The sequence below is a fragment of the Lolium perenne genome, chromosome 6 (genome assembly GCF_019359855.2).
Source record: "Lolium perenne isolate Kyuss_39 chromosome 6, Kyuss_2.0, whole genome shotgun sequence".
In the NCBI taxonomy this organism is placed as follows: Eukaryota; Viridiplantae; Streptophyta; class Magnoliopsida; order Poales; family Poaceae; genus Lolium; species Lolium perenne.
This window is the reverse complement of record NC_067249.2, coordinates 166,249,841-166,321,929: the sequence shown is the minus strand read 5'-3', so window position 1 is coordinate 166,321,929 and position 72,089 is coordinate 166,249,841. Positions and strand designations below refer to the sequence as shown.

Sequence of the window (72,089 nt, the reverse complement as noted above, 5' to 3'; positions counted from 1 at the left end):
GGGTTCGGATGATAACCTGAAGGTGGACTTTTTAGGCATAGATGCATGCTGGATAGCGGTCTATGTACTTTGTCGTAATGCCCAATTAAATCTCACAATACTCATCATATCATGTATGTGCATTGTCATGCCCTCTCTATTTGTCAATTGCCCAACTGTAATTTGTTCACCCAACATGCTATTTATCTTATGGGAGAGACACCTCTAGTGAACTGTGGACCCCGGTCCATTCTTTTAATCGAATACAATCTACTGCAATACTTGTTCTACTGTTCTCTGCAAACAATCATCATCCACACTATACATCTAATCCTTTGTTACAGCATGCCGGTGAGATTGACAACCTCACTGTTTCGTTGGGGCAAAGTACTTCGGTTGTGTTGTGCAGGTTCCACATTGGCGCCGGAATCCCTGGTGTTGCGCCGCACTACATCTCGCCGCCATCAACCTTCAACGTGCTTCTTGGCTCCTACTGGTTCGATAAACCTTGGTTTCTTACTGAGGGAAACTTGCTTCTGTACGCATCACACCTTCCACTTGGGGTTCCCAACGGACGCGTGCTGTACGCGTATCAGGGCCCGAGTGCCATGATCTCAGATCTTAACATGTTATTATTTCATGATGATATTCATTGTTTTATGATCTTACCTGCAAGTTGTATACACCTGTCGCTGTCCGGAACCCGAGGCCCCAAAGTGACAGAAATTGGGACAACCGGAGGGGAAGGCGGTGATGTGAGGATCACATGTGTTCACGGAGTGTTAATGCTTTGCTCCGGTACTCTATTAAAAGGAGTACCTTAATTTCCAGTAGATTCCCTAGAGGCCCGGCTGCCACCGGCTGGTAGGACAAAAGATGTTGTGCAAGTTTCTCATTGCGAGCACGTACGACTAAATATGGAACACATGCCTATGGATTGCTTCGTACTTGGACACCGTTTTATTATTATCTGCAAATGCCCTGCTTGATTGTTACATGAGTTTCTCTCATCCATGCAACTCCCGTTCATCCATCCCTATGCCTACAGTATTTTAATCCTGCTGTTTACTACAATCACTACTGCTGTTATTTCACCACTGCTACTGCTATAAAACTGTTACTACTGATAAACTCTTGCGAGCAAGTCTGTTTCCAGGTGCAGCTGAATTGACAACTCCGTTGTTAAGGCTTTCAAGTATTCTTTGTCTCCCCTTGTGTCGAATCAATAAATTGGGTTTTACTTCCCTCCAAGACTGTTGCGATCCCCTATACTTGTGGGTCATCAAGACTATTTTCTGGCGCCGTTGCCGGGGAGCATAGCTTTATTTGGAAGTTCACTTGGATTGATATTGTTCGCTGCAAATTCTCCATCATGGGTAAATCTCGCGATCCTAAAGTCGCCATATTACCATCCACTACAAGAAAAGGTACAACTCTGAGTACCTCTGCTGCTCTTGATTCACCGTCTGTGATGAGTCAACTTGTTTCACCGCCGCAAGCTTCACTTGTTGGTACTTCTGCTGAATCTGAAAACTCTTATAATATTGATAATGTTTCTGCTGTGCTTGATGATAGTGGTTCATTGGGATATTTTCTAGATGCTACAATTGCTAGGTCTAGACAAATTGAAAATACTGAAACTCCTGATGAAAATGCTGCTACACCTGTTAGTTCACCTGAGTCTGTTGATTATTCTAGTGATGATCCTGATGAGGATTATGTGGAGCTTAATGATGATTTTATTGATAAATGCAATGCTATTACTGATGCAAGAAAAATTAAAAAGTTTCTCGCGCAACGTACTGTTAGATATAAACTATCTCCTGATCCTAAATTTGCCACATCTCCTATAAACATTAAGGATAAAGATTATGATTTTTCTCTTGATCTATCTCATATAGCTATTGTAGAGAAAGCACCCTTTTGTGGCACTCAAAAATAAAGTGTTGTAGATCATATGAATGAACTTTCCTCTATGAGTAGCTTGTTTTCTGATGATGTCAAGATGCGTACTTATTTTGTTGCTAAATTTTTTCCTTTCTCATTAAAGGATGATGCCAAAACTTGGTATAATAATTTGCCTCCTGGTTCTATTAAAAGTCCAGGTGATTTGCTTAATGTTTTCTTTCGGAAATACTTTCCTGCTAGTGCTCAACATCTTTGCTTCTGAGAAAATTTATAGCTTTGACCAGGAAGATGGAGAGAAATTGCCTGAAGCTTGGGCAAGATTTTGTTCTCTTATCAGAGCTCGACCTGGACATGATTTGGAAAAGCATGATTTACTTGATATATTCTATAGTGGACTAACCGTTGAGTCTAGAGCATATCTGGATAGTTGTGCTGGTTGTGTTTTCAGGAAAAGAACTCCAGACGAAGCTGAAGAATTATTGGCTAAAATAGGCCGGAATCATGATGATTGGATTACACCTGAAACAACCCCGACACCAATATTGAAGAAGAGGGGTTTGATTAAATTAAATGATGAAGATATGAGGGAAGCCAAGAAGTCTCTTAAGGAGAAAGGTATTAAATCCGAAGATGTGAAAAACTTACCTCCCATAGAAGATTTAAGCGAGATAATTCCCCCTTCATCCATGATTGAGGTAAACTCCCTTCAACGCTTTACTAGGGAAGATATTCCGTATTCAAAACCTCCTGCTCAATGCTTAGATGAGTTTGACAATTATATTGTTAAGCAAGAAAAATTTAATATGAGAGTAGAGAATCATCTAATGGAAAATTCTCAAGCTATTAGCAATTTGCATGATATTGTGGAGAGAACCTCCAATGATGTTAAGATGATTGTTAAACATTTTCATATGATTCAAACTCAAATTGATCAACTCACTAAAGTGCAAAATGACTTGTTAAAAAATAATTCTAAAGAAAAACATGCTTATGAAGTAACAACTAGAGGCGGTGTTTCTACTCAGGATCCTCTATATCCTGAGGGGCATCCCAAAAGAGTAGAACAAGATTCTCAACGAACTAAAGAAATTAGTGCACCTTCAAAGAAAAAGAAGAAGAAACATACAAATGTTGTAGAACCCTCTAAACCTGTTAATGATCCTAATAGTATTTCTATTTCCGATGCTGAAACTGAAAGTGGTAATGAACATGATAAAGATAATGATAAGAATGATTCTTCTGATAAAGAAGAGGTTGAAGATGAACCTGAAAAGCATGCTAAAAATAAAAAGTATACTAAAGAAGATTTTATTGCTAAGAAACATGGTAATGAAAGAGAACCGTGGGCTCAAAAGCAAATGCCTTTTCCTGCTAAGAAACTAAAATCAAAGGAAGAAGAACACTATAATAAATTTTGCGATTGGATGAAACCTTTATTCTTGCAAATCCCTTTGACTGATGCTATTAAATTGCCTCTTTATTCAAAGTATATGAAAGATATTGTCAATAACAAAAGGAAAATTCCTAATGAGGAGATTTCCACTATGCTTGCTAATTACTCTTTCAATGGCAAAGTTCCAAAGAAGTTGGGCGACCCAGGTATACCTACTATTCCTTGTTCTATTAAGAATAACTATGTTAGAACTGCTCTATGTGATTTGGGAGCCGGTGTTAGTGTTATGCCTTTTTCTCTTTACAAGAGACTTTATTTAGACAAGTTGATACCTACTGATATATCTTTGCAAATGGCTGATAAATCTACTGCTATTCATGTTGGTATATGTGAGGATGTTCCTGTTCAAGTTACTAATAACTGCTTGATATTAACTGATTTTGTTGTGTTGGAAATGCCTGAAGATGATAATATGTCTATTATTCTTGGGAGACCTTTTCTTAACACCGCAGGGGCTGTTATTGATTGCAATAAAGGAAAAGTTACATTCAATGTTGATGATAAGGAGCATACCGTCTATTTCCCCAAGAGGATTGATAAAGTAAGTGGAGTTAATACCATTTTTAATGTGAGAACTATCAAAGTTGGAACTATTGATTGCCCTATATATGAGCCTAAATAAGGATATCAAAATCTTATGATTGGATCCATATCAATACAATTCAAGGTAACATGATTGATTTGAGGTTTATTTCTTCTTATGCTATGTAAAATTTATTTGGTGGCAAGACTTGATCAACCTTGTTAACAAATACTTTTTATATGCATAGAGGAGTTAAACAACATCTCTTTCTTCCTCCACTTGTTCTACTTGCTGTAGCACTTTTGTTTTGCAAAGTTATTTAGTTGTATAGAGATTTCAAAATCTTTTCCTGCCCAGTAATAATAAATTTAACACCCAGAAATGTGCATTTTTCAAAGTTTTCAAAAATTCACAAAAATTATACCATTGGTCTTATTTTTCGAAGAGGCACCTGGGAACACCTGGGGATGACCAGTGGGGCACCCCAGGGTGGCTCCCACCTAGCCGGCGCGGCCAGCAAGGGGGGCGCGCCACCCTGGCGTGTGGGCCCCTCCTTGCCCCACCACTTCATCTCTTCCTCCCACTCTCTTCTCTCTCCCGAAAAAGCTCGCACCAGTTTCCTCTCACTCGCGTTTCTGCTCAAGAGCTCAAGATTTCTCGATCTCTTTGCTCAACCCAGATTTCTGGCTGAAATTTGGCATATTTGCTCCTTGGTATGTGACTCCTCCGATTATCCAAGTAGAATTTTATTTGGTTGAGTATATCTTGAATATTTTGCTGCTGTAGGTAACATGTTTAGTGAGCTTGCATGCTTGTTCTAAGTTGAAGAAACTAGTTTTGATGCATGATTAGTACTCTAGCAAGTTCCTATAGTAGTTTCCTTCAATTATATGTCACCAAATTAAATTTTATAATGTTTGTTGAAAAATTTCAGAAAAGGGAGATGGATAATTATAACTTTGGAGAAGTGTTTGAGAGAGAGACGACAAGCACGGGAAGGCCCTCTAGGACCGCCACTCGATTCAGGCGATCCTATGATGAGGATGTCATCGCGCCAAGCTTCGAACCCGAAGAGGACAATGGAGCCCCTAATGCTTCATCTTTCCCATGTTTTAACTTTTTGAGTAATGCAGGGTTGCTGGATGATTTCTTGACCCTCGTTGGTAAGGCGGGCTTAACCACCTATATGGGAGATGAAAGGGAGCAATACTATATGCTCACTAAAATCTTTGTGGAGAGCTTTAAGTTCAACAACAAGCACTTCCACCCGACAGTTGCATTCAAGATCTATGGTAATGCTATTACTATGAAGTTGAAAGATTTTTGTACTGCATTGGATATTGCCCCTGTAGGTACAGCGAAGAGGATCGAGGACAATCCCAGGGCTTTGCTTGAGCTCTATCGAGAGATCACCAACGATGACTGCCGCACCATTCAGCGTGGCAAGATAAGAAACATCCAACTCCCCGCCATTAAGTATTTTGCTTATTACCTTGCTACTAGCATTCTTGGTAGGGAGAACACTAGCAATATTTCTAGCTATCATCTTGCTTTCTTAATTGATGCACTCACTGGAGAGACACCTTATCATCTTGGTGCTCTTATTGATCGCCGCTTGTCTAGCAGGGGGCCTATTTTTGGAGGAATTATTGCATCACGCATTTTAGCACATCTAGAATTTCCTCTTGATCCTACTGATGTGCCATTAACTCCTATAAGGCTTGATATTGCTGCTATGAAGAACCATCAATTTGTTACAGCTGACTCTAGTTCAGACAATATGGTCTATAGAATGTTGTTTGCTGACGGGGATGAGAGGGAAATCCCTTTGCCACAGCCAGATTTGTTCAGTATTGACAGGAAACCATGGTCGCGCTCTAAGGATGTGGTGACCCAGCGTACCACTGCATGGTGTAGTACACAAGTCGTTGACATAACACAAGTGAAACACCGTTCCACTCATATTACATCTCTCAGAGTGGTACAACAGAAACATATGCGAGTCCAAGGTATGTCTATAGAAGTACACACGAACTGTTTACATAAGATCCACACGACCTCCTACTTTACAGTGAGGTAAAACTTCAAGTAAAGCTCCAGAAGAACGACTCGTAGTCTATCTTATTGCTAACTCAAGTTTAAGAGCTAATTGGCTTGCTATAGAAATCTAGCTACTTAGGTGCTATGATTAGGGAAAGGTTCCCTTCTATTACTAGTCTAGGTTTTCATTATAGCTGATGCGGAAGTTGACTCCATTGACTTCTTTGATTGTATTCTTCATCTTGTTGCAGTTGACTCCTTTGTCTTCGAGTTCCACGGTAGTTTCTCCTTCGGTGCATTGATCTAAGAAGGGGGTTCAAATGGGATAGAATGAGTACGAGCGTACTCAGCAAGTTCATATTAGGAAATCTGTGTATCATGCACTAGCTACAGCCATAGACCAGAAAGTCATAGGCCAATGCAAGTTTTTGTAATCATTTCTTCAAAAGGTTTATTTTATTCTGAAAACTATGCCCGTCAGTCTTCACAGGTTGACTAGAACTTCGTGGAGTTCCTTTCCTGCCGCGTTCGCAGTTCCCTTCCCGGAACAGGGAGTGACAGCCACAATTTGATACACTCTGCAGAGGTGCGTTACTTTTCCCACAAGAGATCCCACCCTTTTTGCCATCCGCAGGGACTTGCCCCCGTTCACACTTCCTTTGGTGTGAGGCCAGGTATAAAGATCCAAGCCCACACCGCCTTCTCCGCGACCCTGCAAACCCACCCTTTTGTCCAACCGTACACCTCCAGTAGACTTCCCCCGATAATACGGCTTTACTCATGGTGTACTCCGGACAATCCATCATAGATAGTAGAGCCATCATCACTAATGGATGGGGAAAAGATACCAATCCGTTGGCGTGCAGAAGGGAAAAGATACGGCTGGCTTCCCCAGAGCCATTATAGATCTCATGGTCAACGCGGTTTGTACGGCGCTAGAATCACTGGACGGCATTGGTAATTAATCCTAGGGTGATATAACCCATGCAATGGAACCTCCACCATATCAACACATACCATGGTTCCATTGCCCACCACATAGTCATATTCATAATTGTAAAATAATACTTTGCTTTTCAATGCATGAGTGATAAGTATAGTACTTTGCATATAGTTTGATAAAAATAATCAAATGACATGAGCAAGCGATGAACTTGCCTTGCTTGACTGCAAGATTATGCAGGCAAAAGCTTCAATACGTGATAACTCCAAATTCTGAAATACCATCATCGTCCGGTAAAGACAATGTTTAAACAACTGGCAAAGATGCTATAATGCATAGAATGAGATGCAATCGTCCCGAGCGTAACCTAACCTCGATGATTTAGGATGTATGAGTTGTAAAGATTTCTTTAGGGTGGGTTGCACTTTTAGAATGGTTCTCAACCAAGGTTCTTATTAGGGTTTGGTTATATTAGCATCATAACCAACTGATATAAGGCATCATAACATTCATACACATAAGAATATTGATAGAATAATATGTAAAGAACAGTTGTCAATTTTAAGTTCTACAGAACATGGTTGATGATTGCTTATACTATACTTCAAAAGAATAACTTTTGGAGAACATGTTAATTAAGAAATAATGAGTATTTCAAAGAAGAACTATGGCTTCTATGGTTGGATTGACATTTGTACTTCAAAAGAATAACTTTTGAAGAACAGGTTAAAATAAGAATATGAACTATTATACATAGGTGCTATGTAACTCTAGGGTTTACTATTGAGTTCATTTAGTTATACTAATGGAAACTAGTTGGGTTCTTAAATAGAATGGGTTTCTATATAGCAAGTATTGGTAAGGTTATTACCATGGTTTCTCATATACATAATATCAAAGGATGGTTATTAAGATGGTTCCATGGGTTTGCTATTAGGTTTATTATGGTTTCATAATTGCTTCACTAAGTAATCTCTAATTGCTTCTATACTAGATGGTTTATTATTTCTTTAATAGGGTTTAGTTGGATAGGAGCATGTAATGTGAATTACTACACAAGGTTGATACTAGGGTTCATAATTATGGTTCTACTAAATTATGATGGTTCAGGTTGATCCTAATGTTGTGGTATGGTGATGAATGGTGTCAATGTGAGGTTAGCAAGCTAGGGTTTGTAATTAAGTGGTACTAGTGGATCATACAAGTGTTAACTAAAAATAAACACATGAGATGATAGTCTCCTGTGAATTGTACCTAGTTTTATTTTAGTGGATCATGAGTATGCACTCATTGGTTGTTTATTAAGTTTCTACACCTAAAGGTGAGGTGGATATAATTGTATGGGCTAAACCCCCTAGGGTTTCAGGGTTGCACTAATTTAGGATGATCACATGAAATAATGGGATCAAGGTCTTACTCAAATTGAAACTAGGGTTTCTAAGCTATGGTATAACTCCTAAAATGATAATTGGTAATAGAGTTGTGGTTACTAATTACTTTGAATCAAAATTAGTGATGGTTTGATATTTTATTAATCTTCACAAGAATTAATAATTAGAGTAACTCCTAATTAGGTTTAATTCAGAAATAAGGGTTTAACAATTATTACTAGGTTTTAAAAGTAATAACTTGCAAATTAAAATTATTTAAGTTCACAATATTTAAGTTACTAAATTAATATTGGCTTTTAATATTTTCTTGACTTATTATTATTTAAGAAAGTAGTAAATTAGAATATTCAAATTAGGGTTTATGAATTACCACTAATAATTAAGTTAATGAAAATATGATAAAGAAAACTAATCTTAATATTTTATTTAGTTACTGAATATCTAATATTTAATTTTTAAACTTCACTACTTATTGAATTCAAATTGGATTCAAAACAATTGAAAAGGCATAATTAACAAAGTTAAAAATAAGTGAATTTTTATTTTGACACACATTTTTATTTTATATTTTATTTGAATAGAGTTTATTTTTGTGAGCATTTTGATATATTATTCATATTTTTCTGAGCTAAAATGAATTTTATATGATTTTGCAAAGTTTCAGCAATTTACTGGTTTTTAAATTAAACAACAAATGCTAAATGTACCGAGACAGATCTAGCCCTAGACACTGACTGGTGTTGCTTGTCTCCACGTCGGCTGCCACGCAAGCAAGGACCGGTCAAAGTTGAACAAGACCTTTGACCTCACCGGCGGTTAAACGCCGGCGGTCAGCAGATGGTGGCGCCGCCGATTTACGGCTTCCCGGGATGCGCGGCTAGGTGTTTCTGAACGAGCACAACTAGACGAATCGAATGGTGGTGATGGTTTAGCGAGGGGATCACCGGAGCTACGCCGGCGACCATGTCCTGCGGCGGTGCTCTCCGGCGAGAATCGAATCGGACGCTACAGATGATGCTAGGAAGCGAGAGTAGGTGCTATAGACGCGTATGCTCACCCTGAAGCTCAAGGTGTGGTCGGCTCCGGCGATGGTCAACGGAGACGACGGCGATTGGAGATTTCCCGGCGATGTGCTGCAGAAGGGAACGAGGAAATTGATCCTCCACACGGCTCCCCTGGATGCTGGGCTCCTCCCAGATGCTCCTTGAGTCCAGGCGCTTCTCCTGGACCACATGCCAGAGGCTGGGGTGGCCTCCTCCGTCGGCTTCGTCTTCAACTCCGGCGACAGAGAGTGGATACGTATGAGAGATAGAAGGTGTCTGAGGAGAAATGGAGTGGAGGAGATGAACAAGGCATGCACGGCGATGCTCTCCACCTATTTATAGGCCAAGGGAAGCCATGTGGCCTCGACACGACGACGGCAATGGTGGAGAGGTGGCGGTCTCTGGAAGCTTCTAGCTAGCAAGGATGTTCTCGTCCGCGGATAAGCTCGGACGCGAATCGAGTTGGGCGCGGTTCTGAGAGGTCTGGCGACGTCCGGGCAAGCTTATCGACGAGGACGTCGTGGCCTACTGGCGTTGCAGCGCTGTCGTGCACGGAGACGAGGACGACGACATGTTTTATTCTCGCACGATTTTTAAAGCCACCGAATCGGTATTTGGCTTGGGCTGGGCTGCTCCTGGTCCTTTCTTTGGGCTGTTCTTTGAGTTGTAGAGGTGGTGCTGGTCCTGGGCTGCTGCTGGGCTGCGCGGCCAGGTGAGCTTTCTCTCTTTTTCTCTCTTTTCTATTTTCTGTTTTTATTTTCTGTTTTGAATTTGTTAGTTGAATTCAAATTTGAATTCTGTTTTGTTTTTGCAAGTTCTAAAACATTTGAATTTCCATATCACTTGATAATAGTGGTTACTGCATTGTTTTATTTTAAAACAAATATTTAATCTTTTATTAGTTTTGTGTTTTAGTGAGGTGCATTTGAAAATAGATATGGCTTAAGGGTTTGTCTCAATTTATTTTTATTTAGAAACCAAACCTATTTTAATTGGTTTGAAATTTAGAGCATGTGCATAGTGGAAATATTATTAGGTTTAACTAGTGTGCTTAACAATATTGATTGTTCATATCTATTTTAATTATGGCTAGAGTTTAAAGTAAGTGGTAATGAGAATAGGATGAATCATGATTTTATGTGGAGAACTACTTCTAAGGGTTTAAGAAGAGGATTGAATAAACTCTATAATTACTAATCTTGCTTAGCAACTTCTAAATTGAATTACTTAGGATAATTCCTAAGCTCATCATTGATTAATTCATGATACACCAATTAGATCCTATCATTTTATGTGAAGTGGATCCTATGTGAGAGGTTTAGGGTTTTACATGCTCTTCTTTAGTGATGCTTCACTATTTGAATTATAAAAATAGGCATGAGGCATGGCAGGGTTCTATTTGTAATCTATATTATACTTGTATTGAAACTTAAATTGAGTTTAGGGTTTTAGTAGTGATCACCCAAGTGATACACAACTAGGTTTGAACTATGATCATAAGCTAGGTATATTTAATTGGCTAGGGTTATACCTCCTCACTTGGTAGAATTATTGTATCAAGGCAATGCTAGGTTAGTCTCAAGTGTTTGGATAGGCAAAGTTTAAATACAATATCATTACTACTCTATACAAGGCATGAGCATTGGTCTGGGTTAACTACCATTGATATATTTATCATTTCATGTGAAGAATGAGATCTATGGATCACATATATAGGTTTAACTTATCATCTCAATTTATAAAGTAAAATCATGCATTAGACATGATCCACTTGTTCCTCACTAATCTCTTTAATACTTCTCTCAATACATTTACTTAGATTCTTAGGGTTTGTGAGCATCACCCAATTTGTAATGATCAAAGTATTGGCCTAATAACAATTCATTAGTGAATTATGGTTCTCTCTTCAATATCAAGTATAAGTCCATATACTTGAGTATACCACTTTAGGTTGAGCTCTTCTGAATAGGTAGGGTTCCTCTAAGGTTTATGATCATTACCAAGTTGTAATGATCACAACACTTGCCTCTATATAATTACTAGAGGAATAAATTCTTACTTACCATCAAGTGTGAGCTAGGTCAAGTCGGGTTTAGCACTTGACTTATATTTATTGTATTATTGATTAGTATCAACAAGTACCTCAATTGGATAAGGTTTAAATAGTAATCTAGGTTCTATTCAATGAATAGAATAAGCATATGAATGATTCTCTCCTTTCTCTAGGTTTAATGGTATGAGTTGGGAAACAAGGTTGGAATGGTCAAGGGTTAATGAAGAATGAATATGAGTGTTCTTGAGTTGGTTCAAGTATTGTAGTTGAAAAGATATACCATGTGACTCATGGTAGGAACATTTCTTTAATAGAATACATGGATAAGATAAGTATAGAATAGTGTCTTAATTAATTGTGTTCTTTGATTTAGGATTGAATAATTATTCATGTGTTGTTGTAAGGAATGGCATGTTGAGATCCTTTATAAGATCTTGTATTTGATCCTTACTTAAGGTGTTGTTTGTTGTACATCTACTTCTATTTGATATTGCCCAAAGATCAATTCATCTCTACCCAAAACAAGGTTTTAGCAAAGGTCACAGTGAAGTTTATAGCGCTTGACTTGATGATCTACTTCAATTCTAGCAAGTCAAGTGAAACTTTAGTTACTGTGGTAAGTTTTATTTGAAAGCGCGAAAATTCCCCGGATTTTCTATGCATGAATGCAATGCACACTTTGGTGTTCTCTCATTTTGTTACCTCTAAACCTGGGATATTACAAAGGAGGAGGTGGATGAGAAAATGAAGATACAAGGCTTCCACCAGCAGCATGACTCCGAGGACTCCGAGCCCTCCTACGACTACACCGTCACGTATCCGGGTGCTTCTTCCAGCACATACCCGGAATATGATCCATCTTCGTCGTACTACGGAGGTGCTACTTCATGGGCACCATGGGATTGATCTCCACTTAGGCCAAAAGCCTAAGCTTTGGGGGAGGTATACCGGCATCGCTCATTCTTTTCATATTATGGTTGCTGGATACTTGTATATACTTGTTTAGTTTCTTTAAGTGGTTTTATAATAAGAGGGAGATGATATTTGGGGAAGTGCTGCCTGAAAACAGATTCTGGACTGTTACCATAAAAATTCTCAAAAACAGCCAGAACGTTATTTTGCGAAGCCAATTTTTGTGCATGTTCCCCAGGTTGTTATCTAACTTTCATTAGTTGAACACTTTTCGAGCTGGGCAGCGGAAGAATTTCTTAAAAATCGATTACTGTACTGCTGTCAAGTTTGACGAATTCCTGCTGCTTTGTGTTTATGTGACTTTTCTAGTTTTTATTTTCTTGTTTTTTCTTTGTTTCTTTCCTAAAACACAAAAAGACCAAAAATATTTCTGTTGTTTCTCTTCACCATTTGCTTATTTTTGTTTCTTGCTTTTATTTTGCTTTATTTGCTAGCGTTGGTTTGCTATAACAAAATCCAAAAAGATTTTACCTTGTTTGCTTGTTTCCTTTTGTTCTTGTTTCCAATTCGAAAACACCAAAAATATTTGTTGTTCTTCTTTGGTTTTGTAAAGTTCATTATGATTTCAATGGTCTCTGGTGGCTGGAGCGTGGTTTTCATTTCATATTATCCAAGCTACACAAGTGAAAGGCAATAATGACGATCTACGACAATTCGACTGTGGTGAGAGGCTGGTATGAACTCTATTTGTTTTCATTTTTGTACATATACTCATCCATGTGAGCATGCTTAGCTGGTTCATGTGAGGTATATGTCATTTAAGAAAGTCTAGTAGTTCATGATCTCTCATGATTAGCTCCAACTTATTAATATGAGTAGCATGTCATGGATGTTTGCTTGCATTGTTTTATTCATAAATAGGTATGACATTGTGGTATCCTCCTCTGAATAATTCATTTGAATCGACTTGGCACATGCTCACGCATACATATGACTGAACAAAAGTCAACTAAGCCTCGATGATTTAATTTGCTTCAGAGTTCTTGTATCACTTTTATGCCTCAGTTAATTTATTTTGCCGCAAGCATGATTATGACAGTTATTGCTCTCTTGATTGTCGCTCCCCAGTCTATTGCTAGCCTTCACTCGTACTGAGCGGGAACGCTGCTCGTGCTTCCAAACCCCTGAAAACCAAGTTGTTCCAAAGTGTCCACCATAAATACCTATGCATGGCATTTCAAACCATTCCAAGTAAATTCTCATGCGCTACCTTTAAACCTTCAAAATGCCTCTCAATTTGTGTTAATGTTTTATAGCTCATGAGGAAGTATGTGGTGTTTATCTTTCAACCTTGTCATTTACTATTGACGGACTTTCATAATGGACTAGTGGCACATCCGCTTATCCAATAACTTTGCAAAAAGAGCTGGCAACGGGGTTCCCAGCCCCGATTAATCAAACTTCATTAATAATTCTCTTCACATGTTTTGCTCTGATTCATCAGTAAGCAACTTAATTTTGCAAATAGGCACTCCTTCATGGTATGAGATTGATTGGAAGGCACCCGAGGATTCGGTTAGCCATGGCTTGTGTAAGCAAAGGTTGGGGGGAGTGTCACCCATAATAAAACTAAAATACGTGTGTAAACAAAAGAGAAGAGGGATGATCTACCTTGCTGGTAGAAATAACGTCCTTCATGGGAGCCGCTCTTGAAAGTCTGGTTGATGAGGTAGTTGGTGTACCCATTACCATTCGTTGACAACAACAAACACCTCTCAAAATAATTTTTACTCCTGCTTTAAAAATGAAAAGCTCTAGCGCATGTTAATCCCTGCTTTCCTCTGCGAAGGGTCAATCTCTTACTTTTATGTTGAGTCACCATCCTTTCTTTGAGCACTTTCTTGAGAGAACTACTGTCATTCTTAGTATAATATGCTTGTCTCAAAATATGATTGATTGTGGTATAACTTTGATGCTTTTATCTTTGACAATCTCTATTTCTAGTCTTTCTATGAACTTCAGAGGTGCCTGAGCATTTATGTTTTGCTATTCAAATACAGGCAAGCGAGATACCACTTTATCATATCCTTTTATGAACATTGCAATCCTGCTTATAGACATGATTCATGATGCTTATTATTAATTGTTGGTACCTTTCCATGATTGACATAGCTATTAGATGATTTTATTTGCATGTATCTTATTATGAACTACCTAAGTGTTAGCCATATCACGAGAATATTTACATCATATGAACAAATGTGTTCGTGAAAGTTCTTTTATCACGTCAGTTGTTAACTGAATTGCTTGAGGACAAGCAATAAGCTAAGCTTGGGGGAGTTGATACGTCCAAAACGTATCTACTTTCCCGAACACTTTTGCTATTGTTTTGCCTCTAATTTGTGTATTTTGGATACAACTAACACGGACTAACGCTGTTTTCAGCAGAACTGTTCTGGTATCTCGTTGTTGTGCAGAAATCCAACTTTCAGGAAAATCCTCGGAATTTATGCGAAAGGTCTTATTTTTCCAGAAGATTGACGGAGCCAGAAGGGCAAGCCAGGTGGAGGCCCGAGGGCCCCACACACTAGGCCGGCGCGGCCCAGGAGGGGGGCGCGCGGCCCTAGTGTATGGCCCCCTCGGCCGGCCTCCGACGCCCTCCTTTGGACTACTTAACGCCTTCGACCTAAAAACGCACGGGGAGAAGTCGAAGTCGCCAGAAACCCTCCAGAACGCCGCCACATCGCGAAACTCCGTCTCGGGACCAGAAACTCCGTTCTGGCACTCCGCTGGGACGGGGAATTGGAGGAGATCATCGCCATCATCACCACCGACGCCTCTCCATCGACCAGCCATGTTTCCCCCATCCATGTCTGAGTAATTCCCCCGCTGTAGGCTGAAGGGGATGGTAGGGATTGGATGAGATTGGTCATGTAATAGCATAAGATTGTTAGGCCAAGTGCCTAGTGTTCGTAATTGGTACTTTGACGATATTGTTGGAACTTGTTATGCTTAATGCTTGTCACTAGGGCCCGAGTGCCATGATCTCAGATCTGAACATGTTATTATTTCATGATGATATTCATTGTTTTATGATCTTACCTGCAAGTTGTATACACATGTCGTTGTCTGGAACCCGAGGCCCCAAAGTGACAGAAATTGGGACAACCGGAGGGGAAGGCGGTGATGTGAGGATCACATGTGTTCACGGAGTGTTAATGCTTTGCTCCGGTACTCTATTAAAAGGAGTACCTTAATTTCCAGTAGATTCCCTAGAGGCCCGGCTGCCACCGGCTGGTAGGACAAAAGATGTTGTGCAAGTTTCTCATTGCGAGCACGTACGACTAAATATGGAACACATGCCTATGGATTGCTTTGTACTTGGACACCGTTTTATTATTATCTGCAAATGCCCTGCTTGATTGTTACATGAGTTTCTCTCATCCATGCAACGCCCGTTCATCCATCCCTATGCCTACAGTATTTTAATCCTGCTGTTTACTACAATCACTACTGCTGTCTTTGTTACACTACTGCTGTTATTTCACCACTGCTACTGCTATAAAACTGTTACTACTGATAAACTCTTGCGAGCAAGTCTGTTTCCAGGTGCAGCTGAATTGACAACTCCGCTGTTAAGGCTTTCAAGTATTCTTTGTCTCCCCTTGTGTCGAATCAATAAATTGGGTTTTACTTCCCTCGAAGACTGTTGCGATCCCCTATACTTGTGCGTCATGAAGCACCTCGTCTCGAGCTTCGTCGAGTGCATCGACTTCGTCCTCCAATGCCTTTCTTGAAGTTTCTTCGTCATATTCTGCTACTCTTGGAGAGTTGTGTTCTATTTCTATCGGGAGTACTGCCTCGGCTCCATGGACTAGGAAAAACGGAGTTTCTTGTGTCGCTGTATTGGGCGTTGTCCGTATACTCTATAGCACGCTAGGCAATTCCTCTGGCCAGGTATGTCGAGCTTTTTCCAGTGGTGTTAGCAAACGTTTCTTGATACCATTGCAGATGATGTCATTCGCTTTTTCGACTTGACCATTGGTCTGAGGGTGCGCAACTGATGCAAAGTGTAGTTTGATGCCTACCTCTGCGCAATATGCCTTAAATTCCTTCGAGGTGAAATTGTTGCCATTGTCCGTGACGATGCTACGAGGAACTCCAAACCGAAAAACGATGCTTTTGATGAACTTGACCGCTGATGTTGCATCTGGCGAGTTTATCGGTTTTTCCTCAATCCACTTAGTAAACTTATCGACAGCTACGAGCATATACTTGTACCCTCCTGGCCATGCCTTGTGCATTTTTCCCACCATATCAAGTCCCCATTGAAACATATACAAGTTAGCCTTGATTCCTCTTGCTGACACCAGAAACCCGAGAAGTTCTCCCGCAGGGACACCGAAAGAGCACTTCATCGGGTTCAGCTTGAGGCAGAATTTATCAAGATTATCAAAAGTTTCCTTGAGATCCTCGATCAAGGTTGAGCCCTTCTTTGTTGTTATGACGACGTCATCAATGTATACTTGAACGTTCTTGCCAATTTGTGTGGCAAGGCACTTCTGCATCATTCGCTGATATGTTGCTCCCGCGTTTTTTTAACCCGAAAGGCATTGTTCTATAACAGAACACGCCATAAGGTGTTATGAAAGCTGTTTTGACTTCATCTTATTCTTTCAATCTGATCTGGTTATAACCAGAATATGCGTCCTTGAAGGAAAGACGTTCACAGCCTGCCGTGGAGTCGATGATTTGATCGATCCTTGGGAGGGGGAAGTGATCCTTTGGACAATGTTTATTGAGACACGTGAAGTCGACACACATGCGAAGGACCTCTGTGTTTTTCTTTGGAACCAGCACTGGGTTAGCTACCCACGTGGCCTCTGTATGTAATTCTTTGATAAAACCAGCTTCTCCGAGTCGATTGATTTCTTACAGCATAGCTTTGCGGTTTGGTTCCGAGAAACGCCGCAAAGGTTGTTTGATTGGTCTCGCCATTGGATCCAAATTAAGGGGGTGCTCGGCAAGTTCCCTGGGTACTCCTGGCATGTCAGCTGGACACCATGCAAAGATTTCCCAGCGCTCACGGAGGAACTCGACGAGCGCGCTTTCCTATGCGAGATCCATGTTTGTTGCGATAGCTGTCGTCTTCTTGGGATCTGTCGGGTGAATCTGCACCTCCTTGGAATTTTTGGTTGTGTCGAAGGTTGGCACTTTTAGCGGCCTCCCTCCATCAGGCAACACGTTATAATCAGTTGTTAGCCTTGACGCCATATACTCTGCTTGCATCCCGAAAGTTTCTGACAGTCAATGAAAATCCTTGTCGCATTTATCAGCTAGCGCGAAACTGCCTTTCACTGTGATTGGGCCCTTGGGTTCAGGGAGTCTCCACAACAAGTATGTGTAGTGTGGTACCGCCATAAACCTGGCATACGCGGGTCATCCCAACAAGGCATGGTACTGTGATGGGAAATCCATGACTTCGAACTCCAACCTCTCTATTCTGTAATTCTCTCGGGTTCCAAAGTGAACATCGAGATTGATCTTCCACAATGGATAACTCAGCTTGTCTGGTGTGATACCATGGAAACGCGTGTCGGTTGGTTTCAAGTTTGCCAAGGATATGTTCATATTCCTCAATGTATCTGCATACATGAGGTTCAAGCTGCTGCCTCCATCTATGAACACTCGCGAAACGTCAAATCCTGCGATCACCGCTGGTAAGATCAAAGCTGATTGCCCTGGTCGCGGAACCTGTTGCGGGTGGTCCGCTATGGTGAATCCAATGTCCTGTCCCGACCAATTGAGGTACTCGATTGTTGGTGGAGGCATCTTTTCTGCCATGAAGACTTGCCACGAAATCACTTTTTGAGCTCTGTTGGATGGCCTGGCCTTCTGAATCATCGAGACCGCGCCATTGGTGTTGATATAAGGAGGCGGTTGTGGTGTTTCCGCCAATTGCAACTGGTGTCAATTTTCGTCTGTGATTGCGGGAGGAGGTGGAAGATGGATCTCACTCCTTGGCCCTGGGGGTTTCTGTTGACTGCTTGCTTGCTAGTGTGTCCTGCATATCTGTGTAGTGCCAGGAAAGTTCGGCAATCCTTCTGCATATGCCCAGACTGACTCTTCCCGTTATTGTGGAGGAAGAAATGCATTTGGCACGGCCCATTCAAGAGATCTTCGGGTGACACATACGGCCTTTGGAACCTCGGTCCACTATTTTGCCTGTTAGGACGGGAGCCATCCTTGTAATCGTTGCGCTGCTCACCACTCTTTTGGTAACCATCTCGACTATTACCTCCACTGTTTCCTTGGAAACCAGCCGAAATTTGGCCGGGAGCATCATAATCTGAGAACTGGCGAGAAAATCGTCGTCTATTTTGAAAATTTCGATCACGCTCATCCTCAGGCGACCTGTGCCGCTTGTTGTGGACAACATCTTCTCCATCTGCCCAACGGTTCGCTATTTCCATGAGTGCTGCTATTGTTTTCGAGTTGGTTCTTCCCAAATCCTCGACAAAGTCCCTCCTTCGGATTCCAGCAACAAATGCATCTATTGCTCTCTCGTCAGATATGTTTTCTGCCGAGTTTTTGATGATGTTCCACCTTGGGATATACATCCTCATTGGTTCGTCATACTTTTGTCTGCAAGCCCTCAACTGCTCCAATGATGCGGGTTTCTTGCACGTGGATCGGAAGTTCTTCACAAATATATCCTCGAAACTTTCCCAGCTGTCGATGGAACCAGGAGGCAGCTTCTTTATCCATGATCATGCGGCTCCACTCAAGTGTACTTGGATGCTTTGCATGGATGTTGCTCTAGTTCCACCCATTAGTTTCACCGTCTCCAGGTAGTCGATTAACCAGTCCTCGGGATCTTGCAGGCCATCGAATTTTTTGTAATTATCGGGTAGCTTAAACCCTGATGGAACCCGAGTTTTACGAACTCGCCTCGTAAAGCACGGGAGCCCACACATATCCTCCTCGTCAACCTCTGGTGAGTGCCGACGTTCTCTTCTTTCTTGCCGCGCTCTGTCAACCCTTGCTTGTGTCGTTGTATCTCTTGCCCCACTCGTTCTCGCGGGGTCTTGCACCACTACGGTAGGTCGTGGACTATTTTGCCTTGCAGATCCTTCGGGAGGCGTGCTTGTACTTGCGAATGCTGTTCCCATGGCTCCAAATCCTTCCATGGCCATGTTATACAGTGCTTCTCTTGGATCTCCGGGAGGTGGCCTGGATGCCAGGAAGAAAGCTTGTGTCGCCATATATCCAGCTTCTGGTGTCTTTGGAATAATATCCCCCCTCGTATCTATCGACATAAAGGACATGTCGAGGTTTTGAACTAGGTTCTCCCTCTCAGCCTCAGGTATATGTTGCAACCGAGACCTTGCCCTATTTCGAGCTGCTCTGTGACTATCTCCTCCCGAAGTGCCTGATTGTCGACTCAACTCAGCTTTTCGCCTGCTCGACTCGGAAGCCGCGGCTTGCCTCCTATCCAGCTCAGCTTTCTGTTTTTCAAGCTCTCGTCTAGCACGGGCGAGTCTATATTTGTATGCCTGCAACTCTTCAGCTGTGGCGGTTACGGTCATTGGTTCTATGCCATCAATAGCTCTTGCGACTCTGTCCCAAACTGCTTGCGGAAATTGTACCATTTGTCGTGTTGCAGGTCCGACATATTTGGTTCCCAAGCCTCGCGTAAGATCAGCGGGATCGACGTACGGATTTCCCGCGTTATCAAAAGCCTCTGATGTTTGCTCTTGCGGGCGACTTGCTTCCTCGATCGCATAGATTTGATGATATTTTGAAGTTTGAGTTTTGTCGGTATTGGTGACACCGTCGTATAGACGGCGAAGACCTCCCTGACAGAAGTGGATCTGTCGATGAAGCTGAAGCTGTCGACGCTTTCTGAGTCGCTGCTTATATTGGAGTCCGCAGACGACTCGAAGGACATACTGCTGAAGATCTTGGCGAGTTTGTCGCTTGCTGCAGTCTTGACGAAGCGTGGCAGCGAAATCTCCTCGTCGCCCATCTCGAACGATGATTCCGAAAGATCGGAACCGACCGCCGACAATCCCGACGAAATCGGAATCTCGAGACGATGTGATCCCTCTTTTCCGACGCGGAAGTGGAACTTTCCGAACGTCATCTCCATAGGCTCCTCCAGATACGCATATGCATCCAAACGGGAGGGCGGGTGAGGAACAAAATCGACTAGATCAGTTTCGATCCATTTACCTCTGTCCATCTCGCTGCTTGCCACCGAAGACGTCGATGATCTTGAACGTGCCATCGAGATCAGCTCCTTGTCGCCTCTAATTCCCACAGACGGTGCCAATTGAAAAGGTATCGACTTGTCAATGCCTACGGATTGTAGACTAGAGTTTAGTTGGAAGTAGAGGGAAAGTAGATCTCGAGGGTTCAGCCGGAAAAGTACTCGACTGCTAGAAAACTACGGTTATGTTGACAATGAAATCGATCCTCTCTTTGTCCCTCGACTCCCCCTTATATAGGAGGCGGAGCCGAGGGTTTCATGATGTACAAGTTACAAAGTCCGGGAGACTCTTTGAGTCCGTCCCGTAATAGTTTACAAGTCAATATTCCTAATACACTCTATATTTCCAAACTATTTCATAACTGGGCTTCTGGGCTTCATAAACTTCGGGTCGTGGGCCTTCCATAAACCCCGGGTACCATCTTCGGTAGGCCCATTGGGGATGCCTATGTCAGCCATGGACCAAAACCTAGATCTAGTGGTGATGTGCTCGAGCGGTAGTACCGGTCATTCTTGACCGGTACTACCGGTTCAAGCGGTACCACCGGACTTGGTTGCGGTACTACCACTTAGTGCAATTTCACTATTGTTGCTTGTTAGTGTCCTTTAGCGGTACAACTCCAAGGCTTGTGCACTTAACCCCTATCCCCCCTTCAACCTATGTTATTCACAGGTTCATTCAAGCCCCGTGGTGGTGCCAAAGTGAAGCCTCCCATCCCTCATCGTCAAAGGGAGCAAGAAGAAGAGGAAGTCATCTCGCCAAGGTGTACTAAGCGCCAACGAGCAGTTGCTGCCGCAGCTATGAAGAGAACCACCTCGGGACCCCAAAAGCCTATGAATGAGCTCTCCAAAGGTCAATTCTTGGAGGTCCGCTGGGTCAATCCATACTTGGTGGAGAAGAACCTCCGGCTGTGCCCCAACATCTACTTCTATCATCCGAATCAAGAGAGGATCTACAATGAGGTCTACGGTGGCAAGAAAGAATTCAATTGCTGCCCCCAATGCTCTATAAGTATGGAGAAGCTAAAATCGGAGCCTGACTACTTTGGTGAAGCACTAGAGATTTGCGAGGAGCAAAGACTTATCCCCTTGATGACCTTCACTCATGATTACTCCAAGCAAGTGATTTGCTAATTCTATGCCATGGTGGTGTTTCTTGAGGATGAGAGTGGTGTCCGCTCTCTCAAGTGGATGACCAAGGAGTATGTGATGGAGGCCACATGGGAAGAGTTCGCGGCGGGCATTGGCTATCAACTCCCCAACAATGATGTCAACTTCCTCCGGATCCATCTCCAACACAAGCCCATGAGCAAGAACAAGATGGTCAACCTCTACCTCCCTGGGCCTGTACTTTGCGGTAGTGCATATGACCTCCTCCCTACATATGATATCATGAACCGCATCTACCGCAACACCATCAACCCCAAGAACACCAATCATGATGAAGTACATGGCTTCCTCGTCAATCTCCTTATGCGCACTCAAGAGAACAAGGGCAGCGGCAAGCAATTGGATGTTATGGACTATATTTGGCATGAGATGCAAGATTGTGCCTTCCTCCGCAAGCTTCCCCAATACGCTCCATACATCATGAGGTTCATTTCCCTCAAGTGGGAACAAGCTCGCCGTGGAGACCTCCTCACTCAATGCGGGACGCTCACCACTCACTGTGTGTGCAGCCCCGCCATGAAGAATTACTCATTGCCAAGGTATGGTCCCAAGGCTCCCAAGGACAAGGAAGAAGAAGAGGCTGATATAGATGACTCCGACTTTGTGCCAACCTCCGCCAAGACCAAGGGACTCTTCACCAAGCTCACGCTCGCCTCAAGAAGTCCTTTTTCTTCAAGGAAGACCTCCAAGACAAGATGTATCAGGCCCACATGCAAAACAAGAAGATTCGTCAACGCCAAAAGGCCATGATGATTCACATGGGCCTTCCCGTCTCCGATGGCTCCGAGAACAAAATCACCCCTCCCGAGGAGTGGAAATCCAAGCACAAGTGGACGAGCTCCGAGGACTCCATTCTCAAGCACATTGAGCGCCCCTCTCCACCACCTCATGGCAAGGCTCACGTTCAAGATGAACATGAAGATGAGGAGGACGAGGACGAGGAGGACGAGGAGGACCTTGGAGATGATGAGGACGAGGAGGACGAGGAGGAGGATGATGAGTGATATTCTTGGGACGCTAGCATGCTTCCTCTCCCTTTTTGGTGTTCCGAAGCCAAAGGGGGAGAAGTTGTTCTATTTGGACGGGTATTTGCATGCGGATGCCAAGGGCTTGGTGCTTCATTTTGGTGTTTTCGGCCTTGGCATCACTTTTTATTCTAGTTATTTGAGAAACTCTATTCATGTGCTTGATACTTTTCTACTTATTCGTGGATCTCCCCGGTTTGTAATAAGACTTATTGTGGTAGCCTATATTAGTATTCGGTATTCATCTATTGTGGCTACACCATCTCTATGGAGGCATAAAGTTTGGGTTTTCTCAAGGCAAAGGTATGATGCATTCACCCAAACTCCATGTTGTGCATATGCTATATAGACATGTCAAATATCCTTGTTGCATATGTGCTTGGTTTGTAGAAGCTAGGGGAGTCATGTCTCTAGGATGTGTGTACTTGTATTCAAATGCATATTCTAACTATGCACACATCTAGGGGGAGCTCCATCTATTTTTTGCAAATCTAGAATCTTATCATAATATCTTGTGCTATATTGCAAATTCTTGTGTTGTCATCAAACACCAAAAAGGGGGAGACTGAAAGAGCAAAATCTATACCTCGTGTTTTGTGTGTTTGATAGCAACACTAGAATGAATTTCACCGTGTGCATAGTTTGCTTTTGATAGATTTGCAGGTGCACAGTGCCCTCGCTGAACACATCAGGATCGGAAGACTCAAGCTTAGCTTATAGGTTTTCTGGTTGTGTGTGTGTGTGTGTCGCGAGGTGACGTGGTTGGAGAGGGAAAGATGAAAAGTTAGTTTCTGCTTGATCGGTACTACCGGTACCAAGAGCGGTAGTACCGCTATCGCTATTGGTACCGGTCAGGAGTACCGCTTCGGGCTTTGCACTCAGAAAAGGCTCACAGTATGGGTTACGGTACCTCGATGGTACCTTGACCGAAAGTACCGCTCCGAAGCGGTATTCCATCAAGGTACCGCTTTGGTACCGTAAACTCAAGTTACGACACTACCACCCTGGTACCGCAATGGTACCAGGAGGGATTCCGGGGCTCGCAAAGGCCCTGCCGGTACCTCAGCGGTACCGGTACCGGTAGTACCGCTTTGAGCCCACGTGGCAGATTAGTGAGCCGATTTCGTATTTAGAGCGGTACTACCGCTTCCCAAAGAGGTAGTACCGGTCGTGCGGAAACTGAAGGTAACAGTTGGATTTGGAGGGACCTATAAAATGGCCCCTTCTTCCCCAACTCATTTCAACTCTGCTCTCTCTCTCTTTCTCCTCCATTGTTGCTGAGCTCAAAAGTCTTTCCTAATCTTTCCCAAGCTTCGAGGAGTGGTGGAGGAGACCCCGATCTATAGTTCTACCAAGAGAGATTTCACCAATATCATCTAGTCCTTAGTGGATCTTGGAGTTAGGAATCCTATGGTGGGATCTTGGAATAAGAGCTCCTATGGAGGCTAGCTTGGAGTTGTGCTAGCCCCATAGGGTGTTGGGAGCCTCCGGTGTTTGTGGAGCTCGCCCCAACCTTGTGAAGGAACCGCCACCTCGACCGGCTACTTAGTGGAGAAGGGGAAGCTCCTTCGTGGGACTTTCTCGAGGAACAAGGTGAGGCCTATGTGGCCATTGAGCCTTCGTGGTTCACACCTCCTCAACGCAGACGTACTCCCTTTTGTGGGAGGAACTGCAGGAAACAAACCTCGCCTCGTCTCCGCTACCCCGGTTGTCCCCTCCATCTCTCTTACTATCTTGTTCGGTTCCTTTACTCGTGCATCGCATATTCTCATACTAGGATCACCCTTATCATCAAAGTTGCCACCTTTACTTCCGCATCACGCCTAAAATTGAAAAAGCTATAAACTTGTTTAGCGACCAGTCACCCCCCTCTTCTTCGCTAATGATCCATTCAAGCGGGAATAACTACAAGGGATACGCGACTAGAGAGGAGGCGGTAGCACAGTGGAGGGGACACGTTGGGAAGAAGAAGAAGAACCGGTTGAAGTTCTTGGTCCCCCTCTTACTCACCGCCACCACGGTTGTACTCTACTTTACTTTAGTCTAGGTGGCCGGTGACTAAGACATGGATGCGATGATGAACATTTGTACTAGTGTAATAATTTGGATCTAATTGATATAATGATGAAGATTTGTGTGTATCATGTCATTTGTGACTATTCATGTTATTTCTGGATAATGCTATGTATTTCCTGTATATACCTGTATATTTCCTGTGTAATACCAGCATATACTGCAGAAATGGATTTTTTTTGAAAATCCAAAAAAAAACAATTCTTTGGCGCATATAAGGGTGATGCACCATAAAATTTGGGCAATATTCGGTGGCGCATCCACAGATATGCGCCACATAATCTGATGTAAAATTCTGTGGCGCATGTCCGCAGATACGCCACAGAATATTCTGACATTCTGTGGCGCACCCAGAGATGCGCCACAAAATTCAAATACTAGTCGCGTGGCAACTGTGGCGACCGGAATATTCGCCACAGAAGCCATATTTGGTGCGCCACAGTTAGCCTATCTTCCACTAGTGGCAGCCAATCCCCATGTCGCCCGTTACCACCTCCTATTTCCCGGCAAACCACCACAAAATCGCGGGCAGTGGACAGGATTGGGGTGGGGGAGAGGCAATTGGAGGGTCCGAGAGAGGGAAAGGGACACGATTTCCAAAGAGATCCTGACACGAGTAAAAGAATGGGTGAGGGATAGAAAATATCGGGTCAAGCGGTGTGGGGAATTAGGCCCCACGAATCGACCAATGGCACATGAACCGAAGAGCTGATAAAATCAGTACGCCAACTACAGCCACACCACGGAAACACCTTAGTATTCTCGATACATAAACCAAACTTCTCGCAAAATGCTACACACCCCCAAACTATATACAAGAGAACCACTACAAAAATCAAGTCATCTAAAATTTATACGTGTCAGCATCACAATAATTCAAAAAATACTCAAAATTCTGAGAAAAATTGAAGTTGTTAAGGTTTAGTATACGCCGGCCACTATGGGGTGCGGCCACCTTGTGGTGTTTTTGGGGTGGTCACCCCCCTCCCCTTGGCCCTCATTATATAGGTGGAACACCCAAGAGTTGGTCTACAAGTCTTCGAATAAGACCCCAAACCAAAACCTTCCATATCACATGAAACCTACCCAAGCTAGGACTCCCACTAGAGGTGGGATTCCCACCTTCCCTTGGGAGGGGGTGGCCGGCCACCATAGGTGGAGTCCACCTGGGACTCCACCCCTTAGGGTTGGCCGGCCATGGTGGTGGAGTCCCTTCGGGACTCCGCCTTCCAAAGTGACTTTCTTCCGGAATATTCTAGAACCTTCTAGCACCTTCCATAAATGCACCGGATCATTTTCAAACTCATAAAATGACTTCCTATATATGAATCTTATTCTCCGGACCATTCCGGAACTCCTCGTGATGTCCGGGATCTCATCCGGGACTTCGAACAAATCTTCGAACTCCATTCCATATTCAAGTTCTACCATTTCAACATCAAACCTTAACTGTGTCACCCTACGGTTCGTGAACTATGTGTACATGGTTGAGTACTCTCTCTGACCAATAACCAATAGCGGGATCTGGAGATCCATAATGGCTCCCACATATTCAACGATGACTTTAGTGATCAAATGAACCATTCACATACGATACCAATTCCCTTTGTCACACGATATTTTACTTGTCCGAGGTTTGATCATCGGTATCACTCTATACCTTGTTCAACCTCGTCTCCTGACAAGTACTCTTTACTCGTACTGTGGTATGTGGTCTCTTATGAACTTATTCATATGCTTGCAAGACATTAGACGACATTCCACCGAGAGGGCCCAGAGTATATCTATCCGTCATCGGGATGGACAAATCCCACTGTTGATCCATATGCCTCAACTCATACTTTCCGGATACTTAATCCCACCTTTATAACCACCCATTTACGCAGTGGCGTTTGATGTAATCAAAGTACCTTTCCGGTATAAGTGATTTACATGATCTCATGGTCATAAGGACTAGGTAACTATGTATCGAAAGCTTATAGCAAATAACTTAATGACGTGATCTTATGCTACGCTTAATTGGTTGTGTCCATTACATCATTCATATAATGATATAACCTTGTTATTAATAACATCCAATGTTCATGATTATGAAACTAATCATCCAGTAATCAACAAGCTAGTTGAGAGGCATACTAGGGACTCTTTGTTGTTTACATATCACACATGTATCAATGTTTCGGTTAATACAATTATAGCATGGTATATAAACCTTCATCATAAACATAAAGATATATAATAACCACTTTTATTATTGCCTCTTGGGCATATCTCCAACAGTCTCCCACTTGCACTAGAGTCAATAATCTAGATTACATTGTAAGATACCTAACACCCATGGCATTCTGGTGTTGGTCATGCTTTGCCCTAGGGAGAGCTTTAGTCAATGGATCTGCTACATTCAGATCAGTGTGTACTTTGCAAATCTTTACTTCTCCATCTTCGATGTACTCGCGAATCGAATGAAAACGCAGCTTGATATGCTTCAGCCTCTTGTGTGACCTTGGTTCTTGTGCATTGGCGATGGCACCCATGTTGTCACAGTAGATGACTAATGGATCCAATGCACTAGGAACCACACCGAGCTCTACAATGAACCTCTTCATCCATACCGCTTCTGATGAAGCCTCTGAAGCCGCTATGTACTCCGATTCTGTTGAAGACTTCGCCACCGTGCACTGCTTTGAGCTTGCCCAGCTTACTGCAGCACCATTCAATATAAACACGTACCCAGACTGTGACTTAGAGTCATCAGGATCAGTGTTCCAACTTGCATCGGTGTAACTGGTTACAACGAGCTCTTGGTCACCTCCATAACAAAGAAATATATCCTTGGTTCTTTTCAAGTACTTTAGGATATTCTTGACCGCTGTCCAGTGTTCCATTCCTGGATCACTTTGATATCTGCTAGTCAAACTGACAGCATGTGCTATATCCGGTCTAGTACATAGCATGGCATACATGATAGAGCCTACTGCCGAGGCATAGGGGATCTGACTCATCCTTTCTCTTTCTTACGCAGTAGCCGGTCCTTGAGTCTTACTCAAGACCTTGCCTGGTAACATAGGTAAAAATCCTTTCTTACTTTCGTCCATTCTAAACTTCTTTAGAATCTTGTCCAGGTATGTACTTTGTGATAGCCCTATTAGGCGTCTTGATCTATCTCTATAAATCTTGATGCCTAATATATATGATGCTTCACCAAGGTCTTTCATTGAAAAACTATTATTCAAATAACCTTTTACACTGCTTAATAGTTTTATATCATTCCCAATCAATAATATGGCATCTACATATAATATCAGGAATGCTACAGAGCTCCCACTCACTTTCTTGTAAATACAGGCCTCTCCATGACACTGTATAAACCCGAAGTCTTTGATCACCTTATCAAAGCGTCGGTTCCAACTTCTCGATGCTTCCTTCAGTCCATAAATTGAACGCTGAAGTTTGCATATTTTGTCAGCATTTTTAGGATCGACAAAACCTTTGGGTTGTACCATATACAACTCTTCCTCAATGTCTCCATTAAGGAACGCCGTTTTGACATCCATCTGCCAAATCTCATAATCGAAAAATGCAGCTATTGCTAACAAAATCCTCACAGATTTTAGCTTCGCTACAGGTGAGAAAGTCTCATCGTAGTCAACACCTTGAATTTGTCGGAAACCCTTTGCGACAAGTCGAGCTTTATAGACAGTAATATTACCATCAGCATCTGTTTTTCTCTTGAAAATCCATTTATTCTCGACAGCCTTTCGGCTATCAGGTATGTCTACCAAAGTCCACACTTTGTTATCATACATGGATCCCATTTCGGATTTCATGGCTTCTTGCCATTTGTTGGAATCTGGGCTCATCATCGCTTCTTCATACGTCGCAGGGTCCTCATCATTGTTGTCCACAATCATGACATTTAGACAAGGATCATACCATTCAGGAGTGGCACGTTCCCTTGTCGATCTGCGAGGTTCAGTAGCTATCTCGTTTGAAGTTTCATGATCATTATCATTAGCCTCCTCTGTTGTTGGTGTAGGCGGCACAGGAACAACTTCCGATCGCGCTACTACGATCAACTAGTGAAGATTCATCAATCTCATCGAGTTCTACTTTTCTTCCAGTCACTTCTTTAGTGAGAAATTCTTTCTCAAGAAAGGTTCCGTTCTTAGCAACAAAGATTTTGCCTTCGGATCTGTGATAGAAAGTGTACCCTATAGTTTCCTTAGGGTATCCTATGAAGACGCATTTCTCCGCTTTGGGTTCTAGCTTGTCCGGTTGTAACTTCTTTACATAGGCTTCGCAACCCCAAACTTTAAGGAACGACATCTTAGGTTTCTTGTTAAACCATAATTCATACGGTGTCGTTTCAACGGATTTTGATGGTGCTCTATTTAAAGTGAATGCGGCTATCTCTAATGCATAACTCCAAAATGATAACGGCAAATCAGTAAGAGACATCATAGAACGAACCATATATAAGAGAGTTCGATTACGACGTTCGGACACACCGTTACGTTGTGGTGTTCCCGGCGGTGTCAATTGTGAAAGTATTCCACATTTCTTTAAATGCATGCCAAACTCATAACTCAGATATTCACCTCCGCGATCAGATCGTAGAAATTTGATCATCTTGTTACGTTGATTTTCTACTTCACTTTGGAATTCCTTAAACTTCTCAAAAGTTTCGGATTTATGTTTCATGAAATATATATACCCATATCTACTCAGATCATCTGTGAAGGTTAGAACATAACGATAACCACCGCGCGAGCCTACACTCATTGGTCCACACACATCGGTATGTATGATTTCCAATAAGTCTGTAGCTCGCTCCATAATACCAGAGAATGGAGTCTTAGTCATTTTTCCCATTAGACATGCTTCGCATCTATCAAGTGACTCAAAGTCAAGTGATTCAAGTAATCCATCGGTATGGAGTTTCTTCATGCGTTTCATTCCAATATGACCAAGACGACAGTGCCACATATAAGTAGAATTATCATTTAATTTAATTCGCTTAGCATCAATGTTATGTATATGTGTATCACTACTATCGAGATCTAACAGAAATAAGCCATTCTTTTCAAGTGCTCGACCATAAAAGATATTATTCATAAAAATAGAACAACCATTATTCCCAGACTTGAATGAATAACCGTCTTGCATTAAACAAGATCCAGATATAATGTTCATGCTCAACGCGGGTACAAAATAACAATATTTAGGCTTAAAACTAATCCCGAAGGTAGATGTAGAGGAAGTGTGCCGACAGCGATCACATCGACTTTGGATCCATTTCCAACGCGCATCGTCACTTCATCCTCTAGTAGTCTTCGTTTATTCTTTAGTTCCTGTTTCGAGTTACAAATATGAGCAACCGAACCAGTATCAAATACCCAGGTACTAGTACGAGAACCAGTAAGATAAACATCTATAACATGTATATCAGATATACCTTCTTTCTTCTTCTTGACAAGGCCGCTCTTCAGATCCGCCAAATACTTGGAGCAATTACGCTTCCAGTGTCCCTTCTCCTTGCAGTAATAGCACTCAGCATCAGGTTTAGGGCCAGTCTTAGGTTTCACAGGAGGCGTGGTAGATTTCTGGCCACCCTTCTTGAATTTGCCTTTAGACTTGTCCTGTTTCTTGAAACTGGTGGTCTTGTTGACCATCAACACTTGGTGCTCTTTCTTGATCTCAATCTCAGCAGCTTTAAGCATGGAGAAGAGTTTAGGTAACTCTTTGTTCATGTTCTGCATATTGTAGTTCATCACAAAGTTCTTGTAACTAGGTGGCAGTGATTGAAGGATACGATTAATCCCCAGTCTGTTAGGAATAACTATTTCCAAGTCACTGAGTTTCTTCGCATGCCCGGTCATAACGAGCATGTGCTCACTAACGGAGCTACCTTCTTCCATCATGCAACTGAAGAAGTGTTTCGATGCTTCATAGCATTCCACGGCCGCATGAGTTTCAAAAATAGTCTTCAACTCTTTTATCAACTCATGTGGATCGTGGTGCTCAAAACGTTTTTGAAGATCGACTTCCAGACTGCATAGGATGGCACACTGAACTTGAGAGTACCGAGTTTTCCAAGTCGCGTAAACATTCTTTACTTCATCGGTTTCAGTTTCTGCAGGAGGGTCACCTAGCGGTGCATCAAGCACATATTGCAGATTTCCGCCAGCGAGGAAAATCCTCACATGACAGAACCAGTCGGTGAAGTTGCTACCGTTGCTCTTAAGCTTTTCTTTCTCTAGGAACTGGTTAAAATTGATTGGGGACGCCATATCTACAACATATATTTGCAATAGTTTAGACTAAGTTTATGACAAATTGAGTTCAAATTTTAATTCAACATAATTAAAAATCTAGGTGAACTCCCACTCAAAACAATATCCCTCGAATTGTCTTAGTGATCACATGAACCAAATCCACCACACCTAAGTCCGATCATCATGAGACAAGATGTAATTTCAATGGCGAACACTCAAAGTGTTCATCATATCAATCATATGATTCATGCTCTACCTTTCGGTATCACGTATTCCGAGACCATGTCTGTACATGCTAGGCTCGTCAAGGCCACCTTAGTATCCGCATGTGCAAAAACTGGCTTACACCCGTTGTATGCACTTGTTGATTCTATCACACCCGATCATCACGAGATGCTTCGAAACGACATGTCTTGGCAACGGTGCTACTAAGGATGAACACTTTATTATCTTGATATTTCAGTGAGAGGGATCATCTTATAATGCTACCATCGCGATCTAAGCAAAATAAGATGCATAAAAGGATTAACATCACATGCAGTTCATATGTGATATGATATGGCCCTTTTGTCTTTGCGCCTTTGATCTTCATCTCCCAAGCACGGACATGATCTCCATCATCATCGGGCATGATCTCCATCATCGTCGGCGTAGCGTCAAGGTCAATGGCGCCGTCTTCATGATTGTTCTCCCATGTAGCAACTATTACAACTTCTTTGAAATACTACTCAACATGAAATTTAAAGACAACCATAAGGCTCCTGCCGGTTGCCACAATACAATAATGAGCATCTCATACATATTCATCATCACATTATGGCCATATCACATCACCAAACCCTGCAAAAACAAGTTAGACGTCTCTAATTTGGTTTGCATATTTTACGTGGTTTAGGGTTTTCGAGAGAGATCTAATCTACCTACGAACATGAACCACAACGGTGATACTAGTGTTGTCAATAGAAGAGTAAATTGAATCTTCACTATAGTGGGAGAGACAGACACCCGCAAAGCCACTTATGCAATACAAGTTGCATGTCGAGCGTGGAGCAAATCTCATGAACGCGATCATGTAAAGTTAGCCCGAGCCGCTTCAACCCACTATGCCACAAAGATGCAAAGTACTCAAACTAAAGACAACATAAGCATCAACGCCCAGAAACCATTGTGTTCTACTCGTGCAACCATCTATGCATAGACACGGCTCTGATACCACTGTAGGATAACGTTGCATAGAAAACAAAAAAATTCCTACCGCGAGAACGCAATCCAAGCCAAGATGCAATCTAGAAGATGGGAGCAACGAGGGGATGATTGAGTCTCACCCTTGAAGAGTTCCAAAGCCTACAAGGTGAGGCTCTTGTTGCTGCGGTAGACGTTCACTTGCCGCTTGCAAAAGCGCGTAGAAGATCTTGATCACGGCGCCACGAACGGGCAGCACCTCCGTACTCGGTCACACGTTCGGTTGTTGATGAAGATGACGTCCACCTCCCCGTTCCAGCGGGCAGCGGAAGTAGTAGCTCCTCTTGAATCCGGCAGCACGACGGCGTGGTGTCGGTGGTGGTGGAGAATCCCGGCGGAGCTTCGCTAAGCGTGCGGGGAAGAAGGAGGAGTGGGGCGGCTAGGGTTTGGGGAGAGGGGGGCGCCGGCCACTATGGGGTGCGGCCACCTTGTTGTGTTTTTGGGGTGGCCGGCCCCCTCCCCTTGGCCCTCATTATATAGGTGGAACACCCAAGAGTTGGTCTACAAGTCTTCGAATAAGACCCCAAACCAAAACCTTCCATATCACATGAAACCTACCCAAGCTAGGACTCCCACTAGAGGTGGGATTCCCACCTTCCCTTGGGAGGGGGTGGCCGGCCACCATAGGTGGAGTCCACCTGGGACTCCACCCCTTAGGGTTGGCCGGCCATGGTGGTGGAGTCCCTTCGGGACTCCGCCTTCCAAAGTGACTTTCTTCCGGAATATTCTAGAACCTTCTAGCACCTTCCATAAATGCACCGGATCATTTTCAAACTCATAAAATGACTTCCTATATATGAATCTTATTCTCCGGACCATTCCGGAACTCCTCGTGATGTCCGGGATCTCATCCGGGACTTCGAACAAATCTTCGAACTCCATCCATATTCAAGTTCTACCATTTCAACATCAAACCTTAAGTGTGTCACCCTACGGTTCGTGAACTATGTGGACATGGTTGAGTACTCTCTCTGACCAATAACCAATAGCGGGATCTGGAGATCCATAATGGCTCCCACATATTCAACGATGACTTTAGTGATCGAATGAACCATTCACATACGATACCAATTCCCTTTGTCACACGATATTTTACTTGTCCGAGGTTTGATCATCGGTATCACTCTATACCTTGTTCAACCTCGTCTCCTGACAAGTACTCTTTACTCGTACCGTGGTATGTGGTCTCTTATGAACTTATTCATATGCTTGCAAGACATTAGACGACATTCCACCGAGAGGGCCCAGAGTATATCTATCCGTCATCGGGATGGACAAATCCTTTGTTGATCCATATGCCTCAACTCATACTTTCCGGATACTTAATCCCACCTTTATAACCACCCATTTACGCAGTGGCGTTTGATGTAATCAAAGTACCTTTCCGGTATAAGTGATTTACATGATCTCATGGTCATAAGGACTAGGTAACTATGTATCGAAAGCTTATAGCAAATAACTTAATGACGTGATCTTATGCTACGCTTAATTGGGTGTGTCCATTACATCATTCATATAATGATATAACCTTGTTATTAATAACATCCAATGTTCATGATTATGAAACTAATCATCCATTAATCAACAAGCTAGTTAAGAGGCATACTAGGGACTCTTTGTTGTTTACATATCACACATGTATCAATGTTTCGGTTAATACAATTATAGCATGGTATATAAACATTCATCATAAACATAAAGATATATAATAACCACTTTTATTATTGCCTCTTGGGCATATCTCCAACAGTAGGACCGGCCGGTAGTACCGGCCAGGTGTGGCCGGTAGTACCGGGCCTGGCCCCATCCCGCCTGGGCGCCTCCTCCTGGGCATGGTACCGGCCAGGGAGGCCCTGGAGGCTCCGGCCTCCCCTTGGTGGAGGCTCCGGCCTCACCTTGGTGGAGGCTCCAGCCTCCACTCCCTCTTCTCCTCTTCTTCTTTCTTCTTTCCTTCTTCTCCTCTTCTCATGTTCTTCTTCCTTTCTTCTTCTTCCTTGAACAATGGTGTAACCTCCTCCTCCTCATGTCCTTGATTAGACTTATACCTAATGACACATAACACACTTGCATGAGGTAGTATACCATTCAAGTGGGTACCGAGATCGAGGGTAGAGTGGATAGAGTTCACCTTGACGTGTATGGCTTGGGTTCGGGTTGTCGGTCCACTTGGGAAACTCCGTGGCCATGGTGTAGCGTCGACGATAGGCGGGGCTGCATCATCGCCTTTTACCTAGCGCGATAGGACGCAGGCACAGAACAGTGTCGGTGGATGGCACGATGCCCCTCTACCTGACCGTTTCCTGTCCACCCTGACTCTCTTTTGTCCGGGGCAGGTCACCTGTGCGGAGCACCTTGACTATCTCCTTCCTCGCATAGGTACGGATATCGATCACCCCCACCTATTCTCTGTCTTCTCTCTTTGCTCTATGTCAAGCAGCTGTGCCGAGGATCTCACCCCTCTCTAGCATGCCAAATTTGGAAGGAATAAACCGGCTAAAGCCCAGTTCATTTGGCAGCTTCTCCGAGAAGCTGCCCTCCCCCAGCTTCCTCGGGAAGCCGATGGCAAAATTTTGTGAGGCTTCCAAATTAGTTTAGCCTTACCTATTCTAGAAGCCTCGGAAAATTTTAGAACCGGCTTCCCCAGGAAGCCGGGGGAGGGCAGCTGATACGTCTCCAACGTATCCATAATTTCTGATGTTCCATGCTTGTTTTATGACAATACTTACATGTTTTGCTTGCACTTTATAATGTTTTTATGCATTTTATGGAACTAACCTATTAACAAGATGCCACAGTGCCAGTTCCTGTTTTCTGCTGTTTTTGGTTCTAGAAAGGCTGTTCGGGCAATATTCTCGGAATTGGACGAAATCAACGCCAAACATCTTATTTTTCTCGGAACCTTCCAGAAAGTCAGAGGGGGGCCAGAGGGGTGCCCTGGGGGCCCCACACGTGTGGCCGGCGCGGCCCAGGAGGGGGGCGCGCCGCCCTAGTGTGAGGAGGCCCCGTGGCCCCTCCGACTCCGACTCTTCGCCTATTTAAGCCCTTTCGACCTAAAAACGCAGTACCAATTGACGAAACTCCAGAAAGACTCCAGGGGCGCCGCCGCCATCGCAAAACTCCAATTCGGGGGACAGAAGTCTCTGTTCCGGCACCCTACCGGGACGGGGAAGTGCCCCCGGAAGCCATCTCCATCGACGCCACCGCCTCCGTCATGCTCCGTGAGTAGTTCCCACATGGACTACGGGTTCTAGCTGTAGCTAGTTGGTATTCTCTCCCCCATGTACTTCAATACAATGATCTCATCAGCTGCCTTACATGATTGAGATTCATCTGATGTAATCGGTGTTGTGTTTGTTGGGATCCGATGGATTGTTATATTATGATTAGTCTATCTATAAAGTTTGTGAAGTTATTGTTGCTGCAATCTTGTTATGTTTAATGCTTGTCACTAGGGCCCGAGTGGCATGATCTTAGATTTGAGCTTTATAATTATTGCTTAGATTGTATCTACAAGTTGTATGCACATGTCACTGTCCGGAACCAAAGGCCCCGAAGTGACAGAAATTGGGACAACCGGAGGGGATGGCGGTGATGTGAGGGACACATGCTTTCACGGAGTGTTAATGCTTTGCTCCGGTGCTCTATTAAAAGGAGTACCTTAATATCCAGTAGTTTCCCTTGAGGCCCGGCTGCCACCGGCTGGTAGGACAATAGATGTTGTGCAAGTTTCTCATTGCGAGCACGTACGACTATATATGGAAAACATGCCTACATGATTAATGAATTGATGTTCTTTCTTAATGCCTTATCAATCCTATCAATTGCCCAACTGTAATTTGTTCACCCAACACTTGTCACTTATTGGAGAGTTACCACTAGTGTAGATCGCTGGGAACCCCGGTCCATATCTCTCATCATCATATACTTGTTCTACATCTCATTAGAAGTAGTATCAACTATCTTCTGGTGCCATTACCTCTGTGTTACTATTACTGCTGCTGTGTTACTGTTACTATTGCTCTCATATCACTGCTGCTTTCACATCACCCCTGTTACTAGTGCTTTTCCAGGTGTAGCTGATTTAACAACTCAGTTGTTAAGGCTTATAAGTATTCTTTATCTCCCCTTGTGTCGAATCAATAAATTTGGGTTTTATTACCCGCGAAGACTGCTGCGATCCCCTATACTTGTGGGTTATCAAGACTGTTTTCTGGCGCCGTTGCCGGGGACGCATAGCTCTACTCATAAGTTCACCTGGGGAGTACACTCTACCTCTCTCTCTGTTTTTGTTTTATTTTATTTTGTCTTGCTTAGTTTACTTTTCTCTAGTTTATTTGTGCTTAGTTTATTTCTATCTAGTATTATTTTGCTTAGTTTACTTTTGCTTAGTTTCTTTTTGTCTTGTTTTATTTTATACCCAAAAATCCATAAAAATTTGAAAAATCTAAAAATTAAAAAACTGCTGTTATGGGAGAACCAACAACCTACTTGGAGCTCATAGAATGTTATAATAATTATAGGAAATCAAGAGCGGGTGAAGTAATGAGTGCTATGATAGAAAAATTGAATACAATTGCTAAAATCTTGCTTAAACGCCATGATATAAACTGTTGCTGTCAACAGGATATTAAACATCTTAAATTTCAATGTGGCTTTAGTGAGGAATTTTTAATTAAGAACTATAATCGGAATTGCTATATTCATTATGGGTTCGAAGAGGTAGAACAATTTGTCTTATTTATGGGAGCCTCTGAGATAGAATCCTTCATGGTTGAGAATTATGAAACTTGTGCTGTTTGTAAGGACCTTAAAGATTATGTCTCTTCTATCCTTAATTGTTGCATAGAATGCTACAGTGATAATCCTTATATCATTGATTATAAAGAGAGACTCATTAATGCACAAGAATGAACTCACAATTTGCAGGAACCTGTGGAAGAAGAAACTGATGAACCTGAAAGCTCATTGGATGAAAAAGAGGACGAAATTGATGAACCTAAAAGCTCATTGGATGAAAAAGAAGAGGAGAGCGACGAACAAAAGGAGGAAGAATGGATTAGCTACCCATGCCAACCTTCTAATGAGAGTAACTCTTTATCTCTTACACTATTTGATTGTCCTCCATGCTTACCGAAAGAGGTTGAATGTTATGTTCCTGTGGATTCTCTTGAAATATTTCCTATAAGTAAAACTTGTGAGAATAATTATGCTACTGTTATATATGATAATCCATGCTACTTTGATAAATCTTATGATAATGCTTTGTTTGTGCCTAATGTCGAAATGCATGGTACTAAAGAGTTTTGTTTAGCAAATGTTTATGATAAAGCTCTAGATGATGGTCCTATGTTACTTGATACTATTAATTGTACTACTAATGAAAATGGGATTGGAGAGTTCTTGACATTATCTATGTGTCCCATATCTCTTGAGATTGATCATTCATCTTGTTATATTATTGATAAAAGTGTGTTCGAAAGTTTTAATTCCAGTTTTTTTGAGCTTGATAAAATTATGTGTTTGCGAATCATGAAAAGCATGCTGTATGTGATAGTTATGTTGTTGAGTTTGTTCATGAAGCTACTGAAAATTATTATGAGAGAGGAAAAAATGGTTGTAGAAATTTGCATGGTACTAAAACACCTCTCTATATGCTTAAAAATTTGAAGTTACTCTTGTTTTATCTTCTTATGCTTGTCACTTTGTTCTTCATGAATTTATTTGTATACAAGATTCCTATGCATAGGAAGTGGGTTAGACTTAAATGTGTTTTGGATTTGCTTTTTGATGCTCTCTTTTACCTATACTCTTGTTTCTTGCGAGTGCATCATTAAAACTGCTGAACCCATCTTAATGGCTGTAAAGAAAGAACTTCTTGGGAGATAACCCATGTGTTATTTTGCTACAGTACTTTGTTTTATATTTGTGTCTTGGAAGTTGTTTACTACTGTAGCAACCTCTCCTTATCTTAGTTTTGTGTTTTGTTGTGCCAAGTGAAGCCTCTAATCGAAGGTTGATACTAGATTTGGATTTCTGCGCAGAAACAGATTTCTATCTGTCACGAATCTGGGCTGTTTTCTCTGTAGGTAACTCAGAAAAACATGCCAATTTACGTGCGTGTTCGTCAGATATGTACGCAACTTTCATTAGTTTTGAGTTTTCTGATTTGAGCAACGGAAGTATTTATTAAAAATTCGTCTTTACGGACTGTTCTGTTTTGACAGATTCTGCCTTTTATTTCGCATTGCTTCTTTCGCTGTGTTGGGTGGATTTCTTTGTTCCATTACCTTCCAGTAGCTTTGAGCAATGTCCAGAAGTGTTAAGAATGATTGTGTCACCTCTGAACATGTGAGTTTTTGATTATGTACTAACCCCTCTAATGAAGTTTATGAGAAATTTGGTGTGAACGAAGTTTTCAAGGGTCAAGAGAGGAGGATGATATATGATCAAGAAGAGTGAAAAGTCAAAGCTTGGGGATGCCCCCGTGGTTCATCCCTGCATATTTCAAGAAGACTCAAGCGTCTAAGCTTGGGGATGCCCAAGGCATCCCCTTCTTCATCAACTTATCAGGTTTCTTCTATTGAAACTATATTTTTATTCGGTCACATCATATGTGCTTTACTTGGAGCGTCTGTGTGCTTTTATTTTCGTTTGTTTGTGTTTGAATAAATTCGGATCCTAGCAATCCTTGTGTGGGAGAGAGACACGCTCCGCTTTTTCATATGAACGCTTGTTCTTCGTTTTACTTTTAATGTTCAATGATAAAAGTTGGAAGCTACAATAATTATTTTTATTTGGTTGGAAACAGAAAATGCCTCATAATGTCTTGGATAATTTGACACTTGGCAATTGTTTTGAGCTCTCAAGTAGATCATGATTAAGTTTTTTTCATGTAGTTTAAACCTATTAGTGGAGAACTACCGTAGAGCTTGTTAAAATTGGTTTGCATGATTGGTCTCTCTTAAGGTCTATATATTTTCTGGTAAAAGTGTTTGATGCAACAAGGAAGACAGTGTAGAGTATTATAATGCTTGCAATATGTTCTTATGTAAGTTTTGCTGTACTGGTTCATACTTGTGTTTGCTTCAAACAACCTTGCTAGCCAAAGCCTTGTATTGAGAGGGAATACTTCTCATGCATCCAAAATCCTTGAGCCAACCACTATGCCATGTGTGTCCACCATACCTACCTACTATGTGGTATTTCCTGCCATTCCAAGTAAATACTTCATGTGCTACCTTTAAACCTTCAAAATGCTTCTCAATTTGTGTTAATGTTTTATAGCTCATGAGGAAGTATGTGGTGTTTTATCTTTCAACCTTGTCATTTACTCTTGACGGACTTTCATAATGGACTAGTGGCACATCCGCTTATCCAATAATTTTGCAAAAAGAGCTGGCAACGGGGTTCCCAGCCCCGATTAATCAAACTTCATTAATAATTCTCTTCACATGTTTTGCTCTGATTCATCAGTAAGCAACTTAATTTTGCAAATAGACACTCCTCCATGGTATGAGATTGTTGGAAGGCACCCGAGGATTCGGTTAGCCATGGCTTGTGAAAGAAAAGGTTGGGAGGAGTGTCACCCATAAATAAATAAAAACTAAAGTACATGTGTAAACAAAAGAGAAGAGGGATGATCTACCTTGCTGGTAGAAATAACGTCCTTCATGGGAGCCGCTCTTGAAAGTCTGGTTGGCGAGGTAGTTAGAGTGCCCACTACCATTCGTTGACAACAACAAACACCTCTCAAAACTTTACTTTTATGCTCTCTATATGATTTCAAAAACTTAAAAAGCTCTAGCACATGATTTAATCCCTGCTTCCCTCTGCGAAGGGCCATTCTTTTACTTTATGTTGAGTCAGTTTACCTACTTCCTTCCATCTTAGAAGCAAACACTTGTGTCAACTGTGCATTGATTCTTACATACTTGCTTATTTGCATTCATCATATTACTTTATGTTGACAATTATCCATGATATATGCATGTTGAAAGTTGAAAGCAACCGCTGAAACTTAAATCTTCCTTTGTGTTGCTTCGATGCCTTTACTTTGAATTTATTGCTTTATGAGTTAACTCTCGTGCAAGACTTTTGATGCTTGTCTTGAAAGTACTCTTCATGAAAAGTTTTGCTATATGTTATCTATTTGTTAGCAACTATAGATTATTGCCTTGAGTCACTTCATTCATTTCATATGCTTTGTAATAGTATGATCAAGGTTATGTAAGTAACATGTCACTACATAAATTATTCTTTTTATCGTTTACCTGCTCGGGACGAGAAGGAACTAAGCTTGGGGATGCTGATACGTCTCCAACGTATCCATAATTTCTGATGTTCCATGCTTGTTTTATGACAATACTTACATGTTTTGCTTGCACTTTATAATGTTTTATGCATTTTACGGAACTAACCTATTAACAAGATGCCACAGTGCCAGTTCCTGTTTTCTGCTGTTTTTGGTTCCAGAAAGGCTGTTCGGGCAATATTCTCGGAATTGGACGAAATCAACGCCAAACATCTTATTTTTCCCGGAACCTTCCAGAAAGTCAGAGGGGGGCCAGAGGGGTGCTCTGGGGGCCCCACAAGTGTGGCCGGCGCGGCCCAGGAGGGGGGCGCGCCGCCCTAGTGTGAGGAGGCCCCGTGGCCCCTCCGACTCCGACTCTTCGCCTATTTAAGCCCTTTCGACCTAAAAACGCAGTACCAATTGACGAAACTCCAGAAAGACTCCAGGGGCGCCACCGCCATCGCGAAACTCCAATTCGGGGGACAGAAGTCTCTGTTCCGGCACCCTGCCGGGATGGGGAAGTGCCCCCGGAAGCCATCTCCATCGACGCCACCGCCTCCATCATGCTCCGTGAGTAGTTCCCCCATGGACTACGGGTTCTAGCTGTAGCTAGTTGGTATTCTCTCCCCCATGTACTTCAATACAATGATCTCATCAGCTGCCTTACATGATTGAGATTCATCTGATGTAATCGGTGTTGTGTTTGTTGGGATCCGATGGATTGTTACATTATGATTAGTCTATCTATAAAGTTTGTGAAGTTATTGTTGCTGCAATCTTGTTATGTTTAATGCTTGTCACTAGGGCCAGAGTGGCATGATCTTAGATTTGAGCTTTATAATTATTGCTTAGATTGTATCTACAAGTTGTATGCACATGTCACTGTCCGGAACCAAAGGCCCCGAAGTGACAGAAATCGGGACAACCGGAGGGGATGGCGTTCATCTTAGGTACACATGTTTACACGGAGTAATAATGATTTGCTCGGTGCTCTATTAAAAGGAGTACCTTAATATCCAGTAGTTTCCCTTGAGGCCCGGCTGCCACCGGCTGGTAGGACAATAGATGTTGTGCAAGTTTCTCATTGCGAGCACGTACGACTATATATGGAAAACATGCCTACATGATTAATGAATTGATGTTCTTTCTTAATGCCTTATCAATCCTATCAATTGCCCAACTGTAATTTGTTCACCCAACACTTGTCACTTATTGGAGAGTTACCACTAGTGTAGATCGCTGGGAACCCCGGTCCATATCTCTCATCATCATATACTTGTTCTACATGTCATTAGAAGTAGTATCAACTATCTTCTGGTGCCATTACCCCTGTGTTACTATTACTGCTGCTGTGTTACTGTTACTATTGCTCTCATATCACTGCTGCTTTCACATCACCCCTGTTACTAGTGCTTTTCCAGGTGCAGCTGAATTGACAACTCAGTTGTTAAGGCTTATAAGTATTCTTTACCTCCCCTTGTGTCGAATCAATAAATTTGGGTTTTACTATCCGCGAAGACTGCTGCGATCCCCTATACTTGTGGGTTATCAGCAGCTTCTCCGAGAAGCCACCAAAAAAAACTGGGCCTAAATCTGTTCCGATCTACAACAGTTTGTTGATTTGTGATCTGCTGTGAAACTTCTCTAACATTTTGTTAATCTCTAACGTATGTATGATTTGTGATGATGTGGTAATTTTACATAAAGATTTCTTTGCATTTATAATGTGATATATAATTAACTAGGGTATACTTAAAATTTGTACAAAATACATTTGCAAACAAGTATAATGATCACTAGTGGGCTCGGGCAGTATTCATTAATTTCATTATTCCTAGAATACCAGAACAAGTGTTCAAAAATAAAATAAAATAGGATAATTATACAACTAATTATTCATTATTAAAATATACTTCAAAGTTGTTTTTTTGAGAATACTATTTGGAAAAAAAATGAATTCCTTGACTTAAAATAGCTTAAACTTAAGAAAAATCCAAAAATAACATATAAATCAAAATTCTATTTTCTTGGAAAATAATTTAAAATAAAGCTGGGAAAACATAAAATATATGCCAAATTTCCATTTTCTTTGAAATTCATTTCAAAATAATGATTTTTCTGAATTGTTAACAATTGTGAGAAATCTAAGGAAAATCTATAATTAATTAGAACATCAAATTACTACAATCTTTGAAATTAAAATTATGGAAAATGAGATGTAGGTGTATATGTGGGTACATGCACACTGGTTGCCGTTCAATCTGTTCATTTGCTTTGAGATCCGTGGAACAGTGTGATGGTGCAAAAGATTATTGTGTTGGCTTTCCGATTTGTTAACTCGAAGACATGATTCAAGAATAACATGACCGCACCGATTTGACGGAGAGCTACTGTGCTGGGACCAATCGGTCGACGACTCGACGCGCGCATGCCGGAAGAAATAACTACGCGTCCACCTCTAGCCTAACTCAAGGTCGTCTTCTCGCCTCAAATCTTGCTCCCCTCTACCATGTCAGGCTGCGCATCCGACGGTGTCTCCGTGATGCCTCCTAAACTCTTCGCTTTAGGTGATGTTGCCATGCTACAGTTTTGATGTAACAAGTCCTAGCTCCTGATGAAAACACAAAGGCCCCACTTTTGGGAGATTTTATAATTTGCCACACATTACATAGGATCTTTATAATTTACCGCACATTACATAGTCTTTTACTATTTGCCACATATTAGGCTGATTTTTTTTATAATTTGCCCTGTATCTCATTTTACAGATCTATTCGTTTTTTTAAACTATGATATACTTGTGAATATGGTACATTATACCTGCACGTCTTGGTGAGAGCATCGGGAGGTCGTGCGGCCGGTGCGAGCACAATCCATGGTCGTCGTGCCCTCGGTTGCACGCCTTCATGACTGGATGGAGAGGCACCATGGTCGTTCGATCTGTATGTCTTGGAGAGAAGAGTTAGGACCGGGAGGTGCAGCAGCCGCCGCCGGCGCTGCTGCCACCATGGTCGTCATGCGGGAGCAGGTCGCACGATCGCCTGTCCGTGAAAACAAGATAGACCCCTTTTTCTCATTTTGTGTCGGTCAGATGATCCCAAATCACCCCTTTTTTGAGTGTTCCTCAGTGATGCTTTACTGATGATACTTAGGTCGCATCTAAACCAGATTCTCAAAGTTCTATGTAAGAAAGTCTGGCTGGTTATCGGGACATAAATGTGCATGCATTTCGGGATATCGTCATAGGCCTATCAACAAGAGCCAGTCTCTTGATTTTGGACCGGTCATTGTCGCTGGCTGGAGCCTGGAGGCAGCTCTGCACCTCCGCCGTCGTGGGTGCGCGCCTATGCTAGCCGATGGGCGGCGGCGCTCCCGCTGTTATGTTTCTCCTCCTTTGAGGGGGAACAATCGATTTGGGAAACCCGGTGATTTGGAATCGACCAACTAGGTTCGGTCCAGGCAGCTATACTGTATTTCACAAGTATTTGGGAGTTAAAAAAATGAGTACACAGGTATATAGGGCAAATTATAAAGGAATCATCCTAATGTGTGGCAAATAGTAAATGGCTAAGTAATGTGTGGCAAATTATAAAGGTACTAAGTAATGTGTGGTAAATTATAAAATATCCCCATATTTTCGGCTGCTTACTTTCGGTGTTCCAGCTTGGTAGCTTCGTCAGCATAAATTGTAGGGGCATGCAGCAGTAGAGGCATAGGCGACCTCAGTTAGTAGAAGCATCTTGTCATACTTGTAACTAGTAGGAATGGGCACAGCGGCACGCCGTGTCGAACGTGCAGTAAAATGGTGTTAATAATTTTAAGACCACACTTGAATTGATAAAAGTAATGAATATTTTGCTGTTTAAACAATAGGTTTCAAGGTGGTTGATAACGAAATTTGACAAAATTACGTGCATAAGAAGTTGATCCCAAGAATGAAGTAAATAAGCAGGCATAAAAAAGATAGAAAAATTAACTCTCGTAATAATAACTGGTACTCACACAAAAATTAAGTCTGGTAATAATAACTGGTACTCACACAATAACTGGTAAATAGGCGGGCATCAGAAAGACTCATCTTTGTGTTATTCCATTTAGATTCAAGACTTTACATGCCACACAATTAATCAACAAACTAGGATATGAATTCATCAGTTTCTAAGAGAACCTGTTCTCGAAGAAAAAAAGAATGACAAGTGGAATTATATTAAGAAAAATAATACAAGCATTCATCTTTCTAAGGTGTCGGCAAAAGAAATCAGGTCGAAAAGAAGTTAAGTTGTATGTCTGTCTTCGCCCAGTCATGACCAAGCTGTTTTAGGATGTGGCAGTAGTTCACCTGAAAATGAAGGGAGAAAACCTATTCAGTAAAAAACAACTTGTATTTTTTATTCAACAAAATAATGTACTTTCACCAGTTATCTAAATGATGCAAATGAGAGATGCCAAGGACAAACCTCTACGCGATAGAGATTCGGAAACAACTTGAGTGGGCAAAACATAGTGGGAGTTGAAGAATAAAACTAAAAAAAGAAAGCTATATGACAAAACACAGCTGCACTTCCACGCAAAAGAACAATCAACGATGTAGATTTTTAGCCCAGTGCTTTGGTTGATATAAAAATAGAAATAATAGAACATGGATGCACAAGATAGTACCAAATAAATGGTTGGTTGATCTGAGTTTTCCATGCCCACGCAAATAGAGAAGAACCAGTACCTTCAAGGAATCAAGAACAAAATTTCGGTTAATGCTCCATCTATATGGTCCATCGTTATTTGCTCTAGTTAAACGTCCCCCATGGCTATGATTCCATTCATTGTAATATACTGATTTGATAGAAAAGTATGTGATATAGTCAAGTGCCATGCAACAAAATCTTCATCCATGTTCATACTCAGAGGTATCCGTAGAATCCTAGCAACATCAAAATGATGCAAGATATCGTTCAGTAAAACCTCATCCCATTGCATAGTAACATGATTAATGAGCTCATCAACCGTTCTGAGAAGGCTTTGACCTTTTGGTGTCTCAATCATGCGGTCTGGACTAGATGGTATATAGGGGTCCGATCAAATATTTATCATCTGACCCGAACCAACTCTCTATATAAAACCTCTCTTGAAAGTATTTAAACCAGTGATGATACTTTGCCAGGTATATGATGCTCCTTTTTTGGGTCTGCCTTTAAAAGATCACCATTAGGAAAGTATTTAGCTCCCAAAACTTGGGCACAAAGTGAATCTGGTCTTGTGATCAATCTCCAACTCTATTTTGCCAACATTGCTAAATTAAAAGTGTGGAGATCATGAAATCCCATCCTTCCCATCTTCTTTGGGACACCTATCTCCCACCAAGCCATCCAATGCACCCATTTCCCCTCTTCGTTATCTCCCCACCAAAAAGCTTCCATAGAATCTGCCATCGCTTTGCAAAGCTTCTTAGGGATGCTAAACATTGACATCGCATAGACCAGGATAGATTGAATAATAGCTTTAAGCAGTATTTCCTTTCCCCCATAGATAATTTTTTTCTTTCACCCTTCTAGCCTTATAATAACCCTTTCCAGAAGATATAAAAAAAGCTATCTGACCTATCATCCCTAACAAGTGCCGGGAGCCCCAGGTATTTATCAGCAATCAGTGCAAATTTCTGCCCGTTTACCCTGATCCACATTTGGACTGAAAAATATGCTGCACTTTGCTTCACTCACCAACTGTCCTAAGCTTGCACAATATTGGTCAAGTACCAGCGATGTTGCATTAGTCAAATCAGCTTTCATAACGATTAGGGAATCATCACCAAAGAGCAAATGAGAGACCGATTGCAAACCCTGACACCTTCCATACCACGAACTTCCTCTCTACGGGCCACTAGACTTGACAGCCCCTCTGTACAAAGTAAAAATAGATATGGTGAAAGGGGATCACCTTGCCTCAATCCCAAAGACATCTGTCTCTTGATCATTAAATCTCACTTTATATCTAACAGGCCACACACATGCCATAAGCTAATCAACAAACTCTTCCTTAAAACCTCGCCGAGCCATCATTTTTTCCAAAATTTTTTTGAGATGGCTAATCCAACGATGGAGTCTCACAGTCTCACAGTATTTTTTATTCTTAGATTTTTTTTCTGAATTTAAAGATTTTGCAACCCCTCGCAGTAGAATCCAAATGAAAGATAACGAAAGGCCTGCTTAAGAATTCATAATGCAAAGCCTGTTGGAGGCCCATCAAACCAAAACCACAACGGGGAACCACAATATAGACCCTTGGAGGCCACGGACAGCAGCAGCTCCTCCATCTCTGAAACCCTCCAAACCCTCGCCGCCATGGCCAGGAAACCCTCGCCCTCCGCCGCCGCCGCTGAGGCGGCCGACAACGATTCCTTCGTCGCCAGCGCGAAGCCCGCCGAGCTCCTAGAGGCAGCGGCCAACTGCGACGGTGTCCAAGGGCACGCCCTATTCTTCGACGCCCTCGTCCAGCTTATCCCCCCGCGCTTCTACCTCTCCGTCGACGACGAGGATCGCCCCTACTACCAGGGGCTCTCCAAGTCCGCCAAGGCGGCCATGAAGGCTCAGTCCCGCGCCAACATCAAGGCTGCCCGCCGAGCCCGCCTCGACCCCGCTGGGCCGCCTTCCTCCACCCTTGACCTCCTCAAGAAGTCCGTCGCCGACCAAGAGGCAGAGGACCAAGAGGAGGGGGAGGAGCAGGATAAGTCGCAAGACGAAATCCAGGAGACCGGGGACGAGGCAACCACAGAGGGCGACGATGATGGCAACGATGACGATGAGGAGGAAGAGGAGGATGATGGTGAGAAGGAGGAGATGCTGATGGCCCCGGCAGCAGTTGTTTCCGAAGACCGGTCGGTGACTTACGAGGAGCTTCGGGAGCGGCTTCATCGCCGCATCACGGAGCTCCGTGGGAACCGGTGCACCAGGCCGGAGTTCCTGAATAAGCCCCAGAAGGAGAAGAGCAAGAAGGTGAAGGGTTCTAAAGTGAAGACTGGGAAGGACGAGGGTACAAAGCGCAAGCGTGAGGACGCTGATGACGCAGCAGAGGGTAAGGATGGGAAGAAGCACAAGAAGGAGGCCGATGGGAAGGCTCCAGATATCGTGTATGGCAATGTGCTGGTTGATCCAAAGGATGCAAGGCGGAGGAAGAAGAGGAAGATCAAGAACAAGAAGAAGGAGCTGGAGCAGGCTAAGCGGATGCAGAGGGCAAAGGAAGATCCTAAGAAGGCTACCAAGATGGCCTGGGATTTGGCAACAAGACGTGCTGCTGGGGAGAAGGTGCACGATAACCCAACGTTGATTAGGCAGAGCATGAAGAAGGATAAGAAGAGGCAGGAGAAGGCTGCGGAGCAGTGGAAGGACAGGCAGAAGACAGTGGACAGCAAGAGGAAGGAGAAGCAGAATGCACGGACGGAGAACATCCGGGAGCGGGCACAGGAGAAGAAGGCGCGCAAAATTGAGAAGCGTGAGAAGAAGCTTATGCGCCCTGGTTTCGAGGGTCGCAAAGAAGGATATGTCAATAAGTGAGATCTTCATTGGAGGTGATAAGGACCGAGGAGTAATTGTATCTGCTTTATGTTGGCAAGGCTGCATATGTTGATGTTGGTACTCAAAATAGGTATCCCAGTCATGACTGTCATACTTAGTTATAGCTTAAAATTGGAATGTTTGGCAGGCTGTCTAGAAAATATTTTGTGGTGTTCCTTCAGCTTAGATAAAATTTGCAAACAGAAGTTTATGTCTGGGTATTGTTTTCTGAAGCACATGACTGGAAATGTTAATGTTAAATTATGCTTCTGTGGGTGCTGTTTTTTTTTCTTTGACAGTTCTAGCAGTGGCCTGGTCGGTTATGCCAAAGTTTGCATATGATGTTCGATGTATAGGTTTTTTCTGATCTTTGATTGATAAATTAGAATCCGCAGTGCCAACTTCTTATCATGTTATGCATACATTGGATGCCAATCATCTATGAAGCTTGTGTTGTCAAACTTCTTATCTTGTTATGCCTACGTTGAATGCCAATTATCTATGAAGCTTGTGTTGCCATACTTACTAAATCTACCATGTCTGTTTTATCAGCAAATGTGCTGTTGAGTTATAATGCGGTACCCCTTATTAGTTTACTGCAGTGCCACTTGTATTGAAGTCTCTACAGACAAGTGGAATTTATTTTCCTGAAAATACGATTGGGTCTCTTGTGTCCTTCAGTAGATCAGTGCTTCTAGTTCAAGTGGCTCTGTTGGTAATAGGTGTCTCATCAGCTCATGTATTTGGTACTTAATTGGTTGCTATTACACAGATTTAACACCTGTTTTTCGTTTGCTTGAATTCCGTGAGAATATGGATCATGTTATACTGGTTGAGGGAACAGTTTGAATCTTATCTTCCATGCTGCATCTTTTAATGCCTGCTGTAGTCAATCGCAGTGTGACCCAGTTCATACGCCAGGCATGCTAAATCCAGCTAGTTAGATATCTCTGTTAGTGAGTAAATAGTCTACCCTGTTCAGGATGGAGGAAAACTGAAGGAATGCTGTTCCAAAGGAATTAATGCCTTTCTGGCCGTTGGGAACGAAGGAATCTCATCCTACCAATGCTATGTGAAGTTTCGCTAGCCTGCGTTTCATTGGTCATGCTAAGTTATAGCTTGAAATTGGAATGTTTGGCAGGTTGTCTAGAACAGATTTTTTGGTGTTCCTTCATCTGTAATTTCATCATTGAGCTTAGATAAATTGGCACAAAAGTTTATGTTTGGCTTCATTGTTTTCTGTAGCATGAGACTGGAAACGTTAATGTTAAATTATGCTTCAGTGGGTGCTGTATTTTTCCTCCGTTAGTTCTAGCATTGCCTGATAGATTGGTTATGTCAAAGTTATGCATATGATGTTCTGTGACTTTTCACCATGATATGCTTACTCTGGATGCCAGGAATCTATCAACTTTGTTTCTTCAAACTCAAGTAATCTATGATGTCAGTTTTATCGGCAAATATGGTGTTGAGTTCTTAATGCAGTAACCTTGTTAGTACTTTCTGCAGTGCAGATTCTATTGAAATCTAGTGACATGTGGTATTTATTTTCCTGAAAATACGATAGGCCCTCAGCTTATCTATTTTAAACTTCATTGGCTGTTATTACACAGAAGCAGGACATGTTTTTTCATTTCTTTATTTCCATAAGAATCTAGATCACATTATACTGGTGATGGGGAGGGAACTCTTTTAAGCTTAATTTGTCATGCTGCACCTTGTGATCTATGCTGTCTAGCATAGTTAATTTAAGGTTCCCGATGCCAGATCTGTTTTTGGTAGAGGGTTGTCTCGGTTCATACACCATGCAGCTAAATTCAGTTAGTAAGAATTGCAGAATTGGTGCAAGTTCAGCCGAGAGGCTGTCCAATTTCACATAAGGCATGGCATTCTGACGAATTTTGAAGAGTATACAGATGGTTATACCTGATGGTCACTGGCTGAACTTAAGTGTTGAATATGAGCTGCAGGCCGAATTGCCTGGGATGTTGGGGTTGTTTGTTGTCTGAATAAACTTGAATTGAATGTGACTACTTCATTAAGTAACAAATCTGCGGTACAATTTCACGGTTTTTTGGATGTTGAATACTTTCAGAGTATGTGTTCCTGAACAGTCTCTTTCGTGTCTTTTAGATGCTGAGTACGTTTTGAAGGTGTTCCTGAACACAACCTCTCATACCCGTGTTTATTTTGACGTTTTCTCTCAAATCTTATACTGAGATAAGACACCAGCATTATAGATGGAATGATTACTTCGCTCTACTCTTCTCCCGCTTTCATGACTAGTCGTAGTCCGGTTGCTAAAAAGCGCACTACATTTCCAAACCACATTTGTTCCAAAGCAACTTTGACTATTGTTTTTTCTGCAAACACATTAGTCAAAAATAAAATTTAAAACAGACCAACACAAATATAGCAAAAAAATTGAATTATGTTTCATGAAATATGTAATGATATTGTTTTTCTTTTTATGGCAAGTAATGATACTATTGTTTTTCTTTGAGGACTCCTAATATATCAATAAGCACTTGGCCAAGCCTATTTCTAAGGACAGGAATCTATTGACCTACCAAAAAGCACCGCCTCACCCTGTGCTGCATAATGTTCGCACCAGCGGCAGTTCTCGTCAGCCTTGTGAGAGACTTAGTGCCAGAGATTGTGCGAAGGTTCATACCCATTCCCACAGCCATGGCGATACCGTTCTTGCTCGACAATCTTCGTAATGAATATTACTTCAGTTTTTATCTGTAGTGAGGTATCTGGAGCATGCCAGTCAGTGCTGGCTCTAGCGAAGGTGCAGCCTCCGATCTGCATGAAGTTCTTTTCGGAGATCCATTATTGCTAGAGTGCTTCATCCAAACCTTGCGATTTTTGAAGATTCATCTCAACGGTAAGTTGTAATGTTCTGTAGTAGTAGGATACTATCTACTAGCTGTCCCTGATGTCTTGGGGTCGGCTGATCTTCCAGAAAGTATTTGGTATAAAATTCGTTTTACAAATATTCCCTTACCCAAACTACCATTCCACTTTCATTATTTATCTAATTATACAATCTCATTGCAAAACAGTGCGGGAGCTTTTGGGTGCATCCTTTATTTCATAGCAAAACAAGAGTTACATGGAAAAGAATATGAATAGCAATGCTTTTTGGGCTCTTTTGGTCACGAGGAATGAACAACAGCTTGACTTGGTCTCTCTTCCAAACATAACTTCCAACACAACTTCAAATCATGAGACCATCAACTTCGTTATATCACAGATGGTTCATCGAAGAAAGCATGAACTTAACTCTTCATACTCCTTGATAGTATGAGAAGACAAATGACCCAACAACAACACCATTGACAATGAATCGATTATGCAGTCACTTCCGTCGCTTTCAGTGGTAGTGATACTGAAATGACTTACAGCAGTATGACTTGGTATTCCAGAAAATATTTCTAACACACAACTACAAACCCTGAGACCATCAGCAATGCAGTTTCCTTATATCATCGGCTGTCCATGGAAGAAATCATGAACTTAGGGATGCAAGCAGTTTTCTGTCATAATCCCGCTTCTATTTCATTTTGAGATTTCTAGTTCAAATTTTGGTCTCAAATTTCGAACTAAAAATCTGAAAATGAACTAGAAGCAGGATATTGGCAGGACCCCACTTGACACATTACATGAATCAACTCTTCTTACCCTAATAGGAGAAGACAAAGGGCCCAACACCAACACCGTTGATTATGCAGCAGTCATTACACTACTCGCTTGCAGTGGTGCTGGTCTCACTGCACATACTCCCTGCTAATAATTCAGACGTCGTCCACGCATACAAAGTAAGCTTGGATACACAACTCATTATAAAGATAAAAATGGTGATATCTGGTAGATTTAAGTGAAGACAAAAGCACCACAAGAACAATAGCTTCTAACATTGTGCACACAGCTCACAGTAACATGCGACTCATAATTCCAAAGTGACACAATAGACAATACTATAACTTATTCACGTTAGCATTCCGAGAGTCTATCCAAAACCTAGTGTTTACCTCTCCACGGAGCAGCATCGACAGCTCCTCGATGTTGAAAACATTCTAACCAAACTGAATTGAAAGAAGAACATAGTAATCTTCAATTAAGCAGGACCCCGCGGCACTTCCTCATCACTGGATGTCTCAGGTGCAGGTGTACCATCCGCAGCAGATTCTTGTGACACACCCGTTTCCTCAGCAGCAGAATCTTCGAGTTCAAGTGCCTCGGCAGTAGCAGGCTCCTGGGCCTCAGAAACCGCTTCTTCAGCCACACATTCTGCCTGAGGGATTGCATCTCCATTATCTGAGCAGAACCCAAGCTCCTTTTCCAGCGTCTTCCACCCAGACAACATATTATCAGGGAACTTCTTCTTCACCTCGGAAATAACCTGCTTGGCCTCAGCCACCCTGCCTCCCTTTGCCAATCCTTCAACAAACCCCTTCATTGTCTTAAAGTCTGGCACCTTGTGCTTGCTGATGCTTTCCCTAAAAATCTCCAGCGCAGCATCAAAATCTCCATGAGCAGAAAGATACGCCACCATATGCTTATACGTGGCCGCATTCGCCGGGCACCCCTTGTCGCCTAGCGAACGGTACAGCGCCTTGGCATCCTCCACCTTCCCAGCCTTGCAATAGGCCGTCATGAGGAAATTGTAGGTGATGGTGTCCGGCTCCACTCCATCAGCCTCCATTTCCGCAATCACCTGGAGAACACCATCAGGCTTGCCGTCCAGTCCATGGCTCATCGCCCTCACATTATAGGATGCTTGGTCCGGCTTGCATCCGCTCTCCAGCATCTGCTCCCACAAAGCCTTGGCCTCCTCACTCTTCTTCTGCTTATACATGGAATCAATCATCGTGGTGTAGATGGTGATGGTCGGCGGTATACCTTCCTCGCGCATCCGGGCGAGCACTTCGTGCGCCTTCGCGTCGTGGCGAACCATGCAATGGGCCTTCACCAGGATGGCGTAGGAGGCGGCGTTGGGGGTGATCGAGAACTCCTTGGAGAGCTCCTCGAAGAGGACCGGGACGCGACGGTGGCGGCGGCACCGGACGAAGCCCGATAAGAGGGCGTTGAATGGCATTGAGGAGATCGGGGACGCGAGGGACGGCGCGGCGGAGCGGAAGGCGTCGAGGGCCTTCTCGGGGAGCCCCGCGGAGGCGTAGGAGCAGAGGATGGCGGAGAGGTGCGGCTCGGTTGGGGACGCTTGGATGTGGGAGGAGAGGAGCTTCTCGGCGTCGGCGTGCCGCCCGGCGCGGGAGAGGCGGCGCGCGGCGAGGGAGAGCGCGTGGCGCGTGGAGCCGGCGGAGAGGGAGGTGGTGTCGATGGCCTCGAGGAGGGAGATGGAGCGGTCGGCGTCGTACTCCCGGCGGAGGCGCGTCTTGGCGGCCGAGGCCGAGAGCGCGGGCGCGGCGGGAGGTGTGGCCGTGGTGGCGCAGAGCGTGCGGAGGAGCACGCCGTCGCGGCGGCTGCTGCGGCGGCGGAGGAGGGAGGCGAGGGCTGCCATTTCGACTTGGAATTGGATCAGCGAGTTGGGGTTTTGGGTTTTAGGTTTTGTGCGTTCTGTTTCTGTACGGAGCAAGATGAGTCGGCCATTACTGGGCCTATGTTGGGCCGTGCATTCCTTTCGCTAACCCAAGCCCACAACAATCCATCCAGCTCCTGTAAGGCTGTATCCCCGACCGCCCGATCGCACCGCCCTTCGCCTTCACTGCACATCCACCGGCGTTCGCTGCTGCGCCGGCGAACGCGGCCACCGGCGAACGCGCCGCGCCGTGCCCGCCGTAGCGCGCAAGCTTCGCCTCCCCTCTCCCGACCTCAAACTCCCCACCGTCTGCAGAAACCGATGCCGCCAGAGCCGAAACCCTAAACCCTAGAAGCGTCGACCTCCGACTCGAGCTGCGGCCCCATGGACGCGCTCGTCTCGGCGGCGCTCGAGGAGGTGTGCGCGCGGCTCGCGCACGGGCTCCCCGTCCCGGAGCTCTGGCCGGCGCTCCGCGGAGCGTTCGGGGCGGCGGGCCTCCCGCTCGACCCTGCCGTCAAGCGCGTCCTGTGGGCCCGCCTCCTCGCGCTCCCCGTCATCACCCTCGTGGCGGGCGACGGCGACGGGTCCGCTCTCGCGCCTGGAGACCCAGCGGAGAAGGACCTGGAGGCGGCCGAGCGGCGCGGCGTGCGGCTGGTGGCGAGCGAAGCGCTCAGGGGCAATTTCCTTGGGATGTACGACCAGAGGTTCGGCAAGACCAAACTCAGCCCCGTCCAGAAGGGAACGCTGGAGCTTGTCGGGGCAAGCAGGTGCGCTCCGATGTACATTGAGCAATTTGTCATGTGCTTACTCCCTCTTCCCTACTGTTTGTTGTACTACCACATTAATTCATGCCAAGTTACTGTGATCATCCTGTCTATCGATTTAGGAGATTCTGAATGTTGATTCAGTCATCTCACATGTCTCTGGTTATTTTACTTATGGAGATTGGAGGGGATGTTTCGCTGTTTGTGTGTGTGTCCATGGTGTTATTGTTGTCCTTACAGTGTATGAGAAAATGCTCCCACATACATACACACAATTCAAGTGGCATGCTCAGTTCAAACTTCACATGTTACTTTATGCCTTTGCCAGCTAAATAAGTTCCCGGTCCGCATTGGTGCATTGGCTCACTTGGGGACATTTAAAAGGGGTTTAAAGTATGCTTCTTAAGTTTAACCAAGCCAAGTGGGTGTATTGCTTGTGATTTGTTAATACCCTGCAGATGCCTTCGAAAATTGGCACATATTCCATCTGCAGATTACCATACGATAAACGTTCTCCAACACAGTAGCTATTGGCCTTTTATTTCTCTTGTTGGCAATTTCTCCTTTGTTTCCGTAATGCATTTGCAAATAAGCAACCAGATATTATGGATTCAGTAATACCACATGCAATAATCTACATCTTGTTTTTTTTACTTACTTATTGGCGTAGGACTTCTGGTGTAACACAGAATGAGCTATGCGAAACATTTTCCATGAAAGGAAACAACTTCCATTTTATTGTAAAGAGCCTTGCATCACAACGGCTGATAGTTAGACAATCGACCATCATCAAGGTAAAAGACAATGGGGCAGATGGGGAGGAGGCTTCACGGAATAAGCATGTTATCAACACCAATTCGATATATCTGTCCCGATACGCCAAAGACATGAATATGAATTCACACCAAAGGATTGAGATTACAAAGCCAGAATTGCTGGGGACCAATGAAGAGACCAATATAGATGCTTTGCAAGAAGATGGAGCTTTTGGTGTAAATTTCAAGAATGACAAATCTGTTCATGATTATCTTCCAGCAATGGAAGCCATATGTGCCAAACTTGACAATGCCACTGGAAAGGTCAATCATGCTCTTCCTTTTCCCATCTGATACCCTGTTGTATTTTGTTTCTGATTGCACGTTTGGTAACCTGGTGCATTTATTTCCCTGTAGGCTCTTGTTGTGTCAGACATAAAAGTTGATCTAGATTACAGGATGGCATATGGACATAGAGCATGGAGAAATGTAAGTATATGTATTTTGGCTTACTGCATATATACTTTCAGGTTTCCGTCCTTATGGAGTGTTTTGAGATTCTTTCTTCTTCAGGTGTTGCATAGGCTAAGAGATGCACAGCTTGTCGAAGAATTCGATGCTAAAATTGATGATAAGGTGATGCTAATGTTTCCTCATATTTATAGTTATTTTAAGTTATTATTTATGCCATCATTTTAATATTTTTGGGATCATTCTTTTGGTTCCTGGTGCTTCCTATCAAGAGCTAGAATTTGAAGATTTGAGTTGCTAATTAACAAGCCATCTTCATATTGGAAGTCTGTTCTTCATGGTATCTCTTGTAACGCTAGAGTGCTAGACCATACTAGTTACAGTAACCAGCACTATTCCATACCCTTGTTCAGTTCCTGCTGGAAACTTGCATTGTGTTTTAGATCGAAGATGCGATAACCCCAGGTCCCAGGTCTATATTTTATCAAACAAACAGAAGCAGAGCACATAAGGTGGTGGAGCTGTGACCTCCAGAGCCAAGACATTACCATCCAATTGAAAGACAGGAAAGACAGACTAGACACCACCACGACAGCAGATACAATCGTGGATAGACAACTTGGTTATACATATGTAAAAATAACAAAAACCATGGATAGACAACTATGAACTCATCATTGTAGCTTGACTATGAGTTGACTTAATGATAAGAAAAACACTATATGTGGCGTAAGACATTACAGCATATTCAGCTGCAATGTTTCACTTCTGTTGTGAACCAACTAGCTAGACTCTTTTCAGGTCGTTCGCTGTTTACGCCTGTTGAAGAAATTTGATCCAGTAGAGTTTCGACCAAAAAGTACAATCCCCGACTACAAAATTGGCCAGAAACGCCAGGCAACTGATCAAGTTATGGAGCTTCCGTTAGATTACTGTATATACGATATGATCAAAGCTCAAGGGTCAAAAGGTATAACTCTTGTTGAGGTACTTCTCTGAACTTTCCAATGGTGCATCACGGTGCGCTATATATCTTCAGAGCATTGATACTGTCTTTTTCATTTCTTCTCATTGCAGTACTATTCTGCTTCATTTCTAGTTATACATATACATGTTCTCCACCTGCTTTTCTCTGATAGTTGAATACCTGAGTCTTGTTAGTACTTAAACGGATTGAAATATCGACATATCTGTTGTTTTAGCAACTACTCAATTAATTTAGCAACTTGGTGGCATCAATAAATTCCGGTTTCAAGATAGGACAGCTCCTGAAAACGATTTTTTTTACCATGAAAACTATTTTTTGCAATCTACTTTGGTTTAAACTTAATTTTTTGATGTGCTATAACAGATTTGATAGTGTTTGTCCACTTGAATATCTTTTTCAATACTATATGGTGCAATGATAGTAAAATCAAATCCCCATAATCCATATTCAAGGAAGTGAGACTTCCAGCGTTAATAATTGTAGTCGTTCAGCATCCGCACTATTAGCTATACAATTTGTGTAGGAGCCTTTAGATTTATCCGATGCTAGTTTGCTATCCACAACGGTTAAATTTTTTAGTCGTAGTGTCATAGAACACTCTTGGCAGGTTTTGTAGTATACCTGGATATGATGGGTGTCTTAATGTTTTTTTAGCAGGCTTATTTGTGGCTCGTACTTGTGCTCATACACGGTAGCAAAACTTTTTTTCTCGTTTCTAACTGCATGGACCAAGCAAATATATTTATTTAAATTTCATTATTGCCCAACTTAAATAACAGGTGATCTTTACTCTTTAAATGGTATAACATTCTTGGTAATGCAATATCCATTTGATTATCTGAGCATAGCTCCATGCCGCAAAACATCCTTGCAATATGAACCCAACAATGTGTTGGTGTTGAATATGTAGGGTAGCTTTGGTACACATGTTATGTAATTTAAATAAATACAGATTAGCATTGCTTATCACATCTACTGTGGCATCTTAGTTTTTAAATTTCTTGAATTAGTAACACATGTTCTGATATAACATCCATTTAGCTTGGCAAGCGTCTTGGGCACAAGAATTCAGGAAAGCTGCATAAACGAGTGTCATCCATGCGCCAAAGATTCAACTTGACTTGGGATGCTGAAGTTTTAGATAAGACATCCCAGTACCGAGTTTGGACTAAAAAAGACTTCTTGCTCTACAAATCTGGTAGTGCTCTGCAAAGTCTCGAGGGGCTCCCAGATGACCATGCCAATCGTTCCGATTTGCTGTCGCTAGTTCCATCTAGAGGATTGGATTCTGATAGCCCGCACAATGACCTTGTTGTTAATAACAATCTCTTGTTTGAAGAGGAATGCCATGATGAACCAGTTGGACATTACCTCCAAAGCAACGATGAAGCTTGTGTTGGAGTCTCCCAACTAGTTAAACAAGGTAAAGTAATCTAAATTTTCTGCTGCTAAGTGCTAACTGTGTATTCTCCAAGACTTTGCTTGGGAACTGCAAGCTTCCATAAGAGCTTGTGTTATTTGACTATTTGTGACGTGCTACTGTCTAAAACTTGATAACTCATAGATCCAACAAAATCATCTGCACGGGTTCCCAAATTTATCGCATATGTTCAAGGCATATACTTTGTGAACAGTCTGCAATCTCCATTCACTAAATACCATGGAATCTGCTGATATTTAAAACAGGCTCTCCCCTATATTTTTCAGATAGTTTTGATCTTTTATTTATGACAACATTTGCAACATTTAGGCAATCCCCCCTAATAAGGTCCCCACTCAACATTCAGCTCACTGATGATCAGGATTTGACTTGAATGCTTTCTTCAGCCAAACTCATTTTTAACGAACCTTTTTTTCATGGAAGCTTCCGCTTCTGCAACTTGGGCCATGTGAACGCTCAGGAAAGCTGATCTTTTTGGGAGTGGATTCTATTTTTTACCATCTAATTTTCCATTTGTGACAACAATTACCCCTTTAGCAGCAATTCATCCTGCTTAACCCATTGAGTGAAACTCGTGACAGATTTTACCCCTTTTAAATTTTGAAGTTCTCTGTCAAGTAGGACCCAGTCACAAGGTCTACGTGGCGTGTCAATGCGTGTTTCTCCAGTTCCGTTTCCCGATCAATTGTAACCCTGAAAAGGTTTGTTGGCACAATTAGTACTTGCTTCCAAAGTAAGGTAGTCTTTTCCTCGTGTTCGATTCAAACACTAGGCGTTTATGATTACTTTTTTCCTTTGGCGCTACTGGACCTGTTTCCCCAGAAAACAATATATAGGAAATTAGAGCTATGGAGGCAGGCTTTGGAATCCACGGGGTTTATACTTTAGACTTAGTAGGACCAAGACCGAGTTATATGAGGTGCGACTTTAGTGGTGTTGGGTGCGAAGAGGGAAAGATTAGTGTAGAAGGACAAATAGTTCCTAAGAGGGGCTCCTTCCGGTACTTTGGATCAATGCTGCAACCTGCAAAGCAGTGGCGATATCGACAAGGATGTTTGCCACAGGATCAAGGCAGGGTGGGTGAAATGGCGGCAAGCATCTGGAATCCTATGTGACAAGGTACCACAAAAACTAAAAGGTAAGGTTTTATAGGACGGCGATCAGACCGGCAATGCTATATGGAGCGGACTGTTGGTCCACTAAAAGGCAGCACATCTAACAAATGAGTGTCGCAGAGATGCCAATGCTACTGTGGATGTGCGGCCACACAAGAAAGGACAGAATTCGGAACAAGGGTAGGGGTGGCACCGAGTAAAGAGAAGCTAGTCCAACACCGACTAAGGGGGTTTGTACATATATTGTGGCCTCCAGAAGCACCAGTTAACAGTGGGATTCTAAAGGGTGGGGAAAATACTAAGAGGAGCAGCAGGCGACCAAATCTGACATGGGACGAGACGGTAAAAAGGGACTTGAGGTGGAATGTACCTAGAGATTTGGCTCTTGATATGACTGCATGGAAAACAGCAATCCATGTGCCAGGATCTTTAGCTTACTCGTACCAGGTTTACTCTTCTCTCTCTTTCTCTTTTTGGTTGCCATACGTTTCTGTTGGGTTTCATATCTAGCCTATCCCAACTTGCTGGGACAAAGGCTTTGATGTTGTTGTTGAATACGCCCCCGACGTGGCACGCAACATAGACCACACTTCGATAATTTAATACTCACTCTGTTCCAAAAAACTTGTCGGAGTCTTGTCTAGATACGGGTGTAGGAAATTCTGGCACAGGGTTCACTAAATAGGGTAAGTAGGATGAATTGGAGCTGAATGGGGAAATTGTTGTCACAAACGGGCAACTAGGAGGTAAATGTATTCCCTAGTTTGAGCTTATGGCCCTTCTTTTTCGAAAGAAACCTTTTCCTTCTTTCTTACAGAATGAAGGATCATTTTAGAACCCCCTCATTAGCTGACTAGACAGTATGTATTTTTTTTTTTTTGCTCTGACCCCCCGCCCCTTCTTGTAATATCTTTCCTCTTAATAAAATCTATCTACTGTCAGGGCCTCCCCTACAGTTTTCAGGTAAAAAAAAGTATTTTGCCAATCTTGATTTCGCGAACTATTTTCTGTTTTGACTTATCTGTAGCCCTTTTTTGCATGTACTTTCTGCATTGTTTTTTTAAGGCGTGGTTTGATTAAGAATGGTCTTCTTCAATTCTGACCATTTATTTCTTTTAAAGAATAATATTTTGTATTAACAGTAGAATCCTGATCACAGCAAAGCACTTTCAAATTCGCATCTATTGCTACCACTTTTCTGCCAGCCAACCTATATATATACTGAATAAATGTTTGTGGAAAATTATGAATTTGAATTTCAAAATACACGGGGACCTTACTAAAATGATTAAATTGCGCAAAACCACACGTTCTGGTCATATATGTTGTAGAGAGAAAATGCTGGTCACTTCAATTTAGATAATCCACATGTTTTATCTTCTCTTTTAGATAAACTTGCTTTGGGTCGGAAGAAGAGGCAGAGGTGCCCCCCTTCAACTTCTGATGATCGGCGGCAAAGAAGGATTCTACATATGTTGAAGGTTGCCTGCTAAGTATTCGTCAATCATTTTTTTTTTCCATGCGAAGCATCTGTTAAAATACAAATGTGTTGTACATAACTGTCATTTTACCTCTCCAAGAGCTTGATCTGTGGCATGAAGTTTTTTCGAGAAAACGCAATTCCGTTGCGTTTCATTTCATTGAATTGTCGATCTGTTGCATGAAGTTACTCTTGCTCTTGACTTGATGCACTTAATAGGAGTGTTAATATTGTCTGGATCCCTTTTTCTTCATGTGGTATTAGGATGGTCGCATGACCTCTACTATGTCATGATTCGATGAAAAGCAACATAAATTTACAATAAAACGAGAAAAAAGTGAACATGTAGGGTGGGTAATAACTAATAAGCCAAAATGACCTACATGAACACCATCCCATTAGATTATGTCTGTTCGTAGATTGTGGCCTCAATATTTCTTACTGTTATGCTTCTATCTACTCCCTCCGGTCAGAATAAATTGACGCGGAGTTAAAGCAAGGTTAGCCTGTACGTGTATCTAGAGCCGCGTCGATTAAATCCGGCCAGAGGTAGTAGACAGTATAGTTCTATGGTGCTAGTACAAGGCTAATATCCTCTTTGTTCTTTACAATGTTTCATGTTTATCATTTGTTTATTCATTTTTATTGCTTTAATTTGTAATAAATGAGGTGCTTATAGTTTATCTTAGTCAGACTTGCAACGAGTAACACCATTTTTCTTTTCTTTTGTGTGTATATGCACGGTCATGTTCATGCGTGTTGACCGTGCACCCCTGCATACCTGATTGCATTTCGTTGTTCTGTAACACCCTTTTCTCCTTTTCCTTTGCAGAAAAAGAAATTTGTACTAAAGGTGGAGTTACATAAATGGTTAGAGAGACTTGAAAAGGAAAATGGAAAAATGATGGATAGGAAGACATTGGCTCGCACTTTGAATAAGCTTCAGCAAGAGGGCAGCTGTAAATGTATCAAAGTTAGTGTCCCGTTGGTTACAAACTATACGCGCAGTCGTCTCATTGATGTCATTCTGCATTCTTCTGTTGGGGAATTGTCACCGGTACTTGTGGATCAAATTAGGACCAGACAACGGAACTTCGATACTGAAATTCGTTCTGGTGCAGCAGCTAAATTGAAGCAAAATCAACATAAGACAGCCATACCTGGTCTCAGGATTTCACGCAGGGTTAAAGATAACAAACCATTAATATTAGAAGCTATGCATGCCAATGGATTTATTGGTGCGAAAATGATTCGGGCAAAGCTGTTCCATAAATTTCTATGGGTATATGTCAGTGGTTTGCCAAGTTGCTGCATGCCATTTGATTATTCCAAAGAAGGGCATCATGACAAGGACCTTAATCAATCATGTCTGTTATTTTCGATGGCAGCAGCTATAAATGAAATGCCTGTTGAACTATTTCTACAAGTTGTGGGATCAGCGAAGAAGATCGATAACATGATAAGTAAAGTGCTTTCAGAAATTCCAACCAAGGAATACAACCAGCTCATGGATACTCATGCGAAGGGCCGACTTTCACGTTTAATAAATATATTAGATAAGCTCAAGGTAGTGTTCTTTCTCTTTGATGTTTGTAGTTAACATTGCGAGAATCTAGAAAACTTAGGTGAGGAGAATACAAAGATGAAGCTCTTTTAGGTTGATATTTGCCTGCTGCATATTCTTATTTAGCAAAGTCAGGTTCATGATTACTGTGCAATTTAGATTTGTAATGACCCAGTTCTGCACTTTTGTGGCTATGTTTGCTAGTTGCTCCAACTTGCAAAAGAACCTGTAGATGAGTGGGGTGTACCATCAGATGCTGTGCCTACACATGCAATGGAGCTCAGGCCTTACATTGAAGAACCTATACGAAGAATTCTTCCATCATCCCATGTTAATTTGAATCATCGACCGAAAATTCGGCATGATTTTGTGCTTTCAAAGCAGGAGTTTGTTGATGCTTACTGGGAAACACTAGAGTACTGCTATTTAACAGCTGGCTTGGCTGAACCATTAAGTGCCTTTCCTGGCTGTTCTGTACCTGAGGTTTGTCATCATTGCTATACATCGTTGCAATATTATCTCATAGTAGTAACATTGTACTGTTGGGTTACCTGTGGCCATTTTAAATGTTCATTTGCTTTTATCCTCAACAAAAATGCTCCTCCTCATTTGAATGTGCAATGTTGTCTTATTTGTTAGTTTTGTTGCCTTCCAGTTTTACCTTCTATATACGATCTCAGTATCATACTACCTCGATCCCAAAATAAGTGACTCAGCTTTGTCTATATACGGATGCATCTGGATGCATTTCAGTGTGTAGATACATCAGTATCTAGAAAAGTTGAGTCGCTTATTTTGGGACGGAGGGAATATTTATCAGCCCTTGTTGCTGTTAACTGCTGCGTTGCTGCTGCCCAACTCTAGTTGGCGTCAGAGCTGTTTAACCTGCTTTCCAAGATATTGATATTGTCATACTTATTTGTGCTTTCTAATTCTTTGCTTGTACTTTCTTCTTGACCATATACATTGTCACCTGCAAGCATTTTAATGATTGCCTTTTTTTTCCCCCCAATATCCAATCTGGAAACCCACCATTATCTACTGGAAACAATGTTGTATACTTGTATGACAACTGGCATCGGCTATTTTTTTTAGTTTATTGAGTTCTATAGCATACCCTGTTTCATGCAGGTTTCTCATCCTCGTTCATGGAGTTCTCGTAGATTGATGACTACTGAACAACGGCTGGAGTTACAAAAGCGTATTATGAGTATCAGTGAGGAAGGGAGAATTCCTTTCAAAGATTGTCTTGGAATTGCAAGAGAGCTGAATCTCTCTGTAGAACAGGTATCTTTTTGAAATTTCCCTCCATCTTCGTCCAGTGATCTGCAGGACCAGTCTGATTAGTAATTGACCTTGTTCTGCACTTGCATATTATCTAACTTTGTGCTAGTGCTTTTCTATAACTCTGTGTTTTTGGGCATTCCCTTATGGACGAAAAGAGGCAAACTTTAATTAGAAATTAACTTAATAAAAAGGGCAGCCTGGTGCACGAAGCTCCCACTTTGCGCGGGGTCCAGGGAAGGGTCACCAGTCTGATTAGAAATTAACTTAATCCCAGTGGAAAATTAAAATGAAGGGCCAAAACAAAACCATACAAGATAAACTGAACCTCAGATTAACATGGGTCTGCCTAGCCAACTCTCCATGTTTTGTATCCAGAAAAAGATGTCACACATTTGTCTAGATTTGCATGTAGATACACTAAAATGCGTCTACATGTGTATCTAGATAAATTTGCGACATCCTTTCTTGCCGGAGGGAGTATTATAAACTTGGATTTGAAATGGAGACCCAATGCAATTACAAGTTGATTGGAATTGAGCTTACAGTTCAACTTTCTCTTCGGGTGCTAAATAATCTTTAGATAACAAATGGATCACCATCCAAATCCAAATCATATTTGGATGCCATGGAAATGGGATCACGCATATGGTCGAGTGGCTATGCCATGGATACTCTCTAGAGGATTTTGTGGAAATGGAGACCCAATTCAATTCCAAGTTGAAATGGAATTAAGCTTACAATTCTGCTCTCTTTGGTTGCTAAAGAATTTGTAGATAACAAATGGGTCACCATCCAAATCCAAATCATAGTTGGATGCCAGGGAAATGGGATCACACATGTGGTCGAGTGGCTATGCCGTGGATGCTCTCTAGTGGCAGCAGAGGAGCTAGTGGGAGCTACCTGGCAGTTGAGGCTGTGAGCATTTGCCACCTGAGCCGAAGACTGGGAGTAGGAAGAAACAGTTGAAGACGGCGGATGTACTTGAGATCTCGCTACCGAGGCCGGGGCTGTGGAGGTTGCTTGGGCACAGGGGCTGACTTGCGGGCGGTAGTGGAGGTTGACAAGGGCAAGGTGCCAGAGATGAGGTGAAGTGTAGGCGACCTTCGACAAAGCAGCTCATGCACTTGATTCCAAAGAATTCAGTGTTATGGCTCAGTAGTCAGTACTGTCGGAGGCCTTCCCCACCTTCCCAATTCCGCCCCCAATTCTTACACTGGAACATTCAGAAGACTTGATTTCCGTTTCTGGATTCCAAGTGTAGTTCTAACATCCTTACAGGGTGTAATACAATATGGATGGATCTCATATAACTAGAGTGTATATGTTTAACAAGCTAGCATACCTCAGGGCCTTTTGATTCGACAGGATGCTACCAGTGGAGTTTGACTCCGCGTAAAAAAATCATAACTAGGTAGGCTTGCTTGTTACACTGCACTGTTGGTTGGACATACGGAAGGCCCCCCTTTCAACTTTTCCTGGCTCCGTCCCTGCATAGAATTAGTGGTATTAATGAACCACTGAAAGTCATGCAGCAATTGCAGCATATCTCCAACACAGGCCAACCTTAATTTCATTTTCATGGCTTTCTTCACATATGTCCATGAATCTGGAAGTAATATTATCTGTAATAGCACAATACGTAGGATTTTGCTACAGTATAAATATCCAACTTGCTAATCGCCTAATAGGTGTACGTATCCGTGTCTAGATAAGCTGTGCTCATAAAATTTGAAGATTATATTGGCAGGAAGGCAATTTTCTTGCATGCAGCCTTCAGTTTCAGTTAGTAATAGTATGTTTATTTGCTTATCCTACTGTAGTCGCTACCTGCTTGTTTCGGTAGTTATGATTTTCTAAAACACCACATTACTAGGCTGATTATTTCGTTATCCTAGTTAAAATACCGCTATGTATGATTTGTTTCGCCTATATTTCCTATTCAGTATTTCTGACTCGAAGAATTTTTTTCTGTTGATGTAGGTGCTCTGTGTTTCGTCCTCTCAGAATAGACAGCCCAGATTTCCTGCTACACAAAAGCAGCAGGGAGCTAGTTCTGGATCGATCAGTCAGAAAAGGAAAAGATCCTCTGATAAGGTTACCCTAAGGTTTATTAAACAAAAAGTTCAAGCTAGTGGATCCACTGGAAAGATATCAGCCCAATCTACCCAGGATGATGAAGTACCACGGAGCACTTCTGCATCATCCACTGGTAGACAATTCCAGTGGACATATGAGTCTAACAGGTATAATTTCATGCTGCATCCACTATAGACCTTACTACTGGAGCTAAACAATGTTTTCCATGATGCTGGAGCCTGATTGGATATTATTATCTGCAGAAAACTGCTGATGATATACACTAGATTTTGTGCGGCACGTGGACCCAAATGTTATTGGAACTCTGTCTCTGGTCTTCCAGCTGCACCACATACATGTCGTAAAAGGATGGCATACTTAAATAAAAACATAAATGTAAGAAAAGCTGTAGTGAGAATCTGTAGCCTTCTCAGAGAGGAAAGGAGGTCAAAAGTGAGCGAAGGCCATTCACATATTTCAAATTCTAGCCATGGGAACTGTGAAGATTCAGATTCTGAGATAGTCAATTGGGATTATTTCGAAGATCCAGAAATAAAAAATGCACTTGATGAAGTCCTTGAATTCATTCGAGTAGAAAAGTTGAACCAGACAGGGGAAGTTGGGCCTAATAATGCAAAGAGTAATAGTGATAATAATGTCAATGAGGAAATTCCAAGTGGGCAGGAAGAGCTGGTAAGTAATTGTCTATTAACCTCGATCGCTAACCTATGTCTTGTTTATTACCAATCTCACCTTAAATTAATCAGGTTGTGCAAGGTGCAACAAGTACAAGCGCTGCAGTTCCAGAAGCTGGATCACATGAACATGCTATGTTGTCTAGACATTCAAATGCAACCCATCCAAGTAAAAGCGTCGACGTACCATGCATATCTCATGAAAAGGTCATTAAGGTCAACAGAGATGGATGCAAATCATTAGCTGTTGCAAATGCGATAGAGCTTCTGAAGTTGGTTTTTCTCAGCACATCATCAGGATCAGAAGTACAAGCTTCATTAACTGCAACCCTCCAGCTTTATTCAGAGAGTGAAATAGTCACTGCCTTTTCTTTTCTCAATGAGAAGAAGTTCACGGTCAGTATTTGCTAACTTATGCAGTTAAGCTACCATTGAATATCCAGTATTCAGGCTGTAAGTGGGCCTGTCCGTGGGATACCGCTACTTGACCACGTCTGTCTGCCAGACCAGGCGGGATGCCGCTTGCTGCACTTTAATTTTCTTGATATTAAGCGGCGTCCAATCGGCCCACTTTAACCCGCTAAGTGGTTTTACATCAGCGCACAGGAAACGTCAAACATTTAGGGGACAAGGAACACAACCACCGTTGTCCCATCAGGAAAGAAGGAGGAGAGGAACTCACCATCGCCGGGGGCTAGGGGCGCAGGTGTAGGGCGGCCGCACCGCGTGGGTGGCATCAGCCAGGTCGACGGCCGTGAAGCATGGAGACGGCCGTGGAGGTGCGTGAAGGGGGCATCGGCTGCTCCCCACGGATCTCGCTGGAGACAAACTGCTCGGGATCCAGGCGGCAGGAGAAGAGGACCTGAGGGGGGAGCGGAGGGATGCGGGGACTGCAGCGGTGGGGCAGTTCCTTGGGGGCATGGCGTCCGCCTCCATCGCCATGGAAAGGGTGCAGCGCGGGGGCGACGGTAGCGGGCGTACCGCTACTATCCGCCAGGATTCTGTTCGTGTCCGTGGGTGTACGGTTAGTGACTTGAGTGGAATTTGGCTGGCGGCGCCGTGGGCAGCCCGCTCCCACCTACAGGACTATCCAGTATCTAGTATTCGTCAGTGTGCTGAATCCAGCTCAGCTCTTTTGCTTCATTACCTCTGAAACCTATACGCTTTCCCTCATTTTGCTGGGAGAAAGCTATCCTTACAGTCGTACTTAGAAATAACAATTTCATAGGATTCAAAATTTGCTAATGATGGTTTGCAATCACAAGAATTATACTTTATCTGAAGCATGTCCTACCACAAACCACCATTAGGAATAACTTCATAACCAAGTAACCAACATGTACAAATATAAGCTTTCGGTGGGGGGACTTCATGGATGTACATGTCATGTTCTGATGTTGATAACTGGAAATTCATTCTGAAGCCGAAATCTGAATATTGTGTGATTGCCTGCCTGGCCATTGTCTGAATTTATTCATGTGGTGATCAGTGCTGCACACACTTATGTTTATGTTATGTACTTTGAAGTTCAGCCTTTACTGTCCCCGCGGTTTAAGCACCTGACTTTACAGTGGAGCTATTTTGAATAAACTTTTTTCTTAACATGCGGAAAGGATGATTGGTCTATTCAGCATCTTCACCGCCATTAATATAAGGAATGATAGGGCTCCTTTAGTTCAGTAATGAGCTCGAGCAGGCAGATTGATTTAAGTGTAATTTGTGATTTAGGACATCAGTTATTTTTGTATTGTTGTTCATACTCTCTCCCAATTTGTACCATTGTTCATAATTCTCCCTGCATTTTGCAGGTTAGTGGAAATGGAACAAAGCCATACACCCTTTCACGAAAATTCTTCTTGAAGGCTTCTCATTCACCCTTTCCATTTGGTTCAGGAAAAAAGGCTTCTGAATTTTCTAAATGGCTTATAAGGCAGCAAAAGAACATTATGGATGGTAGATTTTATTTATATCCAGATGTAGAATGTGGGGAAATTGTTTCTCTCTTTTCTCTGGTTTTGTCAGGAGAGTTATCCGTTTCACCTTCCTTGCCAAGCGAAGGAGTTGGTGACGCTGATGGGCCTAATATCTCTAGTTATTTGGTTGAAGATACCAGTGGACTGAATGATGGCACTCACAAACGAAAGGCTGATATGGTGGAACAGGAAAGCGGTACGGCTAAGAAACACAAGCCTTCTTATCGTCGCGAGAAAGGTTTCCCTGGTATCCAAGTTGCTCTGAATCAAGAGAGAATTCAAACAAGCGATCTCACACAAGTGTTACATGATAAGGAGTGCCTTATTTTTAGTTCAGCCAGGGAAATGAGTAGAAATGATGGTCATTCCCAGGCCGAAAGCCACAATATGTTACTGCATTTGAATAACTCCAGTTCATGTCGGCGTATGTTGTCTGAATCTCAGTTGGAAAACTCTTATAATGGATGGCCTTGGGATGCTATGAAAACATATGCTGACCAGTTACAACCATCATCTTGTAATCAAAATGAATCATGCATATTGTCTTCTGATCTGTTCAGAAATGCATTTTGTATTATTCATCGAGGTGGAGAAGGAGGAGTTAATTTGACTGAATTGTCACAGGAACTGCATCCATTAGGTACTTACTGTTCTCATGAATAAGCATTTGCGTGAACTTGGTTGTTTCATGAGGTACAATCTTTGTTTTTCATAGGTAAATTTCATTTCTCCTTGATCTTATGCACTGCAGGCACACGGTTAATCAATGTGATTGTTCATACCCTCAAGAGATTTCATCTGGCTATGGAGGTAAAGCTGTAAACATGTGTACAGTAGACTCGTTGTGTAGTTCTTTGTCTACATATATATTTGACACCTAGTTGTGAATTGTGACTATTTCCACTGTCCATGTTCTGGTATAATCGTGTATTACCCATGTACACTTTGTTTCTTTATATTATAGAAATGTGTAGAGGTAACAACATAGTTGTAGACGTTGATGATCTACCAGAAAATAAATAAAAAAGAACACAGGGAGTATATATCTGCTCAATGCATGTGAGAAAATGTAGCACCTTGTACATGCTAGGCACTTCAGCTGTGGTAAGATGGAGAAAAGCCAAGTGCAGACCATGTGGTGTTTACCTTTGTTTTTAAGGATTTTAGTGGTTCTATGTACTCAGCTGATCTTCCTCAGACAATGGGACTGTTCACCCTTTGATGTATGTGTTTCCCTTTTTTGAGATGAAGCCTCGAGTTGTCGGAGCAATGCATTACTTTGTAAATTAGAAGCTGTCCACGGTTTCTGTTATTTCACCCTGTTTATTCACATGGGAGTCACCATGTGTGCTCAATTGCTTTGTAGGTCAATGCGTATGATGGTTTCCGGATCGTTGACTCATTACATAAGTCAAAGTATTATATAAGCACACTTGCAGAATACAGCCATTGCAGCTGTCCAGGAGCTCCAGCTTCTCAAGTAGCGGAGACTGGCGGCACCGAAAATGTACTGAAAGGGAACCATTCCATGTCTAGCAAGCAGGGGACTGTCAAAATGCTTGGTGATGGGCACACTGTCACAGTTCTTAGTGTTCAAAGCAAGCCAAACTCATCTCATATGTGTAGCCAAAATCTGGGAGATAAGGAAACAATGTCTACTCCAGAAGATATCAGGGAGAGTGATTGCTGCCATGCTTGTGAAAGGCATATTTATCACCCTATATTACCATGGATAAATGGCGATGGCAGCATGAATAGCACTGTGTATGAAGGTTTAACTCGTCGAATTATTGGCTATGTGATGCAGTTCCCAGGAATAGTAGAGGTGCGCATCTATTTTTTTTTCCATTTATATCTGCTTGTTATGCACTTCGAAAGTTTTGTGTACCACTAGTAACTAGTAAGTTGTGAATTCTTGGATCAGCATAAAGTATTTTTTCATGATTTTGGATTATTGACCAAGCACCGTGTTATTAAAATCCACAACTCGTTTTACTTTACACAATCCAAACACCTTAACTTGTAAACCTAATAACCCTATTCTAGCAGCTTTCAAATGGTTTTGCAAAATCAAACCCTGCTTTACAAAAAACATACTCCTAATACACGAGATCCAAACTACTCCCCCCGATCCATATAAGTGTCGCTATCATGGATCGGAGGGAGTACTTTGTTGTGCCTGTACTGTTCTGAGGAAAAATCCAGAGTGCATGTGGTTGCACCTGCAACCGTTTTTAAAGGGTGACACTCGGTACACTTTCAAAAAAAAATCACTTATTCTTTGCCTTCCTGTTTGCTTTATTGTTCACCTATCTTTGTTGGTATTGGGATTATAGAATTTTGATCTCATGTGTTGTTGTGTCAGGAGGATATTATCCATCAGATGGAAGTGTTGAATCCTCAGGTACGGTACCCTACTTTGTCTATTTGTGCCAGTATCATCGATATTTGAATGATCACGGTTAATGACAGTGAGATACTCTTTGCCTCATTACATTTCCTTCATAATTTTGCAGACATGCAGGACCTTGTTGGAAAAGCTGACACTTGATAGACACCTCTATGTTCGGGTGTGCGAAACACCTGTGCCTACGGGTCCCACCATATTGCAGAGTCTTTTCAGTCAGGGCACCCGTACAGAACCAACCAAGCGTAGAAGGCGTTACTTCGCTAACCCATCAAGTACATTCATGTTGTAAGAGTAACTCAGTTTGGGCTCAAAGTTGTGTTAAATGTTCCTTGTCCGTTTGTGTGAAATGTACTGCCAACGTGTTCTTCCCCATCTGTGGGCTGCACCGTGCATTTTCCATACGGTGTAATGCTGGGCAGTTGCTCCGCTATTGGTCAATATATGATTCTTTTTCTTACATTATGTGATGTAGCATGTGTATCTGCATTAGGACTTCAGTAAAAGCATACAGATCGCCTACACATACGAGAACATCTGAGGATGATACCGAGACGGCCAGCAAGGAAATACAACGAAGTCTTTGGGTACTCTTGTGCTTGTCACTGCCCCTTGTCACATCTTACTATTGAGATGCGCCCTGCTACATTGGTGGCTGCAGTTTGTTCTCAAGGGTTCGACAGCTGAAACAATTCAGCTACATTGGTGGCTGCAGTTTGTTCTCAAGGGTTCGACAGATGTAGGGTTGGACTAAGATTTGAGATTTAGATTGAGTGTGTGCTTCTCTATCATCCATATGGGATTCAAGGCGTCCCTCTCTCTAGCTACAAACTATTGAGTTGTATTCAAGGCACTCTTTGAAGGATTAGTCTCTCCGGTGTGTGATTCTTTTTTTAAGGTAAAAAGTGGGAAACTCCCATTGCAGTTTTTATTAATATATAAATAATATTTACATCAAAAAAACAAAGAAAGAAAGAAGAAGAAATAAAAAAAAAGCCTCACATCTCAGACCAACCACCTAAACTTGTGATTGCAACCATTCTTTGAAAGTTTGTGCATGTTTTTTCTTCATCCTGTGTTCTACCATTCTTAGCTTTTCAACATATATTGCTTTCCAACTATGAAAAGTAGGCCTTTGGTTCTTGAAATTTTTGTTGTTTCTAACTATCCAAATACTCCTGGCGGCTAAAATGACGATTTCCATCGAAAAAGATAGCTTCAGTTTGTCTTGGATGTCATATAATGAATCTAGAACAGAGATTCCTAACTCTTTGTGGACAGATGAAGTCCCAACAATTGTCGGCAAAAGGACAAGACCAAACAGATGAACCAAGGTTTCTTCCTGATTACATTGAAGAGTGGCACACAAGCAAGATGGCAAAATGAAAATTT

At 42.5% G+C, this 72,089-nt stretch overlaps 3 protein-coding genes across 3 annotated transcripts; 2 read left to right on the top strand and 1 right to left on the bottom strand.

The window, feature by feature from the left end:
* The first annotated feature begins 46,879 nt into the window (after positions 1-46,879).
* On the top strand, positions 46,880-48,427 carry LOC127307010 (uncharacterized). Its single transcript, XM_051337706.2, has one exon. It carries the CDS (start codon positions 46,928-46,930, stop codon positions 48,134-48,136), a length of 1,209 nt encoding a protein of 402 aa, XP_051193666.1. The 5' UTR covers positions 46,880-46,927; the 3' UTR covers positions 48,137-48,427.
* A 3,601-nt stretch (positions 48,428-52,028) lies between these two features.
* Positions 52,029-53,693, bottom strand: LOC127307011 (small ribosomal subunit protein mL103 (rPPR7)-like). The gene has a single exon (XM_051337707.1). The coding sequence runs from the start codon at positions 53,661-53,663 to the stop codon at positions 52,260-52,262; it is 1,404 nt and encodes a 467-aa protein (XP_051193667.1). The 5' UTR covers positions 53,664-53,693; the 3' UTR covers positions 52,029-52,259.
* A 153-nt stretch (positions 53,694-53,846) lies between these two features.
* On the top strand, positions 53,847-71,157 carry LOC127307012 (uncharacterized). Its single transcript, XM_051337708.1, has 18 exons — positions 53,847-54,448; positions 55,116-55,524; positions 55,618-55,689; positions 55,774-55,836; positions 56,473-56,658; positions 57,701-58,082; positions 60,605-60,696; positions 61,528-62,262; positions 62,464-62,742; positions 63,391-63,546; positions 65,527-65,789; positions 65,886-66,315; positions 66,390-66,713; positions 68,126-68,930; positions 69,042-69,100; positions 69,657-70,115; positions 70,656-70,694; positions 70,807-71,157. The coding sequence occupies exons 1-18, from the start codon at positions 54,066-54,068 to the stop codon at positions 70,987-70,989; spliced, it is 5,319 nt and encodes a 1,772-aa protein (XP_051193668.1). The 5' UTR covers positions 53,847-54,065; the 3' UTR covers positions 70,990-71,157.
* Positions 71,158-72,089: the final 932 nt, after the last annotated feature.

Excerpts from the sequence above, each read along its gene's own strand:
- LOC127307010 (XM_051337706.2), top strand. The coding sequence starts at position 46,928 with ATGGCCAGGAAACCCTCGCCCTCCGCCGCCGCCGCTGAGGCGGCCGAC.
- LOC127307011 (XM_051337707.1), bottom strand. The coding sequence starts at position 53,663 with ATGGCAGCCCTCGCCTCCCTCCTCCGCCGCCGCAGCAGCCGCCGCGAC.
- LOC127307012 (XM_051337708.1), top strand. The coding sequence starts at position 54,066 with ATGGACGCGCTCGTCTCGGCGGCGCTCGAGGAGGTGTGCGCGCGGCTC. Across the intron at positions 66,714-68,125 it reads TCAATGAGAAGAAGTTCACG|GTTAGTGGAAATGGAACAAA; the intron begins GTCAGTATTTGC and ends TGCATTTTGCAG. Across the intron at positions 70,116-70,655 it reads AGTTCCCAGGAATAGTAGAG|GAGGATATTATCCATCAGAT; the intron begins GTGCGCATCTAT and ends TTGTTGTGTCAG.